Below are 72,089 nucleotides of genomic sequence, written 5' to 3'. Positions count from 1 at the left end.
CGCAATTTTGTACCAAGATCCACCCCATGTGATAATTTGACACATGTAAAGTCGTTCACTTCATTGATGGTCAATTAATACAGCGCATGCAAATTGAGTGGGCGTGAGGGCGGAAGAAAGACATTATTACTCCACTGCGTGCATGCGAGTAGTTAAATCGTGGGTTGCTAGTAGTACTTCCATTGGTCTCCTTCATATTTTGTGCCAATTTTTGACAGTAACATAATATTTACGCATTTGAGCAGTGTAGTACTTGAAATTTATGTTCCGCTAAACTCATCGGGAGCCGTTTCGGGCCTCGAAACCAGAACCATCAATTAATCTTTACCTTGTTCCCATCACATTCGAAAGCCTTCTCACACCTACTAGTACGTACCAAACCTGAACGTGTTCCCACTATGCAGGTATTAGTACTACTAGTGCTAGTACTTAGGTTATAAAAAGGGGAACTACCTAACCGAAAATTACTCTACCTTTCCTCCTCATAAGTGCTTCTTCTTCGTCCGTCGTTGCCATGGCCGGTGAGCAGACCTCTAGGTCGAGAACTACTCGTAACAAGGGAGTGGCAACCAAGGTTGTGGAAAAAAAGAGGGCTCGCCGCCACGCAGAGACCTCGAAAGATCTCTCACGGGCAGACGATGGCTCCCAGGAGCGCCCTAGCCGCAGAGGCGAACATGCCGAGCCGGCGGAGCTGGAGTCGTTATCCCTCGATGGCATGCCCGATCAGCTCAATAAGCACCTCAATAAGCAGAAGGAGTTCATCCAAGGCTTGACGGAGTTGCTGAAGGAGAGCCTCGACGACATGCCCGCTGAGCTCAATCAGCAGGGGGAGTTGGCCGCTGGCTTGGTGATGCTGCTGAAGAAGAGCATTGCCTCGGAGAAGAAGGCGACCAGTGAAATCCTGCGACTTCAGGAGGACAAGGCAAAGCTCTGCCATGAGATTGACCTGTTGAAGGAGAAGAACGCCGGCTAGAAGAAGCTGCATGAGAATAGTAGTTCCTCGATGAAGATGCTGCAGGCCCTCGTCATGGAACAGAAGCAGGAGTTGGCGAAGCTCCGCATCAATCACCCGGCTGCTGTCAAGGTATGTAATGCGGCCGTGGAACATATGATGAAGGCTCGCGTCGAGAAATCCCGCGTCATGGACAGAATGAAGAAGATGGCGGAGGAGACGCGCAAGGAGATGGAGGTCGTGGAGGCGATGAAGAAGCAGTTACAACTCCGCGGCGAATTAGATCATTTGGGGTGATAATCTTCCTTCTTCTTTTGCTGCTGTGTTTCATCTTTTGCTTCGGGTGTTTCGCCGCACGTGTCACGTTCTCTGTGAGGAATGAATAGAACAATGGTTTTTGTTTTTTGAGGGAATGAATAGAACAATGCTAACAATGTGATGACTAGCAAATTAGATCATTTTTTATCACCATATGGCACTGGGCTGTCGTGTTTCGTGCTCCTCTGTCGCAGTACTACTCCAGTGGAAAACTTGAGTATACCGCACGGTTCTTTGCTCCTCCTCGATCAGGTCGTTGGCGCATTTATACGAGCAGTCAAATCACAAGGCCCCGCCTTCCAGCAGTAATGAGCCGTCAAATCACAAAGGCCCTCACCTCTCGTGAGACCGACCAAGCTAGACTGCCCCGCCCTCTAGCCTTTTAAAAATGTATACTTTTGTACAGTAGTAGTATCGATGGATTGCGCCCTGGAGCAAAACTTGAAATAAAAAAAGGTGGTACATATAGAGAGCGCTCGTCGCCAAATTATGCATATAGTACTATTAAAAAGGCTAGTCACAATAATGGTGTCCAGCATAATCCACCCCTCAAATAAAACTAAGCACCCTGGAATTCTTTGACAAAACTAAGCACCCTGAAATTCTTTGACAACTAAACTGCTGGCTATATGATGTTGGCCATATATATTGTACGTATATAATGTGAAGAAACGAGTGGTAGTACTATACTAACTAAAAGATGAAATGTAAGAAATACTAGTATGTACTTACTGAAGAGTTAAAGTAACAAGAAGAAACATAACATAGTTCTGCTGGGGGCTCAGCACAACACACCCCTCAAATTAAATTAAGCACACCTGAAATTAAACTTTGCAACTATTCCGGTAGACACTGCATTAGAACCACCATGAGCAACGACACTGCCACCTTACTCGGAGTCCTCGTCCACGTCCTCGACTTCATCCTTGTCCCTCTTCCTCTTGGCCGATACTTCTTTGCTTCAACCGCCAACTTGGCTGTTGCTCTTGTAGATATTGAAACAAAGGTAGCCATCCATTGCAGCATACTAGATGTGGTCTATATCTAGTACATTCCGCTGCCATGTATGACGATGAAACATGTATGGAGGTTTCTCCAGTTTACCGTACAAAGGATGAACCATGACTCCTGCCAGGGTCAGCATTGAAGGCTGACGAGAGGACACCAGCTGATTCTTTTGGAGGTCGAAGGTGTTGCCTAGAACGAGGCCTATCCGACGCATGACTTCTTTGTCGTTACCAAAGTCTACAGTAACGAATTTGACTAGGTTGCTCTCGAGGAAGTCCTTAAAATCCTAGCACTCAACGTCGGCATGGCATATGTGGTAGACCAAGCATAAGTCATGCACGCAAACCTAGATCACGGTGAGCTTCTTCCTCTCTTCGTCCTTTAGATCCTTCTCTTGTCCCACGACTGTGGTGTACTCAACATCTAGCCCAGTGACCCACTCATCATCTGAGTCTTCGAATATGCGTCTGAAGCGAGAAAGGCATCCTTTCACCATCGCAGAAGAACGGGTGTAGATGACGTCGAACTCATCGCTGGTGATGGTTCTAACCTTGTACTCACCGCCGATCAGGGAGATTTGGGACGCCATGGATTTGGGAGGAGGGTTAGGATTAGTGAAACTGCCGTAATGTGAATGGACGGGATGACTAGGAGCGAACTGTCATAGTATTAAAGGACGTGCGGGGACGAGTAGGAGCGAACTGCCAGCGTGCGAACGGCAGGGTAGTGGCTTTCCATTCTCCCATGTACGGGCTTCCGAGAGCCCTTGGATCTGAGATCGAACGGTTGCATTGCGTGATTCTAGACCTATGGGTGAATATCCTATCCTGGAGGGTTATTCTGCAAATTTTCAGCAACTTAGCATGCGACCGTTTGATCTCAGATTCAAGGGCTGCCAGCAGCCCGTATCATGGTTGCGCCTACCACGACCATTGCGTCGCTCGCGTGGTCGCGCCCTTGGAGATTTAACACGGTGTGTTATGCTATCTGATGTTGGCATGTCATACATAGTCATCACTTAGTCACTCATACTACAACAAGGTTGGCTATAAGGTTGGCTATAAGTGTATTTTTTTACTCCTCTCTATCTCTTTCTTCGTACTCCCTCCGTCCCATAATAGAAGAACGTTTTTGACACTAGCCAGTGTAGTGTCAAAAACGTTCTTATATAATGGGACACAGGGAGTACTAGTATTTATTGCATTTGCCAAGGAGTGACCTCTTCCAATGAAATGGTGTTGCTAAGTTTGCTTCATTTAATTAGCTATAGACTCAAAATTGTCTTTTCACCTAGGTACACGCAATTAGCATCGTTTCTTCCTTGGGTCACCAAACTAGTCTCTCTCTTCTTGATTAACTTGCCACATCAGACTTTATGCCTACGTGGCAAGCTTAAGCACCTGTAGGAGCAAGTAAGTACAATAATGTGCTTTACATGGCATTTTTGCATATGTGGAGGAAAGAGAGGCAAGGAAAAAGTGGAGAAGTGGGCTCTCATGCAAGAGCCAGCCTCTACTACATGGTGGAGCATTGGGGGAGGCACCTGTATGGAGGTGGTCAGGAATCGGGAGACTCACGCCAGTCGTAGCGCCGCAGTTAAAATGATAATGGCAAGTCAAATCACGAGGCTCCACCTGTCCAGCAGTAACTCGCTGTCAAATCACACAGCCCTACATTTGCAGCAGCCTACTCCCTCGTCTTCTCGCGTTTCTGTCGAACCGACTAGGCGGAACTGTCCCGCCGCCTACCAGGCAGGAAAAGCCCCGCCCTCGACTTTTAAATAGTATACAAATACTAATTTTGTATCCATGGATTGTGCCCGCGCCATGGAGCAAAGCGTCTAGAAAACGGCGGTACACATGTACGGAGTATACAGCACGCCCGTCGCGTTCGTGTCGCACCCCAGACGATCGGTCGGTCTGGCACGCTACTCTCCGAATGGAACGCGCATCATATTGCGTTCGCACACACATGTGGGACAACAATTGAGAACCGACCATAGGCACACTCCCCGGCCCCGCAAGTCGGGTGACTTAATAGAAGAGGGAGACGAGCGATAGTACTAGAGAAGTGTTGTACTACGTTGGTGCCTGGATGATCCCTGCAAGACACGGAAGATCAGTTCGTCAATGCATGTGACCAGACTCTAGCAGACACGCCTGGATTGGCTATCATCTACATATCGTGCAGGCTGTGTTGTACATGGCTGTAGTTGTGGTGAGAAATCTAAAAAAAGGTTTCTTTTCATCTCGCAAAATTATGAGTCATGTGCTTCGGATCACTGCGAGGGTTAAACAGCGACAACCGAGTTGGGCTAGTCATTGGGGGCACATGCACGAACAGTGACTACTCGGCTGCCATCTAGGTCAAGCCGGCTATGTTAATTAGGACATCTATCGACGGACCCCTTTTCTACGAGTTTATCTTTAATTTGAGCTTTGTTCCTCGTCTAGTTTGTCCTTCGGGATTCATGTTGTCTCCTTTCGGCAGTGAGGTTATGATTTCTTGTCATGTGGCATTTTCTCGTGTTATATGTTATAATCCGGCGCTTCAGATCAAAATGATGACAACTGCGCCTCCGGGCCACATGCATGAAGACTTCTCGACAGTCATTGACGAGGTCAAGCCGGATCCGGTAGACAAAAGAAAACTAAGTACTACTCCACTATATAGGCAGGAGCCTCCACGCTTGCTTGCTAGTGTTGCTCTCTTCACACTATCTGGGCCTCTCCAGATCTAAACACGATAGCGGTGGCCTCTCTCTCTCTCTCTCTCTCTCTCTCTCTCTCTCTCTCTCTCTCTCTCTCTCTGCTCACCGCTGGTCACAGATCCATCCAGATCCTCTCCGCCGGGGAAGGTGAGAAGGTGCAACGTTCACGCGGTCGTCCTCGGTGACGGCTCTTACCCACTGCTGGGCGCGTCCCGATCAGCCTGCCTTGTTGTTCTCTCCCAAGCACCGCTGGTGAGGGAGGGCCTCCGACCCCTTCTTCCTTGTTGCCGTCGTGTGGGCAGATCCGGCCTCCCGCCGCCCACCTAGCGACATCCCGGCGACCATCAGGTATAACTTCTTTCGAAACCGGCCTTGCTCTACTTCCCGAGCTCCTGACGTTGCTGCATTTGTAACTTTTACTATTTCTCAGGCCCCCTCGTAGATAGGATCGATCAGCTGTTCGAAAACCACCTAATTTTTTATGTTTAAGAGGTAAAACTAGTTCATGCACTCGAATCTAGTACTACTTGGTTCAAACAAGGAAGAAAGGGGGTGGGGGTGGGGGAGGATTTGTTACCTGAATCTAGGACTTGGTCGAAAGAGGAAATAATGGGGGCGAAAAGTAGCAGAGACTGGCTATCCAACTGGTCTCTAGGTCTGATGAGGACATCAATACCATTGTTACACCCACAGCCCCTACTGCTACATATACTGGACCAATTACTAGAGCTCGCGCACGCCAATTAAATTATCAGGTACTTTAGTTTCTTGGTAATGATTCTAATGTTCATGAGAATATGATGCTGCCTAAATTGGATACATTTGTTTTGCTTACAAATGAAGGGCCTAGCTTGGAGAAGGATGAACATTGGAGCAAGAACAAGCATGGAGATGATGCCATGCGCAAGGGGAACAAGAACGGATTACAAGTGATGATTTCAGGACTTTGAAGCCACCATAATGGGTGCATGAAGCCTTCGACGAAATATACATGATGCCACTTCATAAATTTCGTCCCGAGGCTATTCTAGGTGCTGCGTCACCTTATTATTGGGCTAGGCCCTTGTAATTTTGAAATACATAAGTATAGGCTATTTTTAGAGTCTGTATGTGTGGGGAAACAAGAGATAGGGTTGATTTCGGACCCCTCCACCAAGGGCCACGAAATCCCCCCCTCTTCCTCCATATATACAGCCCTTAGGGCATCGTTTAGACTTTGGGTTTTGTTTAGATTAATGTTCGCCATAGCTGCAACTTCGCGTACTTCGTTTGTGTTCAACGACCAGACAAAGACGTCACAGAACCCCACATTGATCAATAAAGCTTTCATCTTATATTCGCAATATCCAGATTGCAATCTCAGTTTTTGCTTGTTCTTCGTTTGCTCGCAGGAAACAGACCCTCGTGGTCAGGTTGATTGTGCTCCGGCGTGGTCAATGACATCTCAGAGTTGGTTTAGCGATTGCTAAGGCGCAACGTCCTCGCACGTTCATAGTCGGATCATCAAAGTCGACTTCCACCAAAGCGAAATCCATGATCTCACCGAAAGATGGGACACCTTTGTCTCTATCAAGTGGTATCAGATTTCCAGGTTGCTCGGTGAGATTTTACAGTTTTTCTTAGTTTAGATCGAGTCTGTTTTTCATACCTACAGTCCACGAAAAAGCCAAAAAAAATTTAGGGTTAGGTCATCATATCTGAACCAATCTGAGCCTTTTCATAATCTTTTTAGGGTTTTGCTTTGTTGAATTTGCGGTTGCATCGTCGTGTCTAGTTGCTGGTCTTAGTGTTAGTCTTTTAGAGTTTCAAGTTCTGGTCATAAGTTGTCACGCCGCCACCGCACCATCATCATCGCCCCTGTCACCTACCACCACCGCTCTGAATCCTATCCATATACCACCACCAATCCGTATCCATATACCACCACCAATCCATATCCATATACTACCACCGCTACCACCACCGCTGCCATATACCACCACCGCTGCCATATACCACCACCATATATCCACCACCAATCCAAGTTCCTTGCATATTAGGTTTGTTTTCGAGATCCATCTAGTTTCCGATTCGTGTTTCCTTGCCGGAGTAGGTTTCGGAAAAAAACCACCCTCCGTTTAGGCCCAAAATTTTCCAAAAACGCACTTCAAAAAAAATTATGGCTATCCTATTTTTAGGTGTTTCTAAGCGTATTGAGATAGTCGCCATTATAGAAAGTTTTTTTGACCCGTTTCCAGTTTTTGGGTCCGGGCAGTCGAAAAAAACAAAAAAATTGGTCGAAAAAATTTCGTGCACATCCTATCAATTTGACCTGGGAAGAGTTTTGAGGCACTCGCCATTATAGTGATTTTTCGCAAAAAAAAGCAGCGCAAAAAAAATCAGTGCCTAAAAAAAGAGCGAAAAAAAGAATTCCAGAGCGTGCTTTTCCCTTGTTTTCGTGCAGCACCGTGATTTTGTTAGTGTTCTAGGCTCGCGTCTCTAGCACGGTCTAGCCTAGGACCAGCACAGTGCCATCGTTGAGTGTTTATTCAACTTTGCATCTCTGAATTGATTATTGCTGACCCCTTTTGCTACCATATTATAAGCCTTCCCAGCTCCACATACATCTACGTCGTGCGTTTGACTCTCCCTGGTAATCGGTCTATCCAAGCTTTGAGAGTTTTGACTACAACGGTTGCCGATCACCGCCTGCTGCTGGGTAAGAACTGGTAAGAATTTGAGTTTTGCTTGACGGATTTGTGACACCCACCACCACCACTTGTTCGTAGTCTGTAGGATCATATTCTTGTGTGTTTCTATTCCTGCTAACCATGCCAGGATCACAAGCCGACGAGATTGACTGGGAGAACTTATCGAACAAGGAGCTTCATGATAAGTTTCAGCAAATGATGACTGAGCAGGTGCAAGATGTGCTGAACAATTTTGAAGAGGCCATGGAGAAGATCACTGGCCTTGAGAAGACGTTCGAAACAAAGCTCGATAATAGATTTAATGAACTGCTTGCGCGTCTTCCACCACCGGCTGCACCTGCCGCACCTCTGCAACAACAACAACAACAACAACAATTACCTCCAGGTCGCGAAACAGCCCTCCGCCGAGCAAGCCGTGTACTTCTTCGGCCTGGCCAAACTGTTGGTGCTGCTGTTGATACTTCTGTGGCTCCTGCTGCTGATGCGGAGGATGATGAGTATGCGGGAGATTATGAGGATGAGGTTGATCAAAATCAGAACTACGTGCAGCCACCAGCACCACCACCAGCAGGCCGACCTCAGGTATATATTCACAATGGTAGGCCTGCACCACCACCTCAGGTACGAGATGATGTCCATATTCCTAAACTGAAATTGAATATTCCACCATTTGAGGGTAGATATGTTCCTGATATATATCTTACTTGGGAGTTAGAAACTGAACAACGATTTACATGTTTACAATATCCTGAGGAGAGACGGGTTGCTGCTGCTGTTTGTGCTTTCACTAGTTTTGCATGTGTATGGTGGTTTGAACATTGTAGATTATATCCTATTCCAACTACTTGGGCTGCTTTGAAAACTGCTATGCGTACGCGTTGGGTTCCACCATATTATCAACATGAATTACTTCAAAAATTGCAGCGTTTAAGACAAGGGAAAAATTCTGTAGAAGAATATTATCAGGAATTACAAACTGGCATGATTAGATGTGGTATTGTTGAGGAGAATGAAGCTATGCTTGCACGTTTTCTGGGTGGATTAAATAGAGAGATTCAGACCATTCTAGACTATAAGGAGTATACTAATATCACTCGTTTATTCCATCTTGCTTATAAAGCTGAACGTGAAGTGCAGGATCGACAAGCATTGGCATGAACTAACTTTTCTGCAGGCCGGCCTTCATCATGGACACCGCGTGCATCTTCTACTTCAACTGCACCAGCACCTCCATCAGGTGCCACCTCCAGCCGTGATACAAGAAAACAGGCACAACCACCATTATCTGCCAAGAGCGCACCTGCCGGGCCTGCACAGAGTTCTTCTTCTTCCATAGCATCAACAGGGCACACAAGTGATATTATTTGTCGTTGTTGTAAGGGAAGAGGTCATTATGTGAGAGAATTCAAATCTCAGCATGTGATGATTGCTACCGAGGATGGTGGGTATGAGTCCGCTAGTGACTATGATGAGGAGACTTTGGCTCTTATTACACGTGAAGAACATGGTGGAGATGATTCTGATCATGAGACGCAATACATGGCTCCTGAAGACGCTGACATGTATGAATGTTTAGTTGCTCAACGTGGTTTGAGTGTGTAGGTCACACAAGTTGAGCAAAATCAGAGGCACAATTTGTTCCATACCAAGGGAGTTGTGAAGGAACGTTCTGTGCGCGTCATCATACACGAAGGGAGCTGCAACAACTTGACTAGCATGGAGATGGTGGAGAAGCTTTCCATCACCACAAGACCACATCCACATCCTTACTACATCCAATGGTTCAACAACAGTGGCAAGGTTAAGGTAACACGTACTGTTCGTGTGCATTTTAGTATCTCTACATATGCTGATTATGTTGATTGTGATGTGGTACCTATGCAAGCATGTTCCTTATTACTTGGTAGACCATGGCAATTTGATAAAAATTCTGTACACCATGGTAGAAACAATCAGTATACTCTTGTTCATAAGGATAAAAATATTACTTTGCTTCCTATGACTCCTGATTCCATTTTGAAGGATGATATTAATAGAGCTAATAAAGCAAAACAGGAGAAGAATAAGAGTCAAAATCAGATTGTGGCAAAAGAATTTGAGCAACAAATGAAGCCTAATAATAAACCATCTAGTGTTGCTTCTGAAATTAAATTGAAAAGTGCATGTTTATTTGGCACCAAATCTGATATTGATGAGCTAGATTTCAGCAAATCTGTTTGCTATGCTTTTGTGTGCAAAGAGGCATTATTTTCATTCGAGGACGTGCCTTCCTCTTTGCCTCCTGCTGTCACTAACATTTTGCAGGAGTTCGCTGACGTCTTTCCACAAGACGTGCCACCGGGATTACCGCCTATTCGAGGGATTGAGCATCAGATTGACTTAATTCCCGGTGCTTCACTGCCAAACCGCGCGCCATACCGTACCAATCCAGAGGAGACGAAGGAGATTATGCGTCAAGTACAAGACCTTCTCGACAAAGGTTATATATGCGAATCCCTTAGTCCTTGTGTTGTTCCTATAATTCTAGTGCCGAAAAAGGATGGTACATCACGTATGTGTATTGATTGTAGAGGCATTAATAATATTACTATTTGTTATCGTCATCCTATTCCTAGGATAGATGATATGCTTGATGAATTGAGCGGCTCTACAATTCTCCAAAGTTGATTTGCGTAGTGGATACCATCAAATTCGTATGAAATTGGGAGATGAATGGAAAACAGCATTTAAAACTATGTTTGGATTATATGAGTGGTTAGTCATGCCTTTTGGGTTAACTAATGCACCTAGTACTTTCATGAGATTAATGAACGAAGTTTTACGTGCTTTCATTGGACGATTTGTGGTAGTTTACTTTGATGACATATTGATTTATAGCAGATCTTTGGAAGAACATTTGGAACATTTACGTGTTGTTTTTATTGCTCTACGTGATGCACGTTTGTTTGGTAACCTTGGGAAGTGCACCTTTTGCACCGACCGAGTATCTTTTCTTGGCTATGTTGTTACTCCACAGGGAATTGAAGTTGATAAAGCCAAGATTGAAGCTATTGAGAGTTGGCCGCAGCCCAAAACGGTCACACAAATGAGGAGTTTTCTTGGCCTCGCTGGATTCTATAGGCGTTTTGTTAGAGATTTCAGCACCATTGCTGCACCTCTCAATGAGCTTACAAAGAAAGATGTGCCTTTTCTTTGGGGTACCGCACAGGAAGAAGCCTTCACGGTATTGAAAGATAAGTTGACACATGCTTCTTTACTCCAACTTCCTGATTTTAATAAGACTTTTGAGCTTGAATGTGATGCTAGTGGAATTGGATTAGGAGGTGTGTTATTACAAGATGGCAAACATGTTGCATACTTTTCTGAAAAATTGAGTGGGCCTAGTCTGAATTATTCTACTTATGATAAAGAATTATATGCTCTTGTTCGGACTTTAGAAACATGGCAACATTATTTATGGGCCAAAGAATTTGTTATACATTCTGATCATGAATCTTTGAAACATATTAAAAGTCAAGCTAAACTGAATCGTAGACATGCTAAATGGGTTGAATTCATTGAGACTTTCCTTATGTCATTAAACACAAGAAGGGAAAAGAAAATGTTATTGCTGATGCATTGTCTCGTCGCTATACTATGCTTTCACAACTTGACTTCAAAATATTTGGTTTGCAGACCATCAAAGATCAATATGTGCATGATGCTGATTTTAAAGATGTAATGCAGAATTGTAAAGAAGGAAGAATTTGGAACAAGTTTGTCATTAACGATGGATTTGTGTTTCGTGCTAACAAGCTATGCATTCCAGCTAGCTCCGTTCGTATTTTGTTGTTGCAGGAGGCGCATGGAGGAGGATTAATGGGACACTTTGGCGTGAAGAAGACGGAGGACGTACTTGCTACACATTTCTTTTGGCCAAAGATGAGACGGGATGTTGAGCGTTTTATTGCTCGCTGCACTACATGTCAAAAAGCTAAGTCACGACTCAATCCTCATGGTTTATATCTATGGACTTTGTTTTAGGTTTACCTCGAACAAAGAAGGGGAGGGATAGCATATTTGTTGTCGTGGATAGATTCTCGAAAATGGCACACTTTATACCATGTCATAAAAGCGATGATGATGTTAATGTTGCTGATTTGTTCTTTCGTGAAATTATTCGTTTGCATGGTGTGCCAAATACTATTGTTTCAGATCTTGATACTAAATTTCTTAGCCACTTTTGGAGATGTTTATGGGCTAAGTTGGGGACTAAGTTGCTTTTTAGTACTACTTGTCACCCCCAAACTGATGGACAAACTGAAGTAGTCAATAGAACTTTGTCTACTATGCTTAGAGCTGTTTTGAAGAATAATAAGAAAATGTGGGAGGAATGCTTGCCTCATATTGAATTTGCTTATAATCGTTCATTGCATTCTACTACTAAGATGTGCCCTTTGGAAGTTGTGTATGGTTTCCTACCTCGTGCACCTATTGATTTGTTGCCTCTTCCATCTTCGGAGAAGGTTAATTTTGATGCTAAACAACGTGCTGAATTGATTTTAAAAATGCATGAGTTAACTAAGGAAAACATTGAGCGTATGAATGCTAAATATAAACTTGCTGGAGATAAGGGTAGAAAACATGTTGTGTTTGCACCTGGAGATCTTGCTTGGTTACATTTGCGTAAGGATAGATTTCTTGATTTGTGCAAATCAAAGCTAATGCCACGTGATGATGGTCCTTTTAAGGTGTTAGAGAAAATAAATGATAATGCATATAAACTTGAGCTCCCTGCAGATTTTGGGGTTAGTCCCACTTTTAACATAGCAGATTTGAAGCCTTATTTGGGTGAGGATGATGAGCTTCCGTCGAGGACGACTTCATTTCAAGAAGGGGAGGATGATGAGGACATCAATACCATTGTTACACCCACAGCCCCTACTGCTACATATACTGGACCAATTACTAGAGCTCGCGCATGCCAATTAAATTATCAGGTACTTTCGTTTCTTGGTAATGATTCTAATGTTCATGAGAATATGATGCTGCCTAAATTGGATACATTTGTTTTGCTTACAAATAAAGGGCCTAGCTTGGAGAAGGATGAACATTGGAGCAAGAACAAGCATGGAGATGATGCCATGTGCAAGGGGAACAAGAACGGAGTTACAAGTGATGATTTCAGGACTTTGAAGCCACCATAATGGGTGCATGAAGCCTTGGACGAAATATACAAGATGCCACTTCATAAATTTCGTCCCGAGGCTATTCTTGGTGCTGCGTCACCTTATTATTGGGCTAGGCCCTTGTAATTTCGAAATACATAAGTATAGGCTATTTTTAGAGTCCGTAAGTGCGGGGAAACAAGAGATAGTGTTGATTTCAGACCCCTCCACCAAGGGCCACGAAATTCCCCCCTCTTCCTCCATATATACAGCCCTTAGGGCACCGTTTAGACTTTGGGTTTTGTTTAGATTAATGTTCGCCATAGCTGCAACTTCGCGTACTTCGTTTGTGTTCAACGACCAGACAAAGACGTCATAGAACCCCACATTGATCAATAATGCTTTCATCTTATATTCGCAATATCCAGATTGCAATCTCAGTTTCTTGCTTGTTCTTCGTTTGCTCGCAGGAAACAGACCCTCGTGGTCAGGTTGATCATGCTCCGGCGTGGTCAATAACCTCTCGAAGTTGGTTTAGCGACTGCTAAGGCGCGATGTCCTCGCACGTTCGTAGTCGGATCGTCAAAGTCGACTTCCACCAAAGCAAAATCCATCATCTCATCGAAATACGGGACACCTTTGTCTCTATCAAGGTCTAATAGGGAAATAAAGGGAAATGCAGTACAAACTCAATATAAACCCGATCTATTGGTTGAAAAAGGAAAGAAAGTGGGGACTGGGGGACAAGTCAACAGAGTAAGTCCAGCACTAGATTTGCTAGCCTCACACAGTATAAGGTGGCTATACCGAACAAAAGTGGGACCAACCCAGATATCCTGTTCTGATGTTTGTTGCCCCGAGCCACTCTTATGTAATGCCACTGGTAAAATGTAGCAGTCGCACTGTTAAAAGTAAGGACACATTAAACCAATGTTGTTTTCAATATAATGCCTCCAGTAATATGAATCAATGGCACTTCTTTACATGTCCTGCTAAAATTTCCCATTAAGATAAGTTGGTTCTTTTCGTTAGAAATGCAACTGTCCTGGTCCACCTACTCTCCCGTGCCCAAAGTAATGTCATATTTAACGGTTGTCATAGTTAATCCTAATTCCCACACTAATATCTAGCAATGCCACTGCTTTAGAAATTGCTACTGTCCTTGTAGGATTGCCATTCAGATAAGGAACATGCTTCTTTTCATTTGATGCATGTTTCATCACTTGTTAGTCACCCTCCTTTCCACCTTTTTTGTGCAAACAGAGATATACATTTCACGCTCGATCTTAGTTGAACTGCACAAATGATATCCAAATTATAGTTGAGCATTCCAGGAGCTTCACAACCAACCTTGATGTTGCTCAATTTTATTGCAACTAATGAAGAAGAAGCTCTGTAGGTTTCGTTTTCTGATGGAAATGGAACCAGGGCTGGAGCCCTTTTCTTAAAAAAAATTGAAGAAGAAGCTGCTAGCTCACGGGACATTGCTTCATTTTAGGTGAACTGCACCAAAAGGTCCCATGAATTGAATCATCCATGTTGGTGACTGAAAGAGCCAGCTTCAGCATCCCAATCTAAGCACACCCGGCCTCCATCCTTGCGACGCACGGTACACCTTGTTTGCCACCTGCTCGACCCTAGTGTCATTGATAAAATGAAGTAATAATACAGTTAAAATAGAGCGAGTGTCATCTCTATCATTTCATTTCCAATGTAGATAAAGAAAGTGCTTCTCTTTGTTAAAGTATGTTTCATCAACCAGTCCCATTGTTAATATTTAAGCGTTTCTGCAAACTGGGGTGCTTCATTTTAGTTGATATGTACAAAAATAGAGATTTGAATGTCTCAAGGCGCCTCCTTGTACTACTGTTGTACACTGATGTTCATCACTGGCAGAAGTGTATCTGGGAGACTTGGGACGATGTCGAGTATGAGGCGTACCGTATGAGGCGTCGCAGGTCCCATCTCGCCCTCGCAGCATGGCATACTATGATACTATCACAATAGTTTCTTCTATTCATTTTGTGTGTTTCATCAACTAGTTCCACTATAATGTAATCATGCTTTTTCATTATCTGTGCAAACAGGGTTATTCAGTTGCATTTTGGTGGAACTGCACAAACGTACGTATGGAACCGGCATTTATGCAGAGTGCGAGGTGTGCCAAGTAAAAATTACCGACACCAACCATGTTGCATGCACGCATTGGCATCCACCACCACCAGTGGGATGTGTGGCGCTCTCTGTGGACGGATCTTTCTCAGCAGCAAATCCTCTAACCAAATACTAGTAGCTTATATTGGCAGTTTTCTAGGGAGTACTCTTTTCTGAAAGAAGCACTAATCTATTTTTCTTTATTTGTACACCGTGTCACAACTTTGACCCAAAGGTCCAGAGCTATTTTAGGGTGATTGGTGTAGTACTCGGAGACTGATTGTAAGCATGATTTTCATTAGCTGTCACACTGATTTTAAGCATAAGCAGGTGGAAGATTAGGTTAGTGCGCAGCTTACCTTAAACCCTACCGCCGCCGTTGAAATGAGGCGAGCATCGAGGGAACCATGGAGAACGGCGGGGAAGCGATGTCGCACCATCCGGCCTCCTCTTGCGGTGGGAGAACGAATACTCCTGTGGCTCTGGCTAGTTCTGCACCCTCACGAACGGCACACCATACTCGATCAATTCGTTATCCTCTGGGTGCTTGACCTTCGACCTGTACGTCCACCACCTCCGCTTGACTGTCGCCTCGAGTGAATCTGTCTGCTCCATCGCCCATAGGAGATACTCGATGAACTCGGAGGACTGCGGCGTGACTGCCGCCGAGGAGTACATGTACATCACCGCCCTCATCGCCGCCGTCTTGCTCTTTCGCATACATTGCCAGATGGCCCGCACCGTCCTCGAAATCTCCCACTCATTTTCAAACCAACTAAGGATCTCCTTCAACCTGGCTAACTTTGCCTGGTTGCCGTCGGCGATCTGCCTGATTCGCTGCTGCATCCTCTCCATAGATGTTGTTCTGAGTGGTCTGGTGCTAGCTTTGGAAGATGGGAGGAGAGACGGTGGTCTTGCAACAGAGAAGAGGGAGAGGAGAGGAGGTGGTTTTGGAATGGAGATGATGGAGAGGAGAGGAGGTGGTTTTGCAATGGAGAGAAGATCAGAAGAGGGAGAGGCGAGACGGTGGTTTTGGAATGGAGATGATGGACAGGAGAGGAGGTGGTTTTGGAATGGAGATGACGGAGAGGAGAGGAGGTGGTTTTGCAATGGAGAAGATCAGAAGAGGGAGAGGCGAGACGGTGGTTTTGGAATGGAGATGATGGAGAGGAGAGGAGGTGGTTTTGCAATGGAGAAGAGGGAGAGGAGCATGCGACAGCGATTTAGGATTGGGCGAGAGGGTCGGCGCGTTGTACTGGATCAAAATCAAAATCAATTTACCCTTCAATTAAGAAAGCGACCCCACATTAACTAGTCTCCCTTTTATTCTAGGTCATAATTGACCATGATTTTCGCACATAAAATATATGTTATACATTGCAAAAATAATATAATTTGAAAGTACATTCAGATACGAACCAAACGAAAAAAAATTGATGACATGCATTCACATTTTGCTTGTCACATACAGTACGTGGTCAAACTTTGACCCAAAATACGCAAAACAACAAAAAAATACTTCCAAGACCAGCACTGCTCTTCCGCTCTTCTCCTCTTAAACCACCGCCGCTCCTCTCCTGTTCCAATCTAAATCCAGTGCTGCTCCTCTCCTCTTCCATTTTAAAACCACCGCCCCTCCTCTCCTGTTCCAGTCCAAAACCAGCGTCGCTCCTCTCCCGTTCTAATCCAAAACCAGCGCTGCTCGTCTCCTCTTCCATTCAAAAACCACCGCCGGCGAGTGAAGGTGTTGTGGAGAAGTAGATCGATGGAGGAGTACAACCGATACGTGAGGATCGCACACGGCGACCCTGTGAAGCTAGCTAGGATGTTGGAGATACAGTCTTGGTTTGACAACAAGGACCAACTAGCGGCGACGGCGACATCCATGGAAAAATATCTGCAACAGAGCGAAAAGACGGCGATACTCCCGGAGGGAGTCGCGCCGGAGTACATAGAGCTGCTCCTCTGGGCCATGAAGCAAACAGATTCACCGAATCCGATCGTGAGGGAGCGGTGGTGGGAGTATCGATCCCAGATGGAGCATCCACCAGAGATTGAAGGATCGAGTATCTACAGGGTGCCATTTGTGAGGGTGTCCTGCCAGAGCGAGCCGGTGGAGTCTTCGTCGACCGAACCCAACTGCAAGAGGAGAAAAGCAGTTGGCCCGATGCCGCTTCCCCGCCATCGTCTCCCTTGTCGTTCACATCATCTCACGGGGCAGCTATCTGCCGCCGAGGAAAAGGAGGGGGCTGCCCCCACCCCTCAGCCCAATAGTCGGGCAGGTTGTGAATTGTCAGGAGCATCTTAGGGTTGTCAGTATTTGTAGGTTGTGAATTGTGTTTGTGTTGTGTATTTTGAGAGTACTTTCAGATATGAATGTCTTTTAAATTTCAGATTTGTAGTATTGAGCATATGAATAATTTTATGAATTCTAGAAATCTATTTTGAGCACTTAAAAAATGTAGTTTGATAGGAGTATAAAAGTGCAGACGAGACGAAACTGCAAGTTTCAGTTTCAGATAAGAAACTGCAAGTTCAGTTTCAGATAAGAAACTGCAACTTTCAGAGGCAGAGCATTTATATTAACATGGCCTTTTCAAACAGGGTTAACATCATGTTGGAAGTTTTATTCATGGTCGAAAATGGAACTACCAGCCAATTAACATCATATTGATCAGCATTCATGCATAGCACATCGTCATATGATGCACAGTCAAAATTCCCACACAATGTCGAGTGTGCGAAACACAGAGAAACCGAGGGACAAAGTTTTGGCAAGTGTTGGACGTGGTTTTGGGTTGCCCCGTCTAGGCTTTCATTTTTAACATGCGCAGCCCACGACCTCGGATGGGAGGGCCTGTTTGTATTTTCTTATGGCCGTCATGTATCGACCGGCCTATGGACCTCCCATCCGAGATTTTATTTTTGGCAGCCCAATTTATGTATTTTTTTGAAGAAAATGCAGAGGTCTGTTCTATTTTTCTATATAAGAATAGGAACACCAGGTACAACTTATGTTTCCCTTCTAACTATATTATATATATTTAAATTATTTTATAGTTTATTATATATTATTTGTATTGTCATCATATATTTAACAGATACTTACATATGTAAGAAAACAATATCCGACATCTTATTAACTTATAAAAATAATTTCTTAACAAATAAAATCCTGGATTGTTTTGGCACGAAAATCCTAGTGATTGTGTACAAAAGCTTGGTAAGATTTAAGGACGAATGTAATAATATCACTTATTATTTAAATATATTTATAACAAAATGCTCAGCCCTTTTTTATTTTTTGATAACATTGCTGGCCCAACCCAACAATATAATTAGAATCAGCCCAGCAAAATCGTGTAACTAGATAAAGTGCAAATGGCCTATAATTTTTTAGGAAATAAAATAAATGGGCTGCATGGACGCTACACTAATTGTTCACCCAGCCCAGCTAATGGCTGTAGTTCAAAAAAAATATCAAATTGACTGTAAATTCTACCGCGCAAAAAAAGACTGTAAATTCTGAAAAGATGGGTTGAATACATGCCACATTTTTGGAGGCTGAAATGTGGGCCAATAGGTCGAAGCCAACGCAAGTCGTTGTCAATTTAGTCAACAAATGATTCTGACATGTTAGCCGTTGGATTTATATCCAACGACCGGCATCCATCTTCAATCTCTCGTCTTCTTCCTCCAGCGCCGCCGGGACCACCTCCAGCCTCCTGCTGCTAGCAGCTCTGCTTAGCACGCTTCGCTATGAAGCACTACTCCACCGTTGGCCAGGCCATCCCTCCACCCCTCCACACCTCCTGTTCTTCTCCACCGACTGCCGAACCACACCGCACTAGAACCAGTTAACCCTCGTACACCTCTCCGTCTGCGACTCTACTCCCGCGTCTTCCCATCTCCGGCTCGTTGCTGTCCGGGGCCTTGCCGTCGTCCACCACCTTGGATCCGCTCGGCGCGGCGTGGTTAACGTGGTCAACGAACGACACCATCGGAAGTAGACTATGCGTGGAGAGGCTGACAGCTGGGTCCACGGCTGCACACAAGGAAATGCCTCCTTATTACGCGCAAAATAATGATTCCTCCACCTAACATCTGGGACCCACCGGAAGGGCCTCTGTATTTCACGGAAAAAACGTGCCCCCCCTAACTTGTCGGACCCACCAGCTATCTTCGCACGCAAGGAAGTGCCTCCTTATTACGCACAAAAAAATGAATACTCCCCCTGCCAGCTGGAACTCAGCATACTGGGAGGCTGACTTATGGGCCTACCAAGTTGACGGGGACGGAGGGTTTTGTCAACTTAGTCAATATGAACGATTCTAGCTCCTGTTACCGTACGATGTTCATCCAATGGTTGTAGTGTTTCTTCAACCTCTGGTCTTCTTGCTCCAGCCGCCCAAACAAGCGCCGGTCGTGCCGCATGCTCCTGCCTCCCGTGGCCAGCTGTGATGCCGCGGAGGCCTCACCGCCCCCTACTACTCCCACCGCTGGCCAGGCCATCCCTCTACTCACCCACACCCCCTGTTATTCTGCGGCGATAGCAGCCTCATTCCGTAGCCAAACCAGTGAACCCTCGTACTCCTCTTCGCGTGGGCATCCACTACTGCGTCTTCCCCGGCTCCGAGTCGTCCCCTTCCTAGGCCTCGCCGTCGTCCATCGCCGTGGTGCTCTCGACGTGGCATGGTCAACGTGGTCAAGGAACGACTTCCATCGGACGTGGACTGTACGTGGAGAGGCTGACAGCTGGGTCCATGGCCGCAGCAAGGAAGTGCCTCCTTATTACGCGGAAAATAATGATTCCTCCACCTGACAGCGGGGACCCACCAGACGGGCCACTGTATTTAGCGAAAAAACGTTTCCCCCGGACTGCTGGGACCCACCAGCTACATCTTCGCATGCAAGGAAGTGCGTCCGGGCAAAAAACGATCCGCCCCCCCTGACTGCTGGGACCCACCAGCTACATCTTCGCACGCAAGGAAGTGCGTCCGAGCAAAAAAAATGATTCGGCGCCCTGACTGCTGGGACCCACCAGCTACATCTTTGCAGGCAAGGAAGTGCCTGACAGTCGGGACCCACCTGGTCGAAGCGTACGTAGTGCTGTCATTCTGGTCGCGAACGTGTACGTACATACTGGTCGATGTAGAGGCGCGCACGTGTCATAGTAGAGGCGCGCACGTGTCGTAGTAGAGGCGCGCACGTAGCATGTACACGTATGTACAGCGGCGCGGGTGCAAGAAAGAAAATACGGCCATGTTCATACATACGGGCAGGGTGTCGAACGCCTACTCGCGCATACGTACATGGCTGGGTCGGAATGGAGAAACAGAGTCGTCGTCATGTTCATGGGGAGGCAACAAAATGCGTCGTGTTCATGGGGAGGCAACGGAATGCGTCGTGTTCATCGGGAGGCAACGGAACGCGTGGGAGCCAACCGGCTTGCACGGAACAGGCGATGGAAACGAGCCTGGCGTACCGCAAAACGGAGGAAACAGCCTTTTGTTCGACCGGCCACGTTCGGAACGGGGTCCTATTGATCGGGAGGGGTGTGGCGTACCGCAAAACAGAGGAAACGGACCTCCTACGGTCGAAACGGGGGTCCTGTTGATCGGGAGGGGTGTGGCATACCATAAAACAGAGGAAACGGACCTCCTACGGTCGAAACAGGGGGTCCTGTTGATCGGGAGGGGTGTGGCGTACCGCAAAACGGACGAAACGTACTTGTGTTGGAGCGCTACGGTCGAAACGGGGGTCCTGTTCATCGGGAGGGGTGTGGCGTACCGTAAAATGGGACTCCACGGGATACTGTTCATCTCCACCGTCGACCTTCTCCAGCCTCCACGGGCTACCGTCGACCTCCTCTAGCCTCCACGGGCTCCTGTTCATCCAGCCTCCACCGCACGCTACTCCACCGGCTACTGTTCAACAACCCCTCCACCATCTACTGTTCATCCTGCCCGCCACTGTCTACTATTCATCCAACCCTCGACACCACGGGGTCCTGTTCAACCACCCCTCCACGGCCACCCCTCCACCATCTACTGTTCATCCAGCCCTCCACACCACGGGGTCCTATTCATCAAGAGGTAACGCCACCGCTCACTGTTCATCCACCCCCCCCCCCAAAACGCTCATTGTTCATCCAATCGATCGGCTTCAGTTAGCAGCAGTAGCGAAGGAATCGCTCCATCGGGTTCAGTTAACAGCCATCGATCGATCGCTCGGGTTCAGTAACGCGTAGCCTGCAGTGCAATCGCTCGGGTTCAGTTAGAGCCAAACGCCTCGCTCGGGTTTAGTTAGAGCCAATGCCTCGCACACACACGCATACGTGTACGAGAGAAATGCGCATCGCTCAGCCCCCGACCTCCCACCGTAACCGGCAACTCCCCGAAATTTTCATCCCCCTCGCTTCTACCATGGTTTTTTCCGTCATGGACGGCCCAAAGAATGTCATGCAGTTGCGTCTCCGGCCCGCCCAGGACAAAAAGCCCATTTTATGTCATGATTTTTTGTCATAGAAGTAGGAGCCCACCACATCTATGATGATACCGGGTTTTGTCACAATTATCATCATAGAAGTGTCATATGTATGACAGAAAAAATTTGTTTGGACCAAAATGTCACGGATGTGTCTTTTTTTGTAGTGAAGTATCCATGGGTTAATTATAGGATACACATCAAACAATTTCAGATTCATAATACTAGATCCAATACAAAGAACCTCAAAGAGTGCCCCAAGATTTCTACCGGAGAAACAAAGACAAGAACGTGCATCAACCCCTATGCATAGATTACCCCAATGTCACCTATCAAGTTGAGTGCCAAAACACATATCAAGTGAATCAATATGATACCCCATTGTCACCACGGGTATGTTGGGAAACGTAGCATGCAATTTCAAAAAAAATCTATGCTCACGCAAGATCTATCTATAAGATGCATAGCAACGAGAGGGGGAGAGTGTGTCCACGTACCCTCATAGACCGAAAGCAGAAGCATTTGACAACGCGGTTGATGTAGTTGAACTTCTTCTCTTTCCGACCGATCAAGCACAAAACATACGAAACCTCCAAGTTCTGCACACGTTCAGCTCGATGACGTCCCTCAAACTCTTGATCCAGCAAAGTGTCGAGGAAGTAGATGAGTTCTATCAGCACGACGGTGTGGTGATGGTGATGGTGAAGTGATCCGCGCAGGACTTCGCCTAAGCACTACGAGAATATGACCAGAGACGTAAACTGTGGAGGGGGGCGCCGCACACGCTAAAAATTGTTGGTGTGTGTTCTAGCGGTACCTCCCCCCCCCCCCCACACACACATATATACATACATACATACATACATACATACATACATACATACATACATACATACATATATATATATATATAGGTTGGAGGGAAGGAGAGGCAGCCAAGGTGGCGCCCCAAGTAGGAGGAATCCTACTTAGGCGCCTCCCAATTCGGCCTCACCCCCTTCCATATTCATCGGAGGGGAAAGGAAAGAGAGGGGGGAGGAAGGGGGAGGCCGAATCCTCCCCTTTCCTCCTCCCTTCCCCTCTTTCCTTCTCCTCCTATTTAAGCCTATATGGGGGTGCACCAGCTACTCAGGGGCTGGTTTGTTCCCCTCTTGGCCCATTATGCCCATATAGTTGCCCGGGGGGTGCCCGGAACTCCTTCCGATGACCCGATATGTACCCGGTACCCCCAAAACACTTCCGGTGTCCGAATATCATCGTCCTATATATGAATCTTTACCTCTCGACCATTTGGAGACTCCTTGTCCTGTCCTTGATCTCATCCGGGACTCCAAACAACATTCGGTCACCAAATCACATAACTCATATAATACAAAATTATTATCGAACGTTAAGCGTGCAGACCCTACGGGTTCGAGAACTATGTAGGCATGACCGAGACACCTCTCTGGTCAATAACCAACAGCGGAACCTGGATGCTCATATTGGTTCCCACATATTCTATGAAGATCTTTATCGGTCGTATCGTAATGACAACATACGTTATTCCCTTTGTAATCGGTATGTTACTTGCCCGAGATTCGATCGTCGGTATCTTCATACCTATTTCAATCTCGTTACCGGCAAGTCTCTTTACTCGTTCCATAATACACCATCCCGCAACTAACTCATTAGTCACATTGCTTGCAAGGCTTCTTATGATGTATATTACCGAGAGGGCCCAGAGATACCTCTCAAATACTTAGAGTGACAAATCCTAATCTCGATCTATGCTAACCCAACAAACACCTTCGGAGATACCTGTAGAGCATCTTTAGAATCACCCAGTTACATCATGATGTTTGATAGCACACAAGGTATTCCTCCGGTATCCGGGAGTTACATAATCTCATAGTTAAAGGAATATGTATATGACATGAAGAAAGCAATAGCAATAAAACTGAACAATCAATATGCTAAGCTAACGGATGGGTCTTGTCCATCACATCATTCTCCTAATGATGTGATCCTGTTCATCAAACGACAACACATGTCTATGGTTTGGAAACTTAACCATCTTTGATTAACGAGCTAGTCTAGTAGAGGCTTACTAGGGACACAGTGTTTTGTCTATGTATCCACACATGTATCAAGTTTCCGGTTAATACAATTCTAGCATGAATAATAAACATTTATCATGAATAAGGAAATATAAAATAACAACTTTATTATTGCCTCTAGGGCATATTTCCTTCAGTATCCCACTTGCACTAGAGTCAATAATCTAGATTACATAGTAATGATTCTAACACCCATGGAGTCTTGGTGCTGATATTGTTTTGCTCGCGGAAGAGGCTTAGTCAACGGGTCTGCAACATTCAAATCCGTATGTATTTTGCAAATCTCTATGTCTCCCTCCTTGACTTGATCACAGATGGAGTTGAAGCGTCTCTTCATGTGTTTGGTTCTTTTGTGAAATCTGGATTCCTTTGCCAAGGCAATTGCTCCTGTATTGTCACAAAAGATTTTCACTGGACCTGATGCACTAGGTATTACACCTAGGTCGGATATGAACTCCTTCATCCAGACTCCTTCATTCACTTCTTCGAAGAAGCTATGTACTCCGCTTCACACGTAGATCCCGCCACAACGCTTTGCTTGGAATTGCACCAAATGACAGCTCCACCATTCAATATAAATACATATCCGGTTTGTGCCTTCGAGTCATACGGATCAGTGTCAAAACTAGCATCGATGTAACCATTTATGACGAGCTCTTTGTCACTTCCATAAATGAGAAACATATCCTTAGTCCTTTTCAGGTACTTCAGGTTGTTCTTGACCGTTGTCAAGTGATCCACTCCTAGATTACTTTGGTACCTCCTACTAGACTTATAGCAACGCACACATCAGGTCTGGTAACAACATATCATATATGATAGAAGCTATGGCTGAGGCATAGGGAATGACTTTCATTTTCTCTCCATCTTCTACAGTGGTCGGGCATTGAGTCTGACTCAACTTCACACCTTGTAACACAGGCAATAACCCTTTCTTGATGGATCCATTTTGAACTTCTTCAAAACTTTATCAAGGTATGTGCTTTGTGAAAGTCCAATTAAGCGTCTTAATCTATCTATATAGAGCTTGATGCCCAATATATAAGCAGCTTCACCGGGGTCTTTCATTGAAACACTTTTATTCAAGTATCCTTTTATGCTATCCACATATAATATTAGAAATGCTACAGAGCTCCCACTCACTTTCTTGTAAATACATGCTTCTTCAAAAGTTTGTATAAAACCATATGCTTTGATCACCTCATCAAAGCGTATATTCCAACTCCGAGATGCTCGCACCAGTCCATAAATGGATCGCTGGAGCTTGCACACTTTGTTAGCACCTTTAGGATCGACAAAACCTTCTGGTTTGCATCATATACAACTCTTTTTTAAGAAATCCATTAGGGAATGCAGTTTTGACATCCATTTGCCAGATTTCATAATCATAAAATGCATCAATTGCTAACATGATTCGGACAGACTTAAGCATCACTATGGGTGAGAAAGTCTCATCGTAGTCAACTCCTTGAACTTGTCGAAAACCTTTTGCGACAAGTCGAGCTTTGTAGACAGTAAGATTACCATCAGCGTCAGTCTTCTTCTTGAAGATCCACTTATTCTCTATGGCTCACCGATCGTTGGGCAAGTCAACCAAAGTCCACACTTTGTTCTCATACATGGATCCTATCTCAGATTTCATGGCCTCAAGCCATTTATCAGAATCTAGGCTCATCATCGCTTCTTCATAGTTCATAGGTTCGTCATGGTCTAGTAACATGACTTCCAGAACAGGATTACTGTACCACTCTGGTGTTGAACATGCTCTGGTTAACCTACGAGGTTCGGTAGTAACTTGATCTGAAGTTTCATAATCATTATCATTAGCTTCCTCTCTAGTTGGTGCAGGCATCACGGAAATGGTTTTCTATGATGAGCTACTTTCCAATTCGACAGAAGGTACAATTACCTCATCAAGTTCAACTTTCCTCCCACTCACTTCTTTCGAGAGAAACTCCTTCTCTAGAAAGGATCCATTCTTAGCAACAAAGATCTTGCAATCGGATATGTGATAGAAGGTGTACCCAACAGTTTCTTTTGGGTATCCTATGAAGATGCACTTCTTTGATTTGGGTTCGAGCTTATCAGGATGAAGCCTTTTGACATGTGTGTCGCAACCCGAAAATTTAAGAAACGACAGCTTACGTTTCTTGCCAAACCACAGTTCATATGGCGTCGTCTCAACGGATTTAGACGGTGTCCTATTTAACGTGAATGCAGCTGTCTCTAATGCATAACCCCGAAACGATAGTGGTAAATCGGTAAGAGACATCGATCACACCATATCTAATAAAGTACGGTTATGACGTTCGGACACACCATTACACTGTGGTGTTCCAGGTGGCATGAGTTGTGAAACTATTCCACATTGTTTTAAATGAAGGCCAAACTCGTAACTCAAATATTCGCCTCCGCGATTAGATCGTAGAAACTTTATTTTCTTGTTACGACGATTCTCCACTTCACTCTGAAATTCTTTGAACATTTCAAATGTTTCAGACTTGTGTTTCGTCAAGTAGATATAGCCATATCTGCTCGAATCATCTATGAAGGTTAGAAAATAATGATACCCACCACGAGCCTCAACACTCATTGGGCCGCATACATTGGTATGTATTATTTCCAATAAGTCAGTGGCTCGCTCCATTCTTCCAAAGAACGGAGTCTTAGTCATCTTGCCCATGAGGCATGGTTCGCAAGCATCAAACTATTCATAATCAAGTGATTCCAAAAGTCCATCCGCATGGAGTTTCTTCATGCGCTTTACACCAATATGACCTAAATGGCAGTGCCACATATATGTTGCACTATCATTACCAACTTTGCATCTTTTGGCATCAATATTATGAATACGTGTATCACCACAATCGAGATTCAACAAAAATAGACCACTCTTCAAGGGTGCATGACCATAAAAGATATTACTCATATAAATAGAACAACCATTATTCTCTGATTTATATGAATAACCGTCTCGCAATAAACAAGATCCAGATATAATGTTCATGCTCAACACTGGCACCAAATAACAATTATTCAGGTCTAAAACTAATCCCGAAGGTAGATGTAGAGGTAGCATGCCGACAGCGATCACATCGACCTTGTAACCATTCCCAACACGCATCGTCACCTCGTCCTTAGCCAATCTTTGTTTAATCCGTAGCCCCTGCTTCGAGTTACAAATATGAGCAACCGAACCGGTATCAAATACCCAGGCACTACTACGAGCATTATTAAGGTACAAATCAATAACATGTATATCAAATATACCTTTGCTCACTTTTCCATCCTTCTTATCCGCCAAATACTTGGGGTAGTTCCGCTTCCAGTGATCAATCCCTTTGCAGTAGAAGCACTCAATTTCAGGCTTAGGTCCAGACTTGGGCTTTTTCCTGGGAGTGGCAACTTGCTTCTTCTTGAAGTTCCCCTTCTTTCCTTTGCCTTTTTTCTTGAAACTAGTGGTCTTGTTAACCATCAACACTTGATGCTCCTTCTTGATTTCTATCTCCGCAGCTTTGAGCATTGCGAAGAGCTCGGGAATTGTGTTATTCATCCCTTGCATATTATAGTTCATCATGAAGCCTTTGTAGCTTGGTGGCAGTGATTGGAGAACTCTGTCAATAACACTATCATCTGGAAGATTAACTCCCAGCTGAGTCAAGTGGTTATGATACCGAGACATTTTGAGTATGTGTTCACTGAAAGAATTGTTCTCCTCCATCTTCCAGTTATAGAACTTGTTGGAGACTTCATATCTCTCAACTCGGGCATTTTCTTGAAATATTAACTTCAACTCCTGGAACATCTCACATGGTCCATGATGTTCAAAACGTCTTTGAAGTCCCGATTCTAAGCCGTAAAGCATCGCACACTGAACTATCGAGTAGTCATCAACACGCAACTGCCAGGCGTTCACAACGTCTGCAGTTGCTGGAGGGGGTGGCACACCTAGCAGTGCGCCAAGGACATAATTCTTCTATGCAACAATGAGGATAATCCTCAAGTTATGGACCCAGTCCGTGTAGTTGCTACCATCATCTTTCAACTTAGCTTTCTCTAGGAACGCATTAAAATTCAAGGGAACGGTAGCACAGGCCATTGATCTACAACATAAATATGCAAAAACTATCAGGACTAAGTTCATGATAAATTAAGATCAATTAACTTAAGAACTCCCACTTAGATAGACATCCCTCGAGTCATCTAAATGATCACATGATCCAAATCAACTAAACCATGTACGATCATCACGTGAGATGGAGTAGTCTTCAATGGTGAACATCTCTATGTTGATCATATCTACTATATGATTCACGTTTGACCTTTTGGTCTCCATTGTTCCGAGGCCAGGTCTGTACATGCTAGGCTCGTCAATTTTAACCTGAGTATTCCACATGTGCAAAACTGTCTTACACCCATTTTATGTGAACGTAGAGCCTATCACACCCGATCATCATGGGGTGTCTCAGCACGACGAACTGTCATAATGGTGCATACTTAGAGAGAACACTTATACCTTGAAATTTTAGTAAGGGTTCATCTTATAATGCTACCGCCGTACTATGCAAAATAAGATGCATAAAAGATAAACATCACATGGAATCAAAATATGTGACATGATATGGCCATCATCATCTTGTGCCTTTGATATCCATCTCCAAAGCACCGCCATGATCTCCATCGTCACCGGCTTGACACCTTGATCTCCATCATAGCATTGTGGTCGTCTCGCCAACTATTGCTTCTATGACTATCGCTACCGCTTAGTGATAAAGTAAAACAATTACATGGCGATTGCATTGCATACAATAAAGCGACAACCATATGGCTCCTGCCAGTTGCCGATAACTCTATTACAAAACATGATCATGTCATACAACAATTTATATCACATCATGCCTTGAACATATCACATCATGGCAAGCCCTGCAAAAACAAGTTAGATGTCCTCTACTTGTTGTTGCAAGTTTTACGTGGCTGCTACGGGCTTCTATCAAGAACCGTTCTTACCTACGCATCAAAACCACAACAGTGATTTATCATGTTTGTTGTTTTAACCTTCAACAAGGACCGGCCTCAGACAAAATCAATTCAACCAAAGTTGGAGAAACAGACACCCGCCAGCCACCTTTATGCAAAATTAGTTGCATGTCTGTCGGTGGAACCAGTCTCATGAACGTGGTCATGTAAGGTTGGTCCGGGCCGCTTCATCCAACAATACCGCTTAATCAAAATAAGACATTGGTGGTAAGCAGTATGATGATCACCGCCCACAACTCTTTGTGTTCTACTCGTGCATATCATCTACGCATAGACCTGGCTCGGATGCCACTGTGTCACGCCCAATATGCGATACTATCCTAAAGAGACTCGAAGGTCCCACCAAGGATAGAACCACATATTGATATGCTTTTGCAAGGTGGATATCATTACATCAACATTGCATAATAGATGGGGATACATACAAGAGGCATACAATGCCACACGAATACAACATCACATCAAACATAAGATCAACATCCGACTACGGATGAAACACAAACAAAAGCTCAAACGACATCCACCCTGCTAGCCCAGGCTGCCGACCTAGAACCTATCCTGATTGAAGAAGAAGCAGAAGAAGAACTCCAAAACAAGTAAACATCGCTCTCGCGTCATGATCATCGCATACCTGTATCTGCAACTGTTGCTGTAGTAATCTGTGAGCCACGAGGACTCAGCAATCCCATTACCATGGGTATCAAGACTAGCAAAGCTTAAAGGGTAAGGTAAGGATAAGTGGTGAGGTTGCAGCAGCGACTAAGCAAGATATGGTGGCTAACATACACAAATAAGAGTGAGAAGAGAAGCAAACGGAACGGTCGTGAAGCTAACAATGATCAAGAAGTGATCCTGAACTCCTACTTACGTTCAAACATAACCCAAAACCGTGTTCACTTCTCGGACTCTGCCGAGAAGAGACCATCACGGCTACACACGCGGTTGATGCGTTTTAATTCGAATCTAGTGTCAAGTTCTCTACAACCGGATATTAACAAATTCCCATCTGCCACATAACCGCGGGCACGGCTCTCGAAAGTTTATACCCTGCAGAGGTGTCCCAACTTAGCCCATCACAAGCTCTCACGGTCAACGAAGGATGTACCTTCTCCCAGGAAGACCCGATCAGTCTCGGAATCCCGGTTTACAAGACATTTCGACAATGGAAAAAACAAGACCAGCAAAGTCGCCTGATGTGCCGACAAATCCCGATAGGAGCTGCACATATGTCCTTCTCAGGGCACACTTGATAAGCGAAGCGTACAAGTACCAACGTAACCCAAGTTGCCAAGGGACGGTCCCGCATGGTGCTCTAGTTTGGACCAACACTCAGAGGAGCACTGGCCCGGGGGGTAAATAAAGATGACCCTCGGGCTCCGGAAACCCAAGGGAAAAAGGCTTAGGTAGGCAAATGGTAAAACCAAGGTTGGGCCTTGTCGGAGGAGTTTTATTCAAAGCGAACTATCAAGGGGGTCCCATAAATCACCCAACCGCATAAGGAACGCAAAATCAAGGAACATAACACCGATATGACGGAAACTAGGGCGGCAAGAGTGGAACAAAACACCAGGCATAAGGCCAAGCCTTCCACCCTTTACCAAGTATATAGATGCATTAATTAAATAAGAGATATTGTGATATCCCAACATAATCCTATCCATCATGGAGCAATCTTCAACTTCACCTTCAACTAACAACGCTATAAGAGGGGCTGAGCAAAAGCGGTAACATAGCCAAGCAACGGTTTGCTAGGAAGGGTAAAAAGGTTAGAGGCTGACATGGCAATTTGGGAGGCTTGATGAACAAGAGATAGGTAGCGCAGCATAGCGATAGAACGAAGCAACTAGCATAGCAATGATAGTAGTGAGATCCAAGGTGACGGTCATCTTGCCTGAAATCCCGCTAGGAAGAAGAACGAGTCCATGAAGAAGACAAGCGGGCGAAGACGAACCAAGCGTAGTCGAACGAATCCTCATGATCGCAACAAAACAGGAACTAACGAGAAGAAGCACAACCGGAAAGAAGGAAACATCAGGGTAAACAACCAAGCATAATCATGACATGATGCACAATCAAGTATGATGCATGTTCGGTTTAATGAGGCTTGGCATGGCAAAGTGCAACAAACAATACTACAAGTTAAGTGGAGCTCAATATGCAACGAGTTGCATATTGACAAAACACCACATTGACATATTTAGTTTAATCTCATTTAAGCTACCAAACAATATTAAATGTTGTTAAACATGGCAAGAGGTGAAGCATAATTAAGCTACCTATCTAGGCAAGTTTAAATGAGGCCGGAACAACAAACAACAATTCCGGGAAATCCTCATATGCATATTTCTAATTTGCTACTGTTCTGCCATAAACACAATTTTAATGTTGTTAAACAGCAAAATAAAGTGCACCATGTTAAACTAGGAATTTTTCCACCCCATTTACATATAAAATTTATTTAAAACCGAGCTACGGTTATTTAGTTATGAAATAAAACATTTTAACATGGCATTTAAGCAAATTTAAACAATCAGCAAGTTTAAACATTTCAAACATGGACGAGAGTTGAATATTATGAAACTAGATGAAAAACTAAGCATTTTTCATATATAAAACATTTTAATCCGATGCACGGTTGTGGAGTTATTATATGCATGATATTTGAGAGTTTTTCTCTAAAACTGCAACTCTAGAAATTAGACAAATTCGCATAACTGGAAAAAAAAACATGAACAGGCCACAAGAGAGGCTGGCCCAACACTGCACAGGAGGGGCTGGGGGTTGCTGATTGCTCACCATGGGCCAAGCCCAGATCGGTGGGGAGGAGGCCGTGAGGAGGCGCGCTGGGCCTCGCGATCTGGCACAGGAGGCCGAGTTGACGAAGCGGTCAATGGATGCGCTGGGTCGATGTGGCTGCGTGCGTTTGTGGATGAAGCAGGCAGCAGCGGGTGAAGCAGGGGACTTGGCGGGTGACGCAGGTGGTCTCCAGCAAGGGCACCAGTGGCCGGGGACGGGGCCTAGCCGGCGGGATCCGGCAGGAATGGTCAAGGGCGGTGGAGGCCAGCCGGATCTGGTGGTTTTTGACGAGGTTCCGTGACAGCAGTGCTCCATCGGGAGCCCATGGTGAACCTGCGACAGTTCAGAGAAGGGGAGGTGAGAGAGAGAAGAACGGGAAGATGGAAGGGAAGGCAGGGAAGGGAGGGGTGGTACGGGCCTGCTGGAGGAGGTCGCCGGTGACGCAGCTAGTCGCGAGGACGGGCGAGGGGTTTGGGCGTGAACACAGCTGAGCTCGGGAGCGAGCTCCTACGCGGGATGGAGGTGGCTGCGGGAGCCTCAGGCGAGCTCCTGCTTGGGAGAGGAATGAGGAGGCCTGCGCGGTCGGGATAGGAGGCTCGCCGGTAGCGAGGCTGCGGGCGTGGTGGCTCGGCAAGAGGAGAAGGAGGCTGCGATTTGGTTGGGCGGCGCTAAAAGCAAGGTGGAGGCGCTCGGGTGGATGGGGAAAACGAGGTGGATCTGGCGAGTGGGTCGTTGGCTCGCGGCGGGATGGGACTGATGGGACAAGCTCCCTAGGATCTAGGGTTCATCTGTTTATGTAGCAGGTAGGTAAAAAGGAGGAAGAATTTGGATCATTGGATCGGGATCGGGCGGACGAAAAAAATAATATGGGTTGGGAAGTCCAAACAAAGAGCTGAAGGTACTTTAGGGAGGTTTGGGGGATGATCCGAATCCAACGGTGATGACTGAGCGGGTTAGGTCCGGGCAGGTTTCGGGCGCGCACACGAGGGGGTTTGAGCACTTTACAGAGAGACTCCAGTTTAGGCAAGAGGGAAAAACAAAGAACAAGGTTGGTCTCGGATCGGTCAACAAAAGCAAGGGTGGACGCGGCAACTACGAGCAAATGCAAGTTTTAAAAACAATGACAACAACGAGTGCCGATGCAATGCAAATGATGCGATGAGATGAGATGCATGACATGAACAAAATGCAAAACGAAAGACAAAAACCCAACCACGAAGGAAATAATATAACACATAGCCGGAAATGGCAAGAGTTGGAGTTACAATTATGGAAAGTACATCGGGGGGTGTTACACCACTGTTGGGAAACATAGCATGCAATTTCAAAAAAATTCCTACGCTCACGCAAGATCTATCTAGGAGATGCATATCAACGAGAGGGGGAGAGTGTGTCCACGTACCCTCATAGACCAAAAGCGGAAGCGTTTGACAACACGGTTGATGTAGTCGAACTTCTTCTCATTCCGATCGATCAAGCACCAAACGTACGGCACCTCCGAGTTTTGCACATGTTCAGCTCAATGACGTCCCTCGAACTCTTGATCTAGCAAAGTGTCGAGGAAGTAGATGAGTTCTGTCAGCACGACGGTGTGGTGACGGTGATAGTGAAGTGATCCGCGCAGGGCTCCACCTAAGCACTACAAGAATATGACTGGAGGCGTAAACTGTGGAGGGGGGAGCGACACACGGCTAACAATTGTTTGTGTGTGTTCTAGCGGTGCCCCCCCCCCACACACACACACATATATATATATATATATATATATGTGTGTGTGTGTGTGTGTGTGTGTGTGTGTGTGTGTGTGCGTGTGTGTGTGTTTGGAGGGGAGGAGAGGTAGCCAAGGGGGCGCCCCAAGTAGGAAGAATCCTACTTGCGCGCCTCCCAATTCGGCCTCACCCCCTTCATATTCATCAGAGGGGAAAGGAAAGAGAGGGGGAGGGAAGGAAGGGGAAGGCCGAATCCTCCCCTTTCCTTCTCCCTTCCCCTCTTTCCTTCTCCTCATATTTCAGCCTATATAGGGGTGCACCAGCACCTCAGAGGCTGGTTTGTCCCCCTCTTGGCCCATTAGGCCCATATAGTTGCCGGTGGGATGCCCGAAACTCCTTTTGGTGACCCGATATGTACCTGGTACCCCCAGAACAGTTCCGGTGTCCGAATATCATCGTCCTATATATGAATCTTTACCTCTCCACCATTTCAAGACTCCTCATAATGTCCCTGATCTCATCCGGTACTTCTAACAACATTCGGTCACCAAATCACATAACTCAAGTAATACAAAATTGTCATCGAACATTAAGCGTGCGGACCCTACGGGTTCGAGAACTATGTAGACATGACCGAGACACCTCTCTGATCAATAACCAACAACGGAACCTGGATGCTCATATTGGTTCCCACATATTCTATGAAGATCTTTATTGGTCGTACCGTAATGACCACATACGTTATTCCCTTTGTCATCGGTATGTTACTTGCCCGAGATTCGATCGTCGATATCTGCATACCTAGTTCAATTTCGTTACCGGCAAGTCTCTTTACTCGTTCCATAATACATCATCCTGTAACTAACTCGTTAGTCACATTGCTTGCAAGCCTTCTTATGATGTGTATTATCGAGAGGGCCCAGAGATACCTCTCCGATACTCGGAGTGACAAATCCTAATCTCGATCTATGCCAACCAAAAAAACACCTTTGGAGATACCTATAGAGCATCTTTATAATCACCCAGTTACGTTGTGACATTTGATAGAACACAAGGTATTCCTTCGATATCCGGGAGTTGCATAATCTAATAGTCAAAGGAATATGTATATGACATGAAGACAGCAATAGCAATAAAACTGAATGATCAATATGCTAAGCTAATGGATGGGTCTTGTACATCACATCATTCTCCTAATGATGTGATCCCGTTCATCAAATAAAAACACATGTCTATGGTTAGGAAACTTAACCATCTTTGATTAACGAGCTAGTCTAGTAGAGGTTTAATAGGGACACGGTGTTTTGTCTATGTATCCACACACGTATCAAGTTTCCGGTTAATACAACTCTAGAATGAATAATAAACATTTATCATGAATAAGGAAATATAAAATAAGAACTTTATTATTGCCTCTAGGGCATATTTCCTTTAGGGTATTCATAGAAAGACATACATCAAGTGTTCTCAAATCCATAAAAGTATTCAATCCGATTAAACAAAATTTCAAAGGGAATACTCAATTCATCACAACAAGATAGAGAGGGAGAAACACCATATGATCCAACTATATTAACAAAGCCCGCGATACATCAAGATCATGACATCTCAAGAACATGAGAGAGAGAGAGATTGAACACATAGCTACTGGTACAAACCCTCAGCTCCGAGGGTGGACTTCTCCCTCCACATCATGGTGGTTGTCAGGATGATGAAGATGGCCACCGGTGATGATTTCCCTCTCCGACAGGGTGCCGAAACGGGGTCTAGATTGGTTTTTCGTGGCTATAGAGGCTTGCAACGGCGGAACTTCTGATCTAGGCTTATCTTCGGGGTTTTTTGGAATATTTGCGAATTTATAGGGCAAAGAGGCGGCGCGGGAGGCCACCGAGGTGGGCATAACCCACTAGGGTGTGCCTCAGCCCCCAAGCGCACCCAGGTGGGTTGTGCCCCCCTCGGGGCACCCCTCTGGTACTTCTTTGGCCCAAGTTCTTCCTTCTGGTCCAGAAAAAATCTCCAAAAAGTTTCCTACGTTTGGACTCCGTCTGGTATTGACTTTCTATGAAGTAAAAAACAAGCAAAAAATAGCAACTGACACTGGGCACTATGCCAATAGGTTAGTCCCAAAACATGATATAAAGTTGCTATAAAATGATTGTAAAACATCCAAGATTGATAATATAATAGCATGGAACAATAAAAAATTATAGATACATTAGAGACGTATTAGATGGCATCCATCATCGTCTAGCCAGGCACAAGTGGCTACGTCACGGGGATGTCGGAACACAACAACGAGAAAGAAGAACAAAACCAGTAATGAGGATAACGGTATAGTGAGCATGTGATGACTCAGGAGGATACCGATACATGCCGGGTTCTATGAAATATCACGGAGCAAAGGGAGTATCACATGATAACCAAAGGTTCACTCGAATATCATTCATGTGCTCATAGGGATCGATATGGACGTCCATGGTCCCGCTGTCTGTCATTGAACGAAGGGGTTTCGTTCATGTCTATGAGTTACCGAACCTACAGGGTCACAAGCTTAAGGAAATTACGATCCGCTGAGTGTTAGTAGGACGGGAGTGATCCAAATATATTTGTGCAATCGTTTCATCAATATTCAGAATAGTTTCGAGAGGAACTGGAAGCGTTTCAGGGTCACTGGAAGGGTTCCAGAGTTTGTCGGGTAATACCGGGTATTACCAATAATTAATATATAGGTGGAAAATATTTCTAATGATGTTAAATTACATATAATATGTTCTAGTAATAGTTAAAGGGATTTTATATTTAATTTAATATCAACAGGTCTGAAAAGGTCAAGTGGTGGAGGAAAAATTGGGCCACCAAGGCCCAATAGGGGAGGCACCCCCTTTCCCCCTCGAGGGATGCCGAATCCTAGGGGGAAAGGACTCCTCCTTCCCCCTTGGCCGGTGTAAGGGGAGGGGAGTCCCCCCCCCCCACTTATGGCGCCTCTTCTCCCCTCCAACCTATATATACATGAGGTATTAACCCTTTTCTATACACAAGTTTTGGAGCCTCCTCTAGTTCATCTAGCCCTAGTCCTAGTTGACTAACTAGAGCTTTATCTAGTTCATCTAATCCTCGTAATTAGAAGTCCAGTGTAGTTCTAATATCCTCCCTCTAATTCTCTGGTGATGATTAGCTCTAGACGGTGAAGCGCTGCCGAATCGTGAAGGCTGTATGCTTGCAACCAAGTAGAGAGGCCGCGCTTTCGGTCTTTGATTTGAGGGACTGTTCGTGGGCGGTTCGCGAGATCGTTCATTGATGGTTCAAGGGACTCCAAGTACGATATACACCGACAGGTTCTTCTTCCGCTACAACTCGACGTTGGTAATGATCGTTTTCACAACCCGTTATGCATCTTCCTATTTATCTTGGGTGTGCGAAGGCGCGATTTTTTTGTTTTCTACTATGTTTCCCAACACTCGGCAACTGCTTTGGTGCCAACTACGACTGGGACGCAGAGAAGCCGCGACTGATGTGCTCCTCCTCGCTTGTCGCCATGTGCTTGCTCTCGGGCACTAGCGACGACATCACCGCCGCCACCAGCAGCAGCTCGCGACCACGGCCAGCAGCAACATCGGCTCACGGCCAGCAGCAACACTCGCTCGTGGGCAGTAGCCGACAACAATAGCAGCTAATGGGTGGCGGCGGGCAGCAGTCGTAGCAGTCGCATGCAGCGGCGTGCGGCGGCTCGAGGGCAGCGGCCGGAAAACTGTGATGGGAGGTGAAAGTTTCCTCCCTCCAACCATCTCTTGTTTTAGAGGTCTGTGTAAAAAAAGGAGGAAATATTGCAGATATAGAGAAAATGACCCGGGGGCTCCCGCGACCCCGAGCTAGGGTTCCTCCCCTGCCCCCCCCCCCCCCGCCGCCGTCGGCCACCCCTCGCCCCCTCCCGCCAGCGTGTGCGCCCCCCCTCCCGGTCTACCTCCCTCTCCCCCTCCTCCTCCCCCTCCCCCGGCGCTCCCATCGCCCCCCGAGGCGGCGGAACGCCCCCTACCCGCCTCCCCGTCTCGACCCCCCTCCTCCTCCATCTCCCTTCGCCGCTACCGGCAGCGGCCTACGGCGTGCTCGGATGGCGCCGACTGCGGTGGGTGATACGTCTCCAACGTATCTATAATTTATGAAGCATTCATGCTATTTTATCATCTATTTTAAATGTTTACAGGCTTTATTATACACTTTTATATTACTTTTGGGACTAACTTATTAACCGGAGGCCCATCCCATATTGCTGTTTTATTGCCTGTTTCAGTATTTCGAAGAAAAGGAATATCAAACGGAGTCCAAACGGAATGAAACCTTCGGGAGCGTGATTTTTGGAACGAACATGATCCGGGAGACTTGGAGTACAAGCCAGGAAAGCTTTGAGGAGGCCAGGAGATAGGAGGGCGCGCCCACCCACCCCCGGGGGCACCCTCTGTCTCCTGGGCCCCTCGAGGCTCCCCCGACCGACTTCTTTCACCTATATATTCCCTTGTACCCTAAAACCATCGAATACGAAGATAGATCGTGAGTTCCACCGCCGCAAGCCTCTGTGGCCACCAAAAACCTCTCGGGAGCCCGTTCCGGCACCCTGTCGGAGGAGGGATCCCTCACCGGTGGCCATCTTCATCATCCCGGCGCTCTCCATGACGAGGAGGCAGTAGTTCACCCTCGGGGCTGAGGTTATGTATCAGTAGCTATGTGTTTGATCTCTCTCTCGTGTTCTCCCTATGGCACGATCTTGATGCACCGTGAGCTTTGCTATTATAGTTGGATCTTATGATATTTCTCCCCCTCTACTCTCTTGTGATGAATTGAGTTTTCCTCTTGAAGTTATCTTATCGGATTGAGTCTTTAAGGATTTGAGAACACTTGATGTATCTCTTGTCGTGCTTATCTGTGGTGATAATGGGATATTCACATGATCCACTTGATGTATGTTTTGGTGATCAACTTGCGGGTTCCGCCCATGAACCTATGCATAGGGGTTGGCACACGTTTTCGTCTTGACTCTCTGGTAGAAACTTTGGGGCACTCTTTGAAGTACTTTGTGTTGGTTGAATAGATGAATCTGAGATTGTGTGATGCATATCGTATAATCATGCCCACGGATACTTGAGGTGACAATGGAGTATCTAGGTGACATTAGGGTTTTGGTTGATTTGTATCTTAGGGTGTTATTCTAGTATGAACTCTATGATAGATTGAACGGAAAAAATAGTTTCATGTTATTTTACTACGGACTCTTGAATAGATAGAACAGAAAGGATAACTTTGAGGTGGTTTCGTACCCTACCATAATCTCTTCGTTTGTTCTCCTCTATTAGTGGCTTTGGAGTGACTCTTTGTTGCATTTTGAGGGATTGTTATATGATCTATCTATGTTATTATTATTGAGAGAACTTGCACTAGTGAAAGTATGAACTCTATGCCTTGTTTCCTACCATTGCAATACCGTTTACGCTCACTTTTATCATTAGTTACCTTGCTGTTTTTATAATTTCAGATTACAAAAACCTATATCTACCATCCATATTGCACTTGTATCACCATCTCTTCGCCGAACTAGTGCACCTATACAATTTACCATTGTATTATGTGTGTTGGGGACACAAGTGACTCTTTGTTATTTGGTTGCAGGGTTGCTTGAGAGAGACCATCTTCATCCTATGCCTCCCACGGATTGATAAACCTTAGGTCATCCACTTGAGGGAAATTTGCTACTGTCCTACAAACCTCTACACTTGGAGGCCCAACAACTTGTACAAGAAGAAGGTTGTGTAGTAGACATCAGTGGTGTCCTGGCAAGTCCCTGTCACTATGTCCGATTGGCTCCGCGCGGTGGTGGAGGTTGTTCCCTTTTGTCGGCTGGCGTTGCGGTTGCCACCGAGCCTGGTGTCTTCTCGTCCTACCTCTAGGTCTCGTATTGGTGGCCTCAGTGAGACAGTGATGATGGTGCAGTATCCATGGTGGCACAGGCTGGTGGGCGGCATGTTGGGCGATGCGCTTCCGTTTGTCTGGGGTGGCGGTGGTGATTTCGGGGCGGGAGAAATCTCTGGCGGCTCGTTCGCCACCGGTGCGGCTACGCCCGTGGGCGTTGCCGGACCCTCCCGAGGGGCGTTGGTGATACCCCTTCCCCACTGCCATCAGCGTATCGGGGGAAATCCTAGGACTTGTCCAGGCAGCAGCGTCGTCATCGCATTTCTTCATGAAGATGTTGCTTGGTACCCGAGGCTTTGGAGTGCTTGGCGGGCGGTGGTACTTCTCCGGAGGGTGCAGCGGGTGTTGGCCATCTTTGCTTAGTTGAGCTGCTAGCGTCGGCGTTTTTTTCTTTTTTTCTTTCTCTCCTTTTTTATTTTGGGCTTGTTTGTGCTGCGGCCCTAGCAAGCTGGTTGTATCGCCTGGATGTTGCTTTATAATCTAAAGCGGGGGGAACCCTTTTTCTTAGATAGAGAAAATGACCCGAACTTTACATGATCTCACGAAAAAATTTAGGGGACGACCAATTTTAGGGGATCTACTCCTGATGAAAAAACAAGTTCTCCCCGTAAACTGACTGTTAATTTTGCCGGATAACCCGGCTTATGGGATCTGGTAGAGATGATATTCTCTCAAGGGACCTGAAGAGATCAAGAGAAGCAGCAAACGAAGCGACGGATGGTAAGGCCAACTCCACCGCGCAACCCCAAACAGACGTTCGTTTTGCCCGGAGTCCGTTTGGGAGGGCGATGGGGTCGTGTCCGGGCCTGTCCTGGGATGCGGTGGCCGTGCGCCCAGCGCGCGGCCGCATCCTTTGGCCCCATCCTATCCACCTCCATTTTCGAACAACAACATTTCAAATACCAGCGGCCTAGTTCACACCAGCGGCCCTAGTTCATGCCGGCAACAAGCCAGCGGCCTACACGTCCTCGCCGGCAACACAGCCAGCGGCCCAGCGGGCGACGCCCATGCCAGCCTCCAAAAAAGAACGGCCATGACCGATCGGACGACCTAGTTCAGGCCATCAGCGTCGAACATCTCCTTCTGCCTGGCCTCGAACCAGCTCCTCGTCTTCTCGCTCATCTTGGTCAAGTCCATGCTCATGATTGCAAGGGCCACCTCCTTCGCTTTGGTTGTGGCATTGGTGGCCTCGATGTCGAGCTGCCTATGCCTGGCCTTGACGTTGGTGGCCTCGATGTCAAGTTGCCTTTGCCGGCCCACCTACTCCATGTCGATCTTCCTTCTCTTGGCCGCCTCCTCCATCTCAAGATTCTTCCTTTGAAGCTCTAGGTATTACTTCATTTGCTCGTCCTTGCTTTGTCGCTTCTTCTCGTCCCTCGCATCTTTTTGAGACATCATGCCATGCAACGTCTCATGCAAGGCCATGGATGAGGCATCACGTATGTCGTCCACCTTGGAGTTGGTCTTGCCCCTCGGCCTCTTCAACGCCTCGCCATCTCCACCTCCGGCAAACTTGGTCGTCTTCTTGCCTCTCTACCTTTGAAGTTCATGTTATTGATCCTTGAACTTAGGGCAATTGTTGATGATCATCCAACAATGCGTAAGAGTGAATGGCTTGTCATTGTGTCGGGCCTTGAATGCTTCCAAAGATTGAAATGCCTACACCACAAGATCAACAAGAATTGGACATACAAACATATACAAGGCCGAAGTCTCATGGCCGTAGCAAGGAAAGGACTAGGATGAGGAGAGCATACCATGTCCCCAATGCCGAGACCACTCACGGGTTGTGCTTCAACGCTCTCAAATGCGGAGCAATACTTGTTGCACTCTTGTTGGATGAACTACCACCTCTTTTGAATCGAGGTGATGCCACGGTTGCTTGTGATTTGGTAGGGCTCAAACATCTTCCTTTCATGGAAAGTTTTGTGGACTCTCGTCCAAAAACTAGGCCCTTTTGTTGCGCTCCCGTCCTCGGATCTTGGCTAATCTCCATCCAACATTAGCAAATCAACTTGTCCTCCTCTTGTGTATATGAACCCGTGCAAATGCTCTTCCTCCTCTTTTGTACTTCCGCTCTTTGGGTGAGCTCGTCGATGAACAGTGGCTCGCCACTAATATCAATGTCATTGCCTTCTTCTTCATCACCATCACCTTCGACATAGATGTCATCGTCTTCATGCCACAAGTCATCATGGTCGTAGTCAGCACAGTCGTCGGCCTCTTCATCGGCAACGAACTGGGCCGGCCATCCTGCCTTTGGGTCTCCTCGGGATCGTAGGCAGGGACATGCCCACCCTCGTAGATCACATCCTCCATGAACTAGTTGTAGTAGGGGTCGTCGACCGGTGGCGTTGGTGTTGGCATTCCGTCGAACAAGACGCGGGGGGACGGCATGGTGCCCGTAAACGGCGGTCGTGCTTGCTTTCTTTGCATCTCGACGGAAGGCCGGCCGCCGCTGCTGGACCCAGGGTGACGTTGAGGTCGATGATGGCCGGCGGGCACGGGGTGGACGGCGTGATCACGCTCACGTCCGGCGACCCCGAGAAACGGGTCTGGCCGTCGTGCCTTGGCGGGGGGAAGCCGGGCGACATAGGCGTGGTCCGCGACGTCGGTGACTGGAAGTGCGGAGGCTGGGCGACCGACGAGCCTGTGCTCGCCGGACCGACGGCCGCTGCAGAGAAACCGGCCAGACGACAAATGCCAAGCATGAGGAGGGTGTGCGCTTTGTTGACGATGGCCTCCTTCTCCTCGACCTCGGCCTTGCGCCGTGCGACCTCCATCGTAGCGCGCTCAGCGGCGAACTTGGCCGCGGCGGCGTTGTCCTTGACGACCGCCCTCCGGTTCCTCCTCTTCGCCGATTTCGCGTCCAACTTGGCGATCTTCTCCGGTGTGCACTCCGACCGCGGCTTCCTTAGCACCTTGGCCTTCTTCTTCTTGCCATTCCAGGCAGGTCGACGGCTAGGCCGCTGGAGTTCGACTGGGTGTCGGCCATGGACGGGGGAGGGGGGAGGGGGGCGGCGGGACGTGGGAGGGTTTGGGAGAAAATTGCCCCCAAACCGGGACGGGGGGGGGTTGCCAAGCGCGTGCGTCCCGCCCGTCCGTGAGCTGTCCATTTCACCTCAAAATCGGCACAAATTTGGGCCTAGGATCGGTCAAAAGTGGGCACAAAACAGACAAAAGTCCGTTTGCTCCCGCGCGTTGGGCCGGCCGGTTCGTCCGATTGGCTCCGCGCGGTGGTGGAAGTTGTTCCCTTTTGTCGGCTGGCGTTGCGGTTGCCACCGAGCCTGGTGTCTTCTCGTCCTACCTCTAGGTCTCGTATTGGTGGCCTCAGTGAGACAGTGATGATGGTGCGGTATCCATGGTGGCACAGGCTGGTGGGCGGCATGTTGGGCGATGCGCTTCCGTTTGTCTGGGGTGGCGGTGGTGATTTCGGGGCGGGAGAAATCTCTGGCGGCTCGTTCGCCACCGGTGCGGCTACACCCGTGGGCGTTGCCGGACCCTCCCGAGGGGCGTTGGTGATACCCCCTTCCCCACTGCCATCAGCGTATCGGGGGAAATCCTAGGACTTGTCCAGGCAGCAGCGTCGTCATCGCATTTCTTCATGAAGATGTTGCTTGGTACCCGAGGCTTTGGAGTGCTTGGCGGGCGGTGGTACTTCTCCGGAGGGTGCAGCGGGTGTTGGCCATCTTTGCTTAGTTGAGCTGCTAGCGTCGGCGTTTTTTTCTTTTTTTCTTTCTCTCCTTTTTTATTTTGGGCTTGTTTGTGCTGCGGCCCTAGCAAGCTGGTTGTATCGCCTGGATGTTGCTTTATAATCTAAAGCGGGGGGAAACCCTTTTTCTTAGATAGAGAAAATGACCCGAACTTTACATGATCTCACGAAAAAATTTAGGGGACGACCAATTTTAGGGGATCTACTCCTGATGAAAAAACAAGTTCTCCCCGTAAACTGACTGTTAATTTTGCCGGATAACCCGGCTTATGGGATCTGGTAGAGATGATATTCTCTCAAGGGACCTGAAGAGATCAAGAGAAGCAGCAAACGAAGCGACGGATGGTAAGGCCAACTCCACCGCGCAACCCCAAACAGACGTTCGTTTTGCCCGGAGTCCGTTTGGGAGGGCGATGGGGTCGTGTCCGGGCCTGTCCTGGGATGCGGTGGCCGTGCGCCCAGCGCGCGGCCGCATCCTTTGGCCCCATCCTATCCACCTCCATTTTCGAACAACAACATTTCAAATACCAGCGGCCTAGTTCACACCAGCGGCCCTAGTTCATGCCGGCAACAAGCCAGCGGCCTACACGTCCTCGCCGGCAACACAGCCAGCGGCCCAGCGGGCGACGCCCATGCCAGCCTCCAAAAAAGAACGGCCATGACCGATCGGACGACCTAGTTCAGGCCATCAGCGTCGAACATCTCCTTCTGCCTGGCCTCGAACCAGCTCCTCGTCTTCTCGCTCATCTTGGTCAAGTCCATGCTCATGATTGCAAGGGCCACCTCCTTCGCTTTGGTTGTGGCATTGGTGGCCTCGATGTCGAGCTGCCTATGCCTGGCCTTGACGTTGGTGGCCTCGATGTCAAGTTGCCTTTGCCGGCCCACCTACTCCATGTCGATCTTCCTTCTCTTGGCCGCCTCCTCCATCTCAAGATTCTTCCTTTGAAGCTCTAGGTATTACTTCATTTGCTCGTCCTTGCTTTGTCGCTTCTTCTCGTCCCTCGCATCTTTTTGAGACATCATGCCATGCAACGTCTCATGCAAGGCCATGGATGAGGCATCACGTATGTCGTCCACCTTGGAGTTGGTCTTGCCCCTCGGCCTCTTCAACGCCTCGCCATCTCCACCTCCGGCAAACTTGGTCGTCTTCTTGCCTCTCTACCTTTGAAGTTCATGTTATTGATCCTTGAACTTAGGGCAATTGTTGATGATCATCCAACAATGCGTAAGAGTGAATGGCTTGTCATTGTGTCGGGCCTTGAATGCTTCCAAAGATTGAAATGCCTACACCACAAGATCAACAAGAATTGGACATACAAACATATACAAGGCCGAAGTCTCATGGCCGTAGCAAGGAAAGGACTAGGATGAGGAGAGCATACCATGTCCCCAATGCCGAGACCACTCACGGGTTGTGCTTCAACGCTCTCAAATGCGGAGCAATACTTGTTGCACTCTTGTTGGATGAACTACCACCTCTTTTGAATCGAGGTGATGCCACGGTTGCTTGTGATTTGGTAGGGCTCAAACATCTTCCTTTCATGGAAAGTTTTGTGGACTCTCGTCCAAAAAACTAGGCCCTTTTGTTGCGCTCCCGTCCTCGGATCTTGGCTAATCTCCATCCAACATTAGCAAATCAACTTGTCCTCCTCTTGTGTATATGAACCCGTGCAAATGCTCTTCCTCCTCTTTTGTACTTCCGCTCTTTGGGTGAGCTCGTCGATGAACAGTGGCTCGCCACTAATATCAATGTCATTGCCTTCTTCTTCATCACCATCACCTTCGACATAGATGTCATCGTCTTCATGCCACAAGTCATCATGGTCGTAGTCAGCACAGTCGTCGGCCTCTTCATCGGCAACGAACTGGGCCGGCCATCCTGCCTTTGGGTCTCCTCGGGATCGTAGGCAGGGACATGCCCACCCTCGTAGATCACATCCTCCATGAACTAGTTGTAGTAGGGGTCGTCGACCGGTGGCGTTGGTGTTGGCATTCCGTCGAACAAGACGCGGGGGGAAGGCATGGTGCCCGTAAACGGCGGTCGTGCTTGCTTTCTTTGCATCTCGACGGAAGGCCGGCCGCCGCTGCTGGACCCAGGGTGACGTTGAGGTCGATGATGGCCGGCGGGCACGGGTGGACGGCGTGATCACGCTCACGTCCGGCGACCCCGAGAAACGGGTCTGGCCGTCGTGCCTTGGCGGGGGGAAGCCGGGCGACATAGGCGTGGTCCGCGACGTCGGTGACTGGAAGTGCGGAGGCTGGGCGACCGACGAGCCTGTGCACGCCGGACCGACGGCCGCTGCAGAGAAACCGGCCAGACGACAAATGCCAAGCATGAGGAGGGTGTGCGCTTTGTTGACGATGGCCTCCTTCTCCTCGACCTCGGCCTTGCGCCGTGCGACCTCCATCGTAGCGCGCTCAGCGGCGAACTTGGCCGCGGCGGCGTTGTCCTTGACGACCGCCCTCCGGTTCCTCCTCTTCGCCGATTTCGCGTCCAACTTGGCGATCTTCTCCGGCGTGCACTCCGACCGCGGCTTCCTTAGCACCTTGGCCTTCTTCTTCTTGCCATTCCAGGCAGGTCGACGGCTAGGCCGCTGGAGTTCGACTGGGTGTCGGCCATGGACGGGGGAGGGGGGAGGGGGGCGGCGGGACGTGGGAGGGTTTGGGAGAAAATTGCCCCCAAACCGGGACGGGGGGGGGGGTTGCCAAGCGCGTGCGTCCCGCCCGTCCGTGAGCTGTCCATTTCACCTCAAAATCGGCACAAATTTGGGCCTAGGATCGGTCAAAAGTGGGCACAAAACAGACAAAAGTCCGTTTGCTCCCGCGCGTTGGGCCGGCCGGTTCGTCCGATTGGCTCCGCGCGGTGGTGGAGGTTGTTCCCTTTTGTCGGCTGGCGTTGCGGTTGCCACCGAGCCTGGTGTCTTCTCGTCCTACCTCTAGGTCTCGTATTGGTGGCCTCAGTGAGACAGTGATGATGGTGCGGTATCCATGGTGGCACAGGCTGGTGGGCGGCATGTTGGGCGATGCGCTTCCGTTTGTCTGGGGTGGCGGTGGTGATTTCGGGGCGGGAGAAATCTCTGGCGGCTCGTTCGCCACCGGTGCGGCTACACCCGTGGGCGTTGCCGGACCCTCCCGAGGGGCGTTGGTGATACCCCCTTCCCCACTGCCATCAGCGTATCGGGGGAAATCCTAGGACTTGTCCAGGCAGCAGCGTCGTCATCGCATTTCTTCATGAAGATGTTGCTTGGTACCCGAGGCTTTGGAGTGCTTGGCGGGCGGTGGTACTTCTCCGGAGGGTGCAGCGGGTGTTGGCCATCTTTGCTTAGTTGAGCTGCTAGCGTCGGCGTTTTTTTCTTTTTTTCTTTCTCTCCTTTTTTATTTTGGGCTTGTTTGTGCTGCGGCCCTAGCAAGCTGGTTGTATCGCCTGGATGTTGCTTTATAATCTAAAGCGGGGGGAAACCCTTTTTCTTAGATAGAGAAAATGACCCGAACTTTACATGATCTCACGAAAAAATTTAGGGGACGACCAATTTTAGGGGATCTACTCCTGATGAAAAAAACAAGTTCTCCCCGTAAACTGACTGTTAATTTTGCCGGATAACCCGGCTTATGGGATCTGGTAGAGATGATATTCTCTCAAGGGACCTGAAGAGATCAAGAGAAGCAGCAAACGAAGCGACGGATGGTAAGGCCAACTCCACCGCGCAACCCCAAACAGACGTTCGTTTTGCCCGGAGTCCGTTTGGGAGGGCGATGGGGTCGTGTCCGGGCCTGTCCTGGGATGCGGTGGCCGTGCGCCCAGCGCGCGGCCGCATCCTTTGGCCCCATCCTATCCACCTCCATTTTCGAACAACAACATTTCAAATACCAGCGGCCCTAGTTCATGCCGGCAACAAGCCAGCGGCCTACACGTCCTCGCCGGCAACACAGCCAGCGGCCCAGCGGGCGACGCCCATGCCAGCCTCCAAAAAAGAACGGCCATGGCCGATCGGACGACCTAGTTCAGGCCATCAGCGTCGAACATCTCCTTCTGCCTGGCCTCGAACCAGCTCCTCGTCTTCTCGCTCATCTTGGTCAAGTCCATGCTCATGATTGCAAGGGCCACCTCCTTCGCTTTGGTTGTGGCATTGGTGGCCTCGATGTCGAGCTGCCTATGCCTGGCCTTGACGTTGGTGGCCTCGATGTCGAGTTGCCTTTGCCGGCCCACCTACTCCATGTCGATCTTCCTTCTCTTGGCCGCCTCCTCCATCTCAAGATTCTTCCTTTGAAGCTCTAGGTATTACTTCATTTGCTCGTCCTTGCTTTGTCGCTTCTTCTCGTCCCTCGCATCTTTTTGAGACATCATGCCATGCAACGTCTCATGCAAGGCCATGGATGAGGCATCACGTATGTCGTCCACCTTGGAGTTGGTCTTGCCCCTCGGCCTCTTCAACGCCTCGCCATCTCCACCTCCGGCAAACTTGGTCGTCTTCTTGCCTCTCTACCTTTGAAGTTCATGTTATTGATCCTTGAACTTAGGGCAATTGTTGATGATCATCCAACAATGCGTAAGAGTGAATGGCTTGTCATTGTGTCGGGCCTTGAATGCTTCCAAAGATTTAAATGCCTACACCACAAGATCAACAAGAATTGGACATACAAACATATACAAGGCCGAAGTCTCATGGCCGTAGCAAGGAAAGGACTAGGATGAGGAGAGCATACCATGTCCCCAACGCCGAGACCACTCACGGGTTGTGCTTCAACGCTCTCAAATGCGGAGCAATACTTGTTGCACTCTTGTTGGATGAACTACCACCTCTTTTGAATCGAGGTGATGCCACGGTTGCTTGTGATTTGGTAGGGCTCAAATATCTTCCTTTCATGGAAAGTTTTGTGGACTCTCGTCCAAAAAACTAGGCCCTTTTGTTGCGCTCCCGTCCTCGGATCTTGGCTAATCTCCATCCAACATTAGCAAATCAACTTGTCCTCCTCTTGTGTATATGAACCCGTGCAAATGCTCTTCCTCCTCTTTTGTACTTCCGCTCTTTGGGTGAGCTCGTCGATGAACAGTGGCTCGCCACTAATATCAATGTCATTGCCTTCTTCTTCATCACCATCACCTTCGACATAGATGTCATCGTCTTCATGCCACAAGTCATCATGGTCGTAGTCAGCACAGTCGTCGGCCTCTTCATCGGCAACGAACTGGGCCGGCCATCCTGACTTTGGGTCTCCTCGGGATCGTAGGCAGGGACATGCCCACCCTCGTAGATCACATCCTCCATGAACTAGTTGTAGTAGGGGTCGTCGACCGGTGGCGTTGGTGTTGGCATTCCGTCGAACAAGACGCGGGGGGACGGCATGGTGCCCGTAAACGGCGGCCGTGCTTGCTTTCTTTGCATCTCGACGGACGGCCGGCCGCCGCTGCTGGACCCAGGGTGACGTTGAGGTCGATGATGGCCGGCGGGCACGGGGTGGACGGCGTGATCACGCTCACGTCCGGCGACCCCGAGAAACGGGTCTGGCCGTCGTGCCTTGGCGGGGGGAAGCCGGGCGACATAGGCGTGGTCCGCGACGTCGGCGACTGGAAGTGCGGAGGCTGGGCGACCGACGAGCCTGTGCTCGCCGGACCGACGGCCGCTGCAGAGAAACCGGCCAGACGACAAATGCCAAGCATGAGGAGGGTGTGCGCTTTGTTGACGATGGCCTCCTTCTCCTCGACCTCGGCCTTGCGCCGCGCGACCTCCATCGTAGCGCGCTCGGCGGCGAGCTTGGCCGCGGCGGCGTTGTCCTTGACGACCGCCCTCCGGTTCCTCCTCTTCGCCGATTTCGCGTCCAACTTGGCAATCTTCTCCGGCGTGCACTCCGACCGCGGCTTCCTTAGCGCCTTGGCCTTCTTCTTCTTGGCCATTCCAGGCAGGTCGACGGCTAGGCCGCTGGAGTTCGACTGGGTGTCGGCCATGGACGGGGGAGGGGGGAGGGGGGCGGCGGGACGTGGGAGGGTTTGGGAGAAAATTGCCCCCAAACCGGGACGGGGGGGGGGGGGGGTTGGGTTGCCAAGCGCGTGCGTCCCGCCCGTCCGTGAGCTGTCCATTTCACCTCAAAATCGGCACAAATTTGGGCCTGGGATCGGTCAAAAGTGGACACAAAACAGACAAAAGTCCGTTTGCTCCCGCGCGTTGGGCCGGCCGGTTCGTCCGTTTTAGCCCCAACCTGACGCGCGCGGACAGGATGAGTTGGCGCGCGGGAGTTGGCCTAAGCAAAGACAGCGGTCAACAAAAGTCTCCGCCCTGCAGTCCACATCCGACAGCACAGCACCGACACAAATCTCCTCTCACGCACTCACACACACCGGCACCACTCTGCCGCTCGCTCTCGCGGAGTGAAGGCACGGGAAAGAGGGGAAAGGGGATCGGATCGGCCGGCGATGAGGAAGACGGTGGTGGGCTCCGCCTCCACGGGTGCAGGCTGGCCGTGCAGTCTGAACCTCAACGTGGTGTTCCTGCTCTCCATGGTGGCCACCAACCTGCTCTCCCTCTACCACCTCTCCATCCGCGCCTCCCCCACCACGCCGGCGCTCCAATCCGGCTCCGACTTCGACCAGCAGCAGGTCCTCCAGCAGCTCAGCGCCATCCGCGCCACCGTCTCCCACCTCCGGTCCGCCAGCCCTCCCCCGCCCCCCGAGCTCGTCCTCTACTCGCGCCTCGCCCCCGTCGCCTCCGCCTGCTCCGCGCACCCCGACCTCCTCCACCGCTTCATGTCGTACGTCCCCTTCGCCGCCTGCCCCGACGACGTCCACACCCTCGCCGAGCCTCTCATCCTCCGCGGCTGCCACCCGCTTCCCAGGCGCCGCTGCTTCTCCCCAACACCTGACGCCGGATCCATCCAGCTCCCCACCGACCCCTTCGCGCCGCTTCCCGACTCCGCCGTGCGCTGGCCGACGGACGCGAAGAAATGCAGGTCCTTCTCTTGCCTGCCGGCGTCGCTCGGGTTCGACGTGGCGCGGACGGAGGCCGGCAAGTTCCTCCGGTCGCTGGGGCCTCTGGACCTGACGGTGCCGCAGCTGCTGCGTCTGGCGTCGATGAGCCGCGCGGGGCCCATCCGGCTGGGGCTGGACGTGGGCGGCGGCACTGGGACGCTGGCGGCGCGGCTGAAGCGGGCGGCGAACGCGACGGTGCTGACGACGACCATGGACCTGGGCGCGCCCTACTCGGAGGCCGCGGCGGCGCGCGGGGTGGTGCCGCTGCACGCGCCGCTGCAGCAGCGGTTCCCCGTGGGGGACGGGACGATGGACCTGGTGCGGGCGGGGCACGCGGTGAACCGGTGGATCCCGGAGCCGGCGCTGGAGTTCCTGTGGTACGACGCGGACCGGGTGCTGCGCCCGGGCGGGCTGCTCTGGGTGGATCACCTCTGGTGCCGGAAGGGCGACCTCGACGGCGTGTACGCGGCCATGCTGCGGAGGCTGGGCTACAAGACCATCAAGTGGGCCGTCGCCGACAAGACCGGCAATGGCGCCAAGGATGAGCTCGTCTACCTCACCGCGCTGCTGCAGAAGCCATTCTAGCCAGGCTGCAGATGCGGACACATGCTTATCTGATCTCTGCAAGTGTTGGGAGCTTTTGTGATTCATCCATGGTCGCACGTTCACGTTCTTTCCCACTCAAGTGCCATATGCTTGCACATCGTCTCCTGCAGGATTCCCACTCAAGTTACCACATTCATTTTTAAGAGATCTTTCAACGAGCCGACGATTTCCGATCTTTCAGTGGTCACCGCAGGAGACGATGAAGGCGGCTAGAAACTCCTTTCTTTCTCAGGTAGAAAGCTAGTAAATCGATCACCGGCCATACTTTCGAAGTGATCAGATTTGGATATGAACTCGTTTATTTAATCAAATAAGATCAAAATGGATCACCGGTCACGTAACTTTTTTTTAGGGCACGTAACTGCCATGTCAGCATACCTTGGACCCCTCGTGTTTGAGTTTTTTTGCCATGTCAGCATACCTTGGACCCCTCGTGTTTGAGTTTTTTTTGCCATGTCAGCATACCTTGGACCCCTCGTGTTTGAGTTTTTTTTAACATAGTACAATCGAAGTCACTCACACCCACGAGTATACACTCACCTTATGAAACTCACACGCACATTCATATCCTACCCTTATAAGCACTTTTGAAAGACTGAGTGGGCATAACATCTTGAATTGGCGAACTGCTCACGCTTGAGTTAATAATGTGTGTAGGATGTTTTTTGCAAAATGACTGTCACAATGTAGTCATGTAGTCAATGGCATATCGATGATTATTTTTTCTAAAAAAAGACTTTTTCACATTGCAAGGGTCTCATACCCACAACCTAAGGGCAAGAATTAGTTGACCACGAAAATTCACAGGGGCATGCACCTGCACAGGCGTCTACGGTCGTTGATGCGCGTCATGATCCGAAAATTTATTTTGTCGGAAATTGCATGAAAAGAGAGATGAAAACTAGGAATCTTGTCAATACGACAAAATATCTTTGTGCTAATACTTCATCCAACTATTGAAACATATCCTAGAGGCAATAATATTGTATTATTATATTTCTCCATTCATAATTAAGAGTTTATATTCTATTTTATAATTGTTATGATCCTGAATATGCGATTGAGTGAAAAAACTCATATGCACATGTGGAATGATAAACGGTAAAATAAGATTCCTAGTCTCGCCTCTAAAACTACTTCATGTGTTGTTTGTGATCAGGTTTTTCGGATCTTGAGATATCATTAAGTATAATGATAGTCTCAAAACAACATTTCAAAGTATGATGTTAGAAGAACAATCATATTGAATCGACCCAAACTTGTTTTGTTATACTTTGAGATAATATCGTCAGAAGTCAATTGTTATAACACGAGGTGTTAACATGTGATTTAGTTTCGTAGACCGTGAGAGTATTGTAGTCACTTCTTACCATACAATGGACTTTTGGGTTTCTCAAAGTCATCTGTAACACGATGATCATACCGACAACTTACAGATTCATCGGAAAGATTGACAAGGGACTAGATAGGCCGAGACTAGAATTTGCACCTCTGATGATGGAGATATATTCTCAGGGCCCTCTCGGTGTGACGGGATCCATCATCGTCTGGCCAAACATAGGTGACTATGTCACGAGGAGCCGGAACACGTCAACAAGAAATAAGAACAAAACTGGTAACAAGGAATCGATATAGCGATCATGTGTATGGCTCAAGAGAATACCGATATATCTCACCTCGGTTTTGTAAAGTATCGCGAAGCAAAGTGAATAGCACATGATAACGAAAGGTTCACTCGAATGTCATTCGTGTATTCATAGGGATCGATATGGACGTCCACGGTCCGCTAACGGTCATTGAACGAAAGGAGTTTTGTTCATGTCTATGTTTTACCGAACCTACAGGGTCACAAGCTTAAGGTAATCACGATCTGAATGTTAGTAGGACGGGAATAATGAGAATATATTTGTGAAATATTTCACTAATATTAATAGTTTCGAAAGGAACCGAAGCGTTCTGGAGTCACCGGAAGCGTCTTGGAGTTTATCGGGCAATGTCAGGTATTTTTGATAAATAATATATATGTGGAAAATATTTTAGGTGATGTTAAATTAATAATAAAAGACTCTAGTAATTGTTAGGAGACTTTTACATTTATTTTAATATCAACGGGTCTTAAAAGGTCAAGTGGTGGAAGTGAAATTGGGCCACAAGGGCCCAATAGGGGTGGCGCCCCCTCTCCCATGGAAAGGAGGGAGGGGAGGCCGAATTGGAGAGGGATTCCCCTCCCCTTGGTCAGCGCAAGGGGGGAGTCCTTTCCCCCCTTGTGTGGCACCCGCTCCTCTCCCTCCAACCTATATATACTAGAGGCTTTGGCACTTTTTAAACACACAAGTTTGGAGCCTCCTTTATCTAGTTCCAATTCTAGTTGGTCCTAGTTGATCAATTAGTGCTAGACCAAGATCCTCTAATCCTCATAATTAGAAGCACAGTGTAGTTCTAATCTCATCCCTCTAATTCTCCGGTGAAGATTAACTCTGGACGGCGAAGCGCGGCCGAATCGTGAAGACCGCATGCTTGCAACTCATGAAAGGTCGTTCTTTTCGGTCTTCTGTTTGAGGGACTGTCTGTGGACGGTTCGCGGGATCGTTCATCTACTGTTCGAGGGACTCCAAGTACAATATACACCGACTCGTCTTCTTCCACTACAACTCGGAGTCGGTAACGATCCAATCCAACATTAATGCATCTTCATAGTGTTCCTGGTTGATCGTAGGGCAATTTTTTTGGTTTTCGACTACGTTTCCAAAGAGTGGCATCTACATTTATGTTCTTGTATGTTCTCCCATCTTGTCGTCCTGTTTAATTCCTTCTTTATTCCTCAACTGGATCTTCTTTTCAATCGTGTTTCCATACATTATTACTGTTTACCTTCTTCTTCCTCGTTGCATGTGCTCCAATGTCACCTTGTACTAGTCTTCTCTTTTGTGTCATATGTGTTCTTCCTTTCACTATTTGTTCATCTTCTTTCTGTTGGTTTTATGTTTGTCCAATTATCTTTGTCTTCTTGTAGAGTCCCGTTGCAAATTCATGGCATGCTTCTTCGTATTCCAACTTCATCGACTCTTTATTCGATGTCCTTATTGTAGTACGACATATTATACCACCTTAGAGTAAAACTGGTTATAAAGAGACTTAACCATAAAGCAACCAGACAATGAGTGTTGAGTCAGTCGACTCCGAGAGCATTGGGAAGATAGCAGCAAGCCGCTGCTAGTCTTCCAATTCTTTGGGAGACAACACCCAACGGAGACCAAGGTCCCAATTATTACGCGGAACATCCGAGATGGAGATCTTACACTACCAAAGTTGCTCTATTTTGCGACATTTCACTTGTGTCACATGTAACTCTTTTTCGTCATGGAAAATACCCCCGTGAAGTTTTACGGCCGTCACCCCCACCGTCACCGAAGCGTCGTCATGGAAAATAAAAATTTGACGGTACCACTTTTTTCGTCATGCAAGATCACATTTCAGGCGACGAGCCAAATAATGTCACCATTTGACATTTTCGTTGATAGCCCAAACTGTCGCCTAAGATCTTTTCTGTGACGATAATCCGTCACCGGTGATCGGTCCGGGGGGTTGACCGGTCAAAGATTCAGGCAGGTGGGGCCAGCAGCTGCTGACATGTCTTCTTCCAGGTGGGTCCATTGTGGGTTTTATCGTTGACGGTCCCGTCTTAATAACTCGGCATCAGTTTTGACCGATCAAGGGTGCCGACATATGGGCCTAGAAGATGCTGACGTGGCTGCTTACATGTGGGACCAAATGGTGCTAATGTGGCTGCTTACATGTGGGTCCGGATGGTTTTGACCTGGTTGCATACAAGTGGGGACACGACTGTGGGGACGGTTACAATTTTCGTCACCAGTACCATCACAGGTTTTATTATAGCGCCAAAAATGTGCATGGTTGATTTTGCAGGACAATTTGAATTTGAATTAGAGAAAATTTGAAATTTAACATCACCAACACAACTTTTATTATAATAACAATGGGACTTGACATCTCTCACATAAGTGATCCACATTATAAAATGAGAATCCAAATGACATATTATCGAGCATTAGAAATAACTCAATAAGACAATGGGGACGACATCATGACAAACAGTAGTGCACCATCAGTTATTGATGGGTTGCGACACAGTCTCCTGCGAAGACTACGAAGACTTCCTTCAGAGAAGACTAAGACTTCCCTCCATTTCTTGTTGCTTTTTTTTTCGAAGCCCTTGATTTTCCTCTCCTGGTCCATCTTGATAACTTCTATTTCTAGTTGATGTCTCTGTTTGAGGTCTTCAATTTCCTGTGTTTGTGCGCTAAGTAGGACATTCAAATTTTCTGCAAATGTGGCATTTGCCTGTTTTGTTTCTGCCGCTTGTGTAATCTTTGCTTCTAGCTCACGGATGCATTTTTCAGATGATGAATTATGTGATGAGACACCAAAGCTTGAAAGTATTATGGCGGAGGAGTTCTTTCACTCAATATCTGCACGTTAGGTACTTGCGGTAGAACTTCTTGTAAACATGCCCTCTTTGTGGTCTGCATCATGATTGAAAGCATTGTTCGTGTATTGTTAGTACATTACACTATGGTCGCTCACACAATAATTTTGAAGCCAACACATTATAAATTACTTACAGGTGCTTCTGTTGAATCGGTCTCATATTGGAATCATTCTCAATGTTGTGGGGTGAAAAAGAACATGCGGTGCCCCCATGTTTGGTTTTGGCAATTGATGACAATCTATGTGGACTAATGGTTGCCTTGAGTTATATATGAAGGATTTGTCCATAGGCTTTTCTTGAAGTCCATGTGTTGGTTTCAAGGAGTTTATGAGATGACCAAGGTGTTATTCAAGGAATTATCCAAAGAGTGGTCATATAGAAGACATGAAACAAGTTTGATCAAGACTAAGTCAAAGAGTGAATCAACTTGATCAACACACAAAGCGCACAATAAGTACCGAGAGGGATCAAGTGATCCCATGGTATGGTAAGCATTGTCGATTACTGAAGCAGCACAAAGGTTGTGGAGGAGTAACTCCACTTTGCTGCTACAATGTGAAAGTGCAACTATCCCTAGGTGGTTTTGGTAATTCATATCGACATATAGCTCATTGAGCTAATACTATTCCAAGACAAATATTTCAGGAAAGATCAATGAATGGCATGCATGGATGATGAAAGTGGATCCCTCAAAATATTAAGGACAAAAGGATTGGCTCAAGCTCTCAAGCTCAAGACTCTACATTTTATATTTTAGTGATCCAAGATCACATTGAGTCTATAGGAAAAGCCAATACTATCAAGGAGGGATGAGGTGTTGCTTAATGAGCTTCTTGCTTCAAGTGCTTAGTTATATGCTCCAAAAACCCTCAACTACTTTCTCATATCCACATATGACCTAAACCCAAAGTCAAAATCGGTCCCACCAATTCTTTCTATCCGGCGCCACCGAGTTCAGATGTCATAGCCACTGCCACAAACCCTAGGCAAATCGGTCTCATCGATAGGGATCTCAGTCTCACCGAGATGGGATTGTAATATCTCTGTTTCCCTTCCTAACGTTTCGGTCTAACCGAAGTGAGCGATCGGTCCCACCAAGATTGCAATGTAAACTCTCTGTTTCCCTTTTGTAACATTTCGGTCTCACCGAAAAGAGCGAATTGGTCCCACCGAGTTTACTCGACCAACTCTCTGGTTAGCTAATTACCAAAATCGGTCTCACCGAGTTTGTGTAATCGGTCTCACCGAGATTACGTTATGCCCTAACCCTAACCATATCGGTCCTACCGAGTTGCATGTCGGTCCCACCGAAATCACTAACGGTCACTAGGTTTACTAAATCGGTCTGACCGAGTTTGTTGATTCGGTCCCACCGAGATTGGTAAATTGTGTGTAACGGTTAGATTTTGTGTGGAGGCTATATATACCCCTCCACCTCCTCTTCATTCGTGGAGAGAGCCATCAGAACAAACCTACACTTCCAACTTACCATTTCTGAGAGAGAACTACCTACTCATGTGTTGAGGCCAAGATATTCCATTCCTACCATATGAATATTGATCTCTAGCCTTCCCCAAGTTTCTTTCCACTCAAATCTTCTTTCCACCAGATCCAAATCCTATGAGAGAGAGTTGAGTGTTGGGGAGACTATCATTTGAAGCACAAGAGCAATGAGTTCATCATCAACACACCATTTGTTACTTCTTGGAGAGTGGTGTCTCCTAGATTGGCTAGGTGTCACTTGGGAGCCTCCGACAAGATTGTGGAGTTGAACCAAGGAGTTTGTAAGGGCAAGGAGATCGCCTACTTCGTGAAGATCTACCGCTAGTGAGGCAAGTCCTTCGTGGGCGACGGTCATGGTGGGATAGACAAGGTTGCTTCTTCGTGGACCCTTCTTGGGTGGAGCCCTCCGTGGACATGCGCAACCGTTACCCTTCGTGGGTTGAAGTCTCCATCAACGTGGATGTATGATAGCACCACCTATCGGAACCACGGCTCAAAAATCACCGTGTCTCCAAATTACGTTTGAAATCTCCAAACCCTTCCCTTTACATTCTTGCAAGTTGCATGCTTTAATTTCCGCTGCTCATATACTCTTTGCATGCTTGCTTGAATTGTGTGAAGATTGCTTGACTTGTGCAAAGATAGATAAAATCTGCCAAAGACTAAAATTGGGAAAAGGTTAAGTTTTTAATTGGTCAAGTAGTCTAATCACCCCCCCCCTCTAGACATACTTCAAGGTTCTACAAGTGGTATCAGAGCCTTGGTCTCCATTTGCTTTGATTTTCATAGCTTTTGGTGGTCATAGCCTTGGTTTCACAACCTAGGAGAGTATGGAGTCTAGAGAGGGAAATTATCACCGTAGAGGTCCTTACTTTGATGGTACTAATTTTGCTAGTTGGAAGCATAAGATGAAAATGCATATTCTCAGACATAACACCGCCGTTTGGGCTATTGTGTGTATTGGCTTGCAAGGTGAATTCTTTGATGGGAGGGAACCAAACCGTGAAGCTAGTGCGGATGAATTGAAGATGCTGCAATACAAAGCTCAAGCTTGTGATATCCTCTTCAACGGATTATGCCCTGAAGAATTCAACAAAATCAGCCGTCTTGAGAATGCAAAGGAAATTTGGGATACTTTGATTGATATGCATGAGGGTACCGACTCCGTCAAGGAATCCAAGTTGGATGTGCTCCAAAGTCAGCTTGACAAGTTCAAAATGAAAGATGGTGAAGGTGTCACTGAAATGTACTCTAGGCTTGCTCTTATCACAAATGAGATTGCTGGCTTAGGAAGTGAAGAGAAGACCGACAGATTCATCATCAAGAAAATCCTAAGAGCATTGGATGGAAAGTATGATACCGTGTGCACATTGATTCAAATGATGCCCAATTACAAGAATCTCAAGCCAACAAAAGTCATTGGTAGAATCGTTGCTCATGAGATGTCACTCAAGGATAAAGAGGAACTTCACAACAAGTCAAGTGGTTCTTACAAAGCCTCATGTGAAGCTCCTACATCATCAAGTGATAAACAAACCTTCAATGAAGAATTGAGCTTAATGGTGAAGAATTTCAACAAATTCTACAAGAGTAGAAGCAAAGGAAGAAGCTCTAAGTCAAGGTCCTACAATGACAAAAGATCTTCCAGTCGAGAGCGTAATTGCTACAATTGTGGGAGACCCGGACACTATTCCAATGAGTGTACGACACCCTACAAGAGAAGAGAAGATTCTCCCAAAAGAAGAAGTAGAAGAGAAGAATCACCACCAAGAGAGAGAATGAGTAGAGATGATCGTTATGAACGAAGAACATCCCGGAGAAGCAAGGATTCAGAAAGGAAGGACAAGTCATCAAAGAGCTACACAAAACGAAGACATCAAGCTCATGTTGGTGAATGGGTATCCGGTTCCGACTCTGAACATCACTTCGAGAGAAGCTATCACTCCGACTCCGAACATACTCAAGATGAAGGTGTTGCCGGTCTAGCACTTGTGTCGACCAACTCCTACGACATATTTGATTCACCAAATGAAGGAATTGGAAGATGCTTCATGGCTAAAGGCCCCAAGGTAACTCATCCCGAGTATGTTGATTTCAATAGTGATGAAGATGACTTGTTAGGTGATGATGATTTACTTATTGACAACTCTAGTGATGAATACTATGATGAAATGTCAATTAATCATGCTAAACAAGATAAAACGAATGACAGTGCTAAGGAGAAGATTGAGCTTTTAACTAAAGAACTAAACACTCTTAAGTTAGCTCATGAAACTATCTTAGGGGATCATCGAGAACTTTTGAGGACTCACGAGAAGTTACGCTTTGAAAAGCTTAATCTTGAGCAAGAGCATGAGTTCTTAAAGGCAATCAATGATGATCTTCGCAACAAAAGTTCTTCTTACATTGCCAAGCGTTTACTCTTATCTACTTACATGCCTCAAGTCAAGTCTAGTAACAAGAACAAGAAGGATTCTTCCTCTAGTAGTAGTAACAATAATAATGCTAAATCCAATATTGTTGCTTCTAGTAGTTCTCTTGATTCCACTAATGATTCTCTTAGCCAAGTTACACTTGAGCAAGAAAATATCTTATTGAAGGGAATTATAGAGAAAGGTGTTTACAAAAGCCTTGCCGGGAGTAAGCAATTCGAGGAAATTGTACGCAAGCAAGGAAGGCACTGGAAGAATCAAGGTGTTGCTTTTGAACGAAAGTTCAATGCCAATGGAGTTGAGTGGGAAGAAGATCAATACCCCAAGACGAAGTTTGTTCCTCAACAAGAGAAGTATGATCCTACTTCCTTCAAGGGAACACAAGCACAAGATGATCTTCCACCACAAGACCACAAGAACAAAGGCAAGGACAAGCTTCAAGAGGAGATTGATGCATTTGAAGAAGCACCTAAGGCCTTGGTCAAGTGGGTTCCCAAGACTACGTCAAGTTCTACTTCATCAAGTACAACTGCAACTCCAAGGATTCCCATCAAGATGATGTGGATCCCCAATAAGATGAACTAGAGAGTTCTTGAGGGTGACACCGCCAACATTCTTCACTCATATCATTATGGCAAGGACAAGTGCAATCAACTTCCATATCTTGCACTAGTTCAAGGAGTCACAAACCCTCATGTTGGTAAGGCAAGGGACAAGGTAACCTAATGCTTCCATGGACATCATCTTGTGTGTGCATCACTCTATGTCTATGGATATTCTTGTTTATTCCTTGTGGGACTAACCCATGTAGGTATTGAAAGTGCAACTCACTCCAAAGGATTGCTCCAAATGATCTACATCAACATTAAGCATCCACATCTTCAACACCTACATAAGTCATCATCGACAAAACCCAAGGTTAGTTCATACCTCTAAGGGGGGATCTCACATCTAGGGGGAGCTTAACTCTAAGAATTGAGTCAAAGCAACTCTAATGATGTGAACACATCAATGCATTATGTAAAAGTGGTAACCCCACTTGAGCTTAAACGATGAGTATGACCTATGATCAAATGTTCCCATTTGACTCCTAAGTCAATATATTCATATATAGATGACCTAGTCATCGCCAATTGTTTGATAGATGGTAGAATTGGTTGTGCATGCTTTGCCACATATTTCATTTGCCATCTTATTGTGTGAGCATGTTGGTTGCATATTTGACTCATTTGAGGACATCCACTTGTTGCTTTGATTGATTGGTTTCTTTTTCTTTTGCCAAGTGGATGGACAAGAATGCCTAAGAACCTTCTCTAGCTATCTATGCTTTTCTTGTCTCAAACTCTATTCATGCAACATCACAAAATTTGATCAAGTCAGATTCGAACCACTCTGTGTGAGGAGCACTCGGAGTCCCCGATTCATCATAGACTTAAACTTCCAAAACTTCTTGTGTGTTTCGGTCTGACCGATTCTTCCATTTCGGTCATACCGAGATCACTAAGTCGATCTAGGTTTTCAATCTCGGTGCAACTGATTCGAACTTTTCAGTCTCACCGAGTTGCTGTAACTGTCAACAGTTATGCATCTCGGTGCCACCGAGTTGTTCAACTCGGTCACATCGACAGTGTCGGGCTATATATACAGACGGGCAAAATTTTGGAAAACTTTCTCCAAACCTCTCGCCCGCGCATAGCTCGCTCTGCCTTCTAGGTCTCCGGATCGTCGACTTCGTCGCCAGCCGCCTCCTGTCGCTGGTCTCCGCCGCTGTCAATGGAATTCATCCCCGCTGTTGCCGCCGTAGCGAGTTCATCGCCGAATTAGGGTATGAACTCGATCACAGTGCTATCCTCGTGTGATTCTCAGCACATTGTGTACATTATGATTCTTGCCACGATTGAAACACATCTATCCAGTCAAAACAATCTGTAGAATAGATGCGATTTGAAAATTTAGGGTTAGGTTTCCGCCGAAACCATCTCGGACCCACCGAGTTGAAAAACTCGGTCCCGCCGATTCGGCTAACGCCATTGCACTAGTAACTCTCGGTCTGACCGAGAATTGCTAATCGGTGTGACCGATTTTAGGACTCAGTGAAACCCTAGCAGTCTCGGTGCCACCGAACTATGACTCGGTCTGACCGAGGTCATTTGTTTAGGTTCCAAAACTGCTTCGGTATCACCGAGTTTGAAGATCGGTTGATCCGAAATGCTTTCTGAGGAAAACTAAAACTAAGTTTTTGAATCATTCTTTTGCAAAAATCTCTGCATTTTGTGATGCTCATCCATTCTATCTCATCCATAACTATTCACAGGGTCAGCAGTCAGAGTTCTCAACATGTTAGACCAAAGTGATAGCCAGAACAGGGAAGAAGAGCAGATTCACATGAGTGAGGGCACTAGTCCCTCCAGTTCCTCAAATGAAGGCAGCAGAAGTACTCCTAGCAATTTGCCCAAAGCAGCCACAAGAGCAAGAAGGAAGAGAACCTCAGACCCAGAGGATGAGGACTATGTGGCAGCTAAAGATGAGGCTACTTCCAAGAAAGTAGTGCTCAAAAAGGAGTATGGCTCAGCTAAGACCACAAATCCTGGACTGAATAGGAAGGTCCCTGTCAAGAGGACACCTATGCTGAAGGTCAGAGGATCAACACAAGAACCAGAGAAACCTGATCCCAAGGAGCCAGCTGCAGAAGGAAAGAAGAGAAAGGAAAGGGTCAGAAAGACCATGGCCAGAGTTGTTGGACAACCTTCCATGATGGAAGAGGAGGAGGGAGAAGAGGTTGCTGCACCAGCACCCAAGGCACAGAAGCTGATGGGTGATGCCATAAAGTCAGGGGCTGCATCATCAAAGCCCAAAGAAGCACCCAAAGCTGCCTCCAAGGCCAAATCTGCACCTAAGAGGAATACCAGGAGTATACCAGCTGCTGAGAAGAACAAGGCCCCAGTGCCTGAAGTTGCTACTGAGGAAGATGATGAAGGACAAGTCCTAAGGAAGCTCAAACCCAAGATTCTATACCACAACGATGCTCATCCAGTGGCTGAGAATATGAAGTTGAGGAAGGATGCAGGGCTCAGGCAGTGGAGATTTTCTGATCCATACGCAATCAGGAGAAGAACTGCTGTAGATTACAGGTTCCACACTAAGGAACAACGGGACTTCTATGAGACTGTGTTGTTGGATAAGAAGCCCATAGTCTGTGACATGAGGTGGGTAGACTGGAAATTCATAAAGGAAAATGAGGATCACTACCCAGGAGTATATGACAGCTTTAAGGCTTGTGGATTTGATGAGTTTGTTGGACAGAAGTTCACAAACTGGAATGATGATCTAGTTATGCAATTCTACTCCACAGCTCATTTTTATCCTGATGGCAGAATTGTCTGGATGTCTGAAGGTACAAGGTACCAATCAACTATTGAGGAATGGGCCAATCTGATTAATGCCCCAGAGGAGAAGGAAGATGACTTGGATGTCTACTCCAAGAATAAGAAGGATCACAATTCCATGTCCCATATGTACAAGGAGATCCCAGACAAGGCCCTTGAAACTTTCAAGTTTGGGTCTGTCCACTTTCTTCTGTCAGGGCTGCCAACAATCAACCGGATTCTTAGGCACACTCTTTTGCCCAAGTCAGGTGACCACAACATGATCAGAGGGCATGCAATTAATATGCTTCACATTTTTGATGTGCCACAGAGATTCAAGGTCATGAGCAGCAGACCAAAAGAGAAGTTGTGGGTATGCCCCACGAATCCAGGAGCTGATCAACTCAAAGATGGGCACAGGAAAATATCTGTTGGATAAGGAACACTTTGTTCTCTATCCAGACTTTTGAGGACAATCAAGTTGTGATGAATGAGAATGAACCATCTTCAGTGCAAGCTCAAGAGAAGAAGGAGAAAGCAAAGAAGGAGAAGGCTGCCAAGATGCCAACTCTAGAGAAGGCATCTGGATACTTTTTGAAGAGCAAGCAGGACCAACTTGGTTACTTGATAGCATCAACTCTGAGGATTGAGAAGGGGTTGGCCACCCTAACTCAAAACCAGGAGAGCCTGGAAAGAATCATGGAACAAAAATTCTATGATTTAGATGTCAAAGTAACTGAGATTCAGTCAGTTGTGGAGCAGCTACAGGATGACATGCAGGAGAGGAAGGGCAGGACAACTACTGATGCATTTGCTAGAGTGCCTCGAGCTCAGAGATCAGTTGCAGAGCCTGTGACAGACACCAGAGCCACTTCATCTACACCAGCTACAGCTCCAGTGCAACCAGCTCCAGCAACAACTCCTTCAGCTCCATCCACATCAACTGAAGTCTTCGTCCAAGGAGCCATCTCTAGACCACCAACTAAAGACCAAGCCTGAGAGACGATATAGTACTATGCATTTTCTAGGAACTTTTTGGTAACTTGTTGCCAAAGGGGGAGAAAAATGTATAGATCATAGGCTTCGAGAGAGAGAGAGAGAGAGAGTTTGCTTTTGTTCTCTCTTGTCTTCTTGGTTGAACTTTATTTACTTTTGCTTGCTTGAGATACTATGCTATTATCTGTGAGACATTGATGATCATGTGTTTGATCATAAGCTACACTTATGCTTGTTAGATGATATTATCTTATTTATCCTTATATAATCATTCACTTTGCTTGGAGATTGAAAGTGCAACTATCCCTAGGTGGTTTTGGTAATTCATATCAACATATAGCTCATTGAGCTAATACTATTCCAAGACAAATATTTCAGGAAAGCTCAATGAATGGCATGGCATGGATGATGAAAGTGGATCCCTCAAAAATATTAAGGACGAAAGGATTGTCTCAAGCTCTCAAGCTCAAGACTCTACATTTTATATTTTAGTGATCCAAGATCACATTGAGTCTATAGGAAAAGCCAATACTATCAAGGAGGGATGAGGTGTTGCTTAATGAGCTTCTTGCTTCAAGTGCTTAGTGATATGATCCAAAAACCCTCAACTACTTTCTCATATCCACATATGACCTAAACCCAAAGTCAAATTCGGTCCCACCGATTCTTTCTATCTGGCGCCACCGAGTTCAGATGTCATAGCCACTGCCACAAACCCTAGGCAAATCGGTCTCACCGATAGGGATCTTGGTCTCACCGAGATGGGATTGTAATCTCTCTGTTTCCCTTCATAACGTTTCGGTCTAACCGAAGTGAGCGATCGGTCCCACTGAGATTGCAATGTAAACTCTCTGTTTCCCTTTCGTAACATTTCGGTCTCACCGAAAAGAGCGAATCGGTGCCACCGAGTTTACCTGACCAACTCTCTGGTTAGCTAATTACCAAAATCGGTCTCACTGAGTTTGTGTAATCGGTCTCACCTAGATTACTTTATGCCCTAACCCTAACCATATCGGTCCTACCGAGTTGCATGTCGGTCCCACCGAAATCACTAACGGTCACTAGGTTTACTGAATCGGTCCGACCGAGTTTGTTGATTTGGTCCCACCGAGATTGGTAAAATTGTGTGTAACGGTTAGACTTTGTGTGGAGGCTATATATACCCCTCCACCTCCTCTTCATTCATGGAGAGAGCCATCAGAACAAACCTACACTTCCAACTTACCATTTCTGAGAGAGAACTACCTACTCATGTGTTGAGGCCAAGATATTCCATTCCTACCATATGAATCTTGATCTCTAGCCTTCCCCAAGTTGCTTTCCACTCAAATCTTCTTTCCACCAGATCCAAATCCTATGAGAGAGAGTTGAGTGTTGGGGAGACTATCATTTGAAGCACAAGAGCAAGGAGTTCATCATCAACGCACCATTTGTTACTTCTTGGAGAGTGGTGTCTCCTAGATTGGCTAGGTGTCACTTGGGAGCCTCCGACAAGATTGTGGAGTTGAACCAAGGAGTTTGTAAGGGCAAGGAGATCGCCTACTTTGTGAAGATCTACCCCTAGTGAGGCAAGTCCTTCGTGGGCGACGGCCATGGTGGGATAGACAAGGTTGCTTCTTTGTGGACCCTTCTTGGGTCGAGCCCTCCGTGGACTCGCGCAACCCTTACCCTTCGTGGGTTGAAGTCTCCATCAACGTGGATGTACGATAGCACCACCTATCGGAACTACGGCTCAAAAATCACTATCTCCAAATTGCGTTTGAAATCTCCAAACCCTTCCCTTTACATTCTTGTAAGTTGCATGCTTTAATTTCCGCTGCTCATATACTCTTTGCATGCTTGCTTGAATTGTGTGAAGATTGCTTGACTTGTGTAAAGATAGCTAAAATCTGCCAAAGACTAAAATTGGGAAAAGGTTAAGTTTTTAATTGGTCAAGTAGTCTAATCACCCCCCTATAGACATACTTCAAGGTCCTACACAATGTATACATCACAAGTGTTGAAGGAACAACTTCAACGTGTTGCCCTAGATATCGCTCTAGAGGCGAATGTAGGCTGATAGGGCAGCAAGAGTTCAATCCAGAAGTCCTAGGGCACAAGATCTACTCCAAGATCTTAGATAAGAACAACAAGTTCTATTATAGGTAGGTGTACATAGTCTGGGTCCAAAGTAGAGGTGAGGACCTCTATTTATAGGGCTTTGGGAAGCCTTCACATGCTTCTACTTATAGCTGGAATACTCTAGAAAACATTATGTAAGTTTCACCATTCTACCCATAGCTACTCACAACTAGAAGACTCTAGAAAAAAGTAGGTCGGATAGAAAAGTAAAGGAAAGAAATACTACACTAGAATGGAAGCATCTAGAAGTAGCTAAACAGATTTGGCATGTGTTTTCTTTCTTCTCATCTAGTGTTCCTCATCATTCTCCCCTGGTTGTTTGGAACTTGCCATCGAGTTATCTTCATAGAGCGCTTCTTCTGGATGGTGGAGAGTCAAGTCCGCAACATTGAAAGTGTTGGAGATACCCATGTCACTTGGAAGATCTATCACATAAGCATTATCATTTATCTTCCTCACGATAGAGAAGGGCCCATACCTTCGCTGCCTAAGTTTCCCTTTAACACCTAAATGCAGCCTCTCTTTTCGGAGTAGACCATCACCTTATCACCGACTTGGAATGATCTTGGCCTCTTTTTGCAATCAGCAAGTTGTTTATATTTCTGATTTTGTGCTTCCAAAGCACCGCGAATCTCTTTAAATAACTCGGTGTAATTATCAGCAAAGGACAATGCTGATTTTGAGTTTCCCCTTGATGGCAGCTTCACCAGGTCCACCACATGTGTTGGAACTTTAGTGTAGACAATGGAAAAAGGGTTCCTTCCTATGGATCTATGCTTGGAGTTATTGTAGGAGAACTCTGCAAGAGATAAAGCCAAATCCCATTGCACCTTTCATTCTCCACAAATGCGACAGATCAGATTACCCAAAAACTTGTTCACCACTTCCGTTTGTCCATCTGTTTGTGGATGAGCAGTGCTAGAAAATTTCAATTCAGTGTTGAATTGCTTCCACAAAGTGAGCCAAAATGCAGCAAGAAATTTGCTATCATGGTCTGAGACAATGGACCTTGGAACTCCATGAAGTCTGACCACTTCTCGAAAGAATAGGTTTGCCACATGATGAGGATCTGTTGTCTTGCGGCATGGTATGAAAGTAGCCATCCTAGAGAATCTATCCACGACCACAAATACAACATCACTTCCTCATCTTGTTCTTGGCAAGCCCAAGACGAAGTCCATAGAAATTTCCTCCCATGGAGCAACAGGAACAGGCAAAGGCATGCATAACCCTGTGTTCTAGACTTGGCCTTTGCAGGTCTGACATATGGGGCACCATTGAACGAACTTTCCAGCATCTCTCTTTAGTTGTGGCCAAAAGTAGCGAGCTTCCAGGTTAGCGATAGCCTTGTCCCATCCAACATGGACACTAAGATCACTTGAATGGAGCTCTCTAACCAGCTTGTCATGTAGAGAACTTCTTGGAATGCACAAACGATCATTTTTGAAGAGATATCCATCTTGCATCAAATAGTCGTCACCTAATGGTTGGCCCTAAACCTGGGCAAACGTCGGGCCGGGCCGGGTTTCGGGCCGGGCTTGTAAAAGCCCAACCTTCATTTCTCAAACCCGAGCCCGGCCCGAAGCCTTAAATACTCCATATTTTCAAGCCCGAGCCCGGCCCGAAATCAAGCCCGAAGCTCGAAAGCCCGGCCTGATTGTTGTTTTTTTAGTACGCGCACATGCAAGCCTGGCCCGAAGCCTGAAAGCCTGGCCCGAAATACGGAAAAATTGAAGCCCGAGCCCGGCCCGAACTGTCTTTTGGGCTGCAAAACAAACCCGAGCCCAGCGTGAATGTCAAGCCCGGCCCGGTCCGGCCCGGGTTTTTCGGGCCGGGCTCGGGCCGGGTCATCGGGCCGGGCTGCCCATGCCCGGGTTTAGTTGGCCCCTTGCGTGCTTTACTCAAACATGGCCAAAGTCTTCGTCACCCTCATACAACTCCTTTATTTGATCCATGCCCGGAAGTTCAGCTTCAAAAGAAGTCAAGAGGCATGCACGATGACTCAAAGCATCGGCCACTCTGTTAGTTTTTCCAGATTTATGCATGATGAGATAGTTAAACCTCTCCAGATATGCTGCCCATCTTGCTAGCATGCAGTCAACATGCTTTTGATTTCTAAAATGCTTCAAGGATTGATGGTCGCTATAAACAATGAGCTCTTTAGGCAGCAAATAGACTTCCCAAGTTCTCAACACTCTGAAAACGGCGTATAATTCTTGCTGATATGTACTCCATTTCTGTCTAGCTTCACTTAACTTCTCACTAAAGAAAGCAATGGGCTTCCTTTCTTGAGATAGGACAGCTCCAATGCTAACTCCACTTGCATCACACTCCAACTCAAAAGTCTTGTTAAATCAGGTAGTACCAAGACAGGAGCTTGTGATAGCATTTGTTTAATCTCATTGAAGCTAGCTATATTCAACTGCTTCTGCCCATTGGAACTTTCCTTTCTTCAAACACTCAGTAATTGGTGCCATGATAGTGCTGAAATTCTTAACAAATCGCCTATAGAAAGTTGCAAGGCCATGAAAGCTTCTTACCTCAGAAATGGTCTTAGGAGTTGGCCATTCTCGGATTTCGTCAACCTTAGAATCATCAACACGAATGCCATCACATGTTATGACTCCTAGGAATAGAAGTTGTGTTTGCAAGAAAACACATTTCTTCAAGTTGACGTAGAGCTCATTTTCCCTTAGTACTTCTAGCACCTTCCGAATGTGATCAAAGTGTTCATCCTCATCCTTGCTATAGATCAAGATGTCATCAAAATAGACCACAACAAAGTGGGATAAGAAGGGTCTAAGGACTTGATTCATGAAGTGCATAAAGGTACTTGGTGCATTTGAGAGTCCAAATGGCATGACTAGCCATTCAAACAACCCTTCCTTTGTCTTGAAGGCGGTCTTCCATTCATCCCCGGATCTTATATGGATTTGATGATATCCACTTCTTAAATCTAACTTTGTTAACACTCTTGCTCCACTAAGCTGATCCAACATATCATCCAGATGGAGAATAGGGAATCTATACCTTACGGTGATCTTGTTAACGGCTCTACTGTCCGTACACATGTGCCAAGATCCATCTTTCTTTGGCGCGAGTAGGGCTGGTACAGCACATGGGCTAATGCTTTCTCGAATGTGCCCCTTTTGCAACAATTCCTCCACTTTCTCCTTCAATATATCATGCTCCTTTGGGCTCATTCAATAGTGTGGAAGATTAGGAAGACTTGCTCCCGGAATTAAGTCAATTCTATGTTGAATTCCTCTCATCGGTGGGAAGCCATGTGGCTCCCCAAGTATGTTCTGTAATTCTGCCAATAAACCATGTACCTTTGCTAGAATTTCAACAGTCAGGTTCTCTTCTCCCTTTACAACAAGTGCAACACACAAATCTGCCTCCTTTAAGTCTTCCATAAACTCATTAGAGGTATGGGAGATAGTTAACATAGTTTTCCCCTCCTCCTTAGAGGTATTACCTTCGAGTTTTTTTGGTAAGATAATGATCCTTCTCTTGTTCCAAATGAAAGAGTAAGAATTTTCCTTGCCCTTGTGTGTAGTATCCACATCAAATTGCCAAGGTCTCCCAAGAAGAACATGGCTGGCTTCCATGTCAACCACATCACACAACACATTTGAGCGATAATGCTTACCCCAAGAAAGTGGTAGGTTGCATTGTTTGGTGATCCTCATATTCACTCCTTTCTTGATCCATCCAATAGTGTAGGGATTTGGATGATCATGGCTTTCAAGCTTTAAATGGTCCACCAACTTCTGGGAGATAAGATTCTCGCAGCTACAACTATCAATCACTAGTTTGCATACCTTGCCATTCACCGTGCATTTGCTCTCAAATATTTTCTTCCGTTGTGTGTCATCGAGTTGTGGTGTGGAACATAGGACACACTAGATCACACATACCACCTCTTCACCTTCTTCTTGACAAACCTCTTGTTCGTCTACATCTTCAGATTCGTATTCTTCCTCATCGCTTTCACCATCATGGATAGTCGTGTTAACAAATTTCCTTAGTGGGCAACCGCTGGATATGTGTCCCTCTTTACCACATTTATAGCACTTTGGGCCTTCATTTGCCTTACCCTTGCCTCTAGCTTGCTTCGGGATGGGCTGTTTTGTCTTTGGTGGAGTGGTCTTTTCTTCCACTCTATTAGGTTGGCTCCTAGATGAGCCTTCGGTATGAGGATATGGAGCCTTAGTTGTCTTTCTCATCCTCACAAACCTCTCGGCCTTTAAGGCTAGAGCTTGTGCTTGATCAACGGACCAGATTTGTTGCATCATCAATCGATCTTGAATAGCATCATTGAGACCATTGATGTACCTTGCAACTTGTTGCTCTTCAGTTTCAACAAGGTTGCACCTCACTTGTAGCCTTAGAAACTCCTCCGTGTAATCTGAAACAATCCTATTTCCTTGAGCACAATTTTGAAATTGGATAAATAGGATGTGGTCATAACCAGCGGGTAAAAATCTCCCTTTCAAGAGGCCTTTCATTTGTTGCCAAGTTCTAACACGAGGTTCTCCTCTCAGCCCGCGCTCCTCTTGAATGTGATGCCACCATGCACCGGCTCCTCCTTTCAGATTGTATGCGACCAAAGGAACTCTACGATCTTCCGGAACCTCCATGACCTCAAAGAAAGTCTCCACATCATATAACCAATCCAGGCACCCTTCAATGTCAACATTTCCATTAAAACTTAGGATCTTAGCTTTCACCTTGTATGTATCTCTTACATATGTATGGTTGGGTGCTCTCCGATATGCGTAGAGATTTGGTTCTTCAAGGGCATCATCATATTCTTTACCTTCATAAGCCTCAACATAAATTGGCCTTCTTGAAGCACGTTGAACACCATGTTGTCGTGGCGGTCTTGCTCCAAGATTACCTCTCCTTCTTCCTTGATGAACATCTTCCTCTTCTTTAGATGAATCTCCTTCATTGGTAGCAGGGGGACACCCTTACTTATCATCTCAACCAGCTGGTCAAATCTCCTATTAAGATCTTCATGCAACTCTTTGATTTGTTGTTCAGCAGCATCCATCCTCTTCTCTTGCTCCATTGCTCGCTGCAGCTTGCTCTCGAAGAGGACAACAAGAACTAGTATGCGTCAATGAGGCTCTGATGCCACCTGAAGCAGCACAAAGGTTGTGGAGGAGCAACTCCACCTTGCTGCTACAACGTGTACATCACAAGTGTTGAAGGAACAACTTCAACGTGCTGCGCTAGATATCGCTCTAGAGGCGAATGTAGGCTGATAGGGCAGCAAGAGTTCAATCCAGAACTCCTAGGGCACAAGATCTGCTCCAAGATATTAGATAAGAACACCAAGTTCTATTATAGGTAGGGGTACATAGTCTAGGTCCAAAGTAGAGGTGAGGACCTCTATTTATAGGGCTTTGGGAAGCCTTCACATACTTCTACTTATGGCTGGAATACTCTAGAAACCATTATGTAAGTTTCACCATTCTACTCATAGCTACTCACAACTAGAAGACTCTAGAAAACAGTAGGTAGGGTAGAAAAGAAAAGGAAAGAAATACTACACTAGATTGGAAGCATCTACAAGTAGCTAAATAGGTATGGCATGTGTTTTCTTTCTTCTCATCTAGTGTTCCTCATCAATTATGCTTTGTATACTAACCATGGTCTACGTGAGAGTTCTATGTGGGGTTAGGTATGTTTGTATGGTTTTGCATCAAGATGAAGATCTCATACAACCCATGCAGGATGACATCAAGTGGTGATCGTCATCAAGATTGCGGTGTGCAAGTTCATGTGGAGCATCACAAAGAGATCATCCTTGAAGCTTGTCGTCTATTGTGATGTCAATGGACTTGTGAAGATGTGCTGAAGAGTGGCTCACCCATAGTGGAGTATGGGGGAGCAATCAACTAGTCTTCATCGAGCCAACGCAATCAAGGAAAGTGATCCATCTTGAGGAGGACAAGATCGTCATCATCTAGATCAAGTGGATTATGAGCAAGGCAAAGGTTTGCCCTTGATAGGTTTTCTATTTTACAGGTCTCATGCTGGTAGTTGGGAGACCGGGTTATAGGATCGATTGTCGTACTATCAAGGGGGGGGCTCTCAAGTGAGTAGCTTGATCGTATCGTTCATAGAGAGCTCAAACCATTGTATCCTTGCATCATATTTCTTTGTTCTTGTTTGGTTTTTCTCCTTGTGTGATTTGGAGCTTTTGGTCATCTTCATGACAAGCTCGAGTTTATCAAAAACGGAGTTCACATGCATCTTCTATGATGTTTTCGATGTTGGAGGTTATGCCGGTTCTTCTTTGCTGGAGGTTTCACTCCTCTATATCTTAGGCATACCTCCCCTGCCACTTCTTAATATAACTAGTTGTTGTTTGGATGCTTTTTGTTGTCATCTATCTAACAAGCTTGAGTTTGCTCAATTCAGAGTTCATTTGTAGAAGTTGTGGCAGTTTAGGCTTTATTGTATCCTCTGATTTCTCTGTTGTGTTCCTGAAAGCCTCAAGCAGTAGTATTGCTCTCTCGAGCGGTAGTACCACTTGTAAGCTGCATTACCGTGGCCCTGTGCCACACATAGTACCGCTGCTTCTGGGGATGCAATTTTCCGTGTTGGGTTTCGCGGTAGTAGAGAGGTAGTAGCGAGCGGTAGTACCTCTTATAAGTGGTACTACCTCTCCCATGAGCGGTACTACCTCTCTAGCAGAACTACAGCTCATGTTTTCTGTCTCGTTGGGTTGTTTTGACCGTGCTAAGCGGTAGTACCACTCCTCCGAGCGGTAGTACAGCTTGTGCATGACCTGAGTGCATA

General features: G+C 46.8%; 1 protein-coding gene across 1 annotated transcript; it reads left to right on the top strand.

The window, feature by feature from the left end:
- Positions 1-49,056: 49,056 nt before the first annotated feature.
- On the top strand, positions 49,057-50,682 carry LOC123126445 (probable methyltransferase At1g29790). Its single transcript, XM_044546710.1, has one exon. It carries the CDS (start codon positions 49,189-49,191, stop codon positions 50,323-50,325), a length of 1,137 nt encoding a protein of 378 aa, XP_044402645.1. The 5' UTR covers positions 49,057-49,188; the 3' UTR covers positions 50,326-50,682.
- Positions 50,683-72,089: the final 21,407 nt, after the last annotated feature.

Source organism: Triticum aestivum, chromosome 1B (assembly GCF_018294505.1).
Source record: "Triticum aestivum cultivar Chinese Spring chromosome 1B, IWGSC CS RefSeq v2.1, whole genome shotgun sequence".
Taxonomy (NCBI): domain Eukaryota; kingdom Viridiplantae; phylum Streptophyta; class Magnoliopsida; order Poales; family Poaceae; genus Triticum; species Triticum aestivum.
Note: the sequence above shows the minus strand (reverse complement) of the source record. Positions and strands in the feature narration are given on the sequence as shown.

What these genes read in the sequence shown, in the direction of transcription:
- LOC123126445 (XM_044546710.1), top strand. Translation starts at nt 49,189, where the DNA reads ATGAGGAAGACGGTGGTGGGCTCCGCCTCCACGGGTGCAGGCTGGCCG.